General features: G+C 40.1%; 6 protein-coding genes across 7 annotated transcripts in view; 3 read left to right on the plus strand and 3 right to left on the minus strand.

Moving 5' to 3' along the window:
* Positions 1-1,551: 1,551 nt before the first annotated feature.
* LOC134536196 (uncharacterized) lies at positions 1,552-12,988 on the plus strand. Its single transcript, XM_063375846.1, has 6 exons — positions 1,552-1,708; positions 5,122-5,226; positions 6,990-7,128; positions 8,027-8,259; positions 9,282-9,568; positions 10,804-12,988. Exons 1-5 carry the CDS (start codon positions 1,652-1,654, stop codon positions 9,525-9,527), a joined length of 780 nt encoding a protein of 259 aa, XP_063231916.1. The 5' UTR covers positions 1,552-1,651; the 3' UTR covers positions 9,528-9,568; positions 10,804-12,988.
* A 5,108-nt stretch (positions 12,989-18,096) lies between these two features.
* Positions 18,097-31,603, minus strand: LOC134536195 (cleavage stimulation factor subunit 1). The gene is made up of 9 exons (XM_063375845.1): positions 31,421-31,603; positions 29,675-29,862; positions 28,173-28,327; positions 27,501-27,731; positions 26,623-26,783; positions 25,329-25,479; positions 24,199-24,292; positions 20,796-20,927; positions 18,097-20,178 (listed from the first exon to the last, which is right to left on the minus strand). Exons 1-9 carry the CDS (start codon positions 31,486-31,488, stop codon positions 20,066-20,068), a joined length of 1,293 nt encoding a protein of 430 aa, XP_063231915.1. The 5' UTR covers positions 31,489-31,603; the 3' UTR covers positions 18,097-20,065.
* Positions 31,604-34,495: 2,892 nt separating this feature from the next.
* Positions 34,496-45,200, plus strand: LOC134536198 (DEAD-box helicase Dbp80-like). Its single transcript, XM_063375847.1, has 10 exons — positions 34,496-34,743; positions 37,679-37,959; positions 38,220-38,312; positions 38,393-38,495; positions 38,575-38,689; positions 39,094-39,271; positions 39,711-39,948; positions 42,056-42,218; positions 43,210-43,401; positions 43,829-45,200. The coding sequence occupies exons 1-10, from the start codon at positions 34,681-34,683 to the stop codon at positions 43,891-43,893; spliced, it is 1,491 nt and encodes a 496-aa protein (XP_063231917.1). The 5' UTR covers positions 34,496-34,680; the 3' UTR covers positions 43,894-45,200.
* Positions 45,201-47,462: 2,262 nt separating this feature from the next.
* LOC134536199 (uncharacterized) lies at positions 47,463-52,821 on the plus strand. The gene is made up of 4 exons (XM_063375848.1): positions 47,463-47,811; positions 49,403-49,627; positions 51,743-51,946; positions 52,582-52,821. The coding sequence occupies exons 1-4, from the start codon at positions 47,557-47,559 to the stop codon at positions 52,741-52,743; spliced, it is 846 nt and encodes a 281-aa protein (XP_063231918.1). The 5' UTR covers positions 47,463-47,556; the 3' UTR covers positions 52,744-52,821.
* A 5,386-nt stretch (positions 52,822-58,207) lies between these two features.
* The window catches only part of LOC134536202 (uncharacterized), a 22,722-nt gene continuing 10,148 nt past the window's right edge, over positions 58,208-70,781 (minus strand). For both annotated transcript variants that reach the window (XM_063375854.1, XM_063375855.1), the window contains 6 exons: positions 70,241-70,357; positions 69,738-69,888; positions 61,464-61,622; positions 60,636-60,970; positions 60,070-60,306; positions 58,208-59,557 (listed from right to left, as the gene is read on the minus strand). In XM_063375854.1, the coding sequence (XP_063231924.1) occupies positions 59,360-59,557; positions 60,070-60,306; positions 60,636-60,970; positions 61,464-61,622; positions 69,738-69,888; positions 70,241-70,357 (1,197 nt within the window). In that variant the 3' untranslated portion in view covers positions 58,208-59,359. The remainder of the gene's footprint in view (positions 59,558-60,069; positions 60,307-60,635; positions 60,971-61,463; positions 61,623-69,737; positions 69,889-70,240; positions 70,358-70,781) is intronic.
* On the minus strand, positions 61,617-67,121 carry LOC134536201 (uncharacterized). Its single transcript, XM_063375853.1, has 2 exons — positions 66,362-67,121; positions 61,617-65,471 (listed from the first exon to the last, which is right to left on the minus strand). The coding sequence occupies exon 2, from the start codon at positions 65,442-65,444 to the stop codon at positions 63,111-63,113; it is 2,334 nt and encodes a 777-aa protein (XP_063231923.1). The 5' UTR covers positions 65,445-65,471; positions 66,362-67,121; the 3' UTR covers positions 61,617-63,110.

Raw genomic sequence — 70,781 nt, forward strand, 5'->3', positions numbered from 1 at the left:
CACACTGCAGTAGGCGATGGGCGTGAATGGAATTTAATCTCATCTTTATGTCAACGGATGCAGTGCAGTTCTTTCCTTTTGTTGTTCGTTGAGATAAGTTTGACTTCCAAAGTTGAGATGACATTTATACCTGTTCCGAAAAACAGACGTTACTGCATTTGGAAACGTTCTCTCAACAATCCTATTTGTTATAGGAACCTTTGAAAATATCTTCACCTAACAATCGCATTTCTCTCTATCTCCATCTAAAAATAACCATAATCTTCGCTATTCATTTCTTTATTAACAATTTTGAACTTTGCACAGTCGGAGCTTTCTGAAATACGCGTCCTGGGTTCGAACTCGAGTCCTCTAGAATTTAAGTCCCGCTTTTTTATTCCTGCGCCATCTCTCTCGGAACCCAGGTCATGCGAACTAGACTTCACTACAATGTTTTCTAACTTGCTTTGGACTTCAGCACACAGAGCACAGATGTTTGTCAAAAGGCGAGGACTCAACAACAACCTATCAACAATACTCCCTCACTGTAAATCACTCTCATTTTTATCAAGGAATAAAATCATTTGCAAAAAAATCATTCTTAAGCATACCACAAGATCCAAGAAAACCTCTCCACCTACTCCATTAGAAATTAAAATTGCTACAAAGTGTTAGTTTATATTTCCAGTACCTACACTTTACAATATTTTATGTAGAAATTTGCGAGAAATATATTTATCTTGTATTAAACATTTCAAGAAACAGTCAAAAGATTTAAAGATTCCTTATCCAATCAAGAACGTATGCCTAGTTTCATTTCGTGAGGAGATATAACCACTTTGCCCGTTATTTGTTTGGAATTCTTTCCATTTGTTGGTGGGAAATTGGGAAATATATATAATTTTAGGATTCCGGGAGCCCCCTTTTTTTTCAATATTTTATTTACTGCTGTTGAATACTCCTCTCTATCTTTTAAAACAAAATACAGGTGTGGATTTATGTATACTCAATAGTTTTATTTTTCATTCCTTTTTTTTTTTTCTAATGTTGGGCACTCATTAACATGGTACGCTAGAGATGTAGGCCTAGAGAGCAGAGTAAACATTTGTACTAAACGTTTATTGCGTATGATGTATACCTAATTATATTATATATTGTAGAAATTTAATAATGCATTAGATATTTATGTAATTTATATAAGTATATTCAAACGCATCAATAAACAAACAAATTATTTTTTTTGTACTATGAAATACACTATCAATGTTCTTATGTTTTCGTATGGAAACAAACATTAAAAATGATTTCGGTTGTGAAACAAACATAACATTTTCCATGCGTATAAATAATGCTCTAAAATATTATTTATACGCATATTTTCTCTAGGGGACATATTGCGTGTTTAAAAGTTAATTTAATGGACTTTTAAATATTTCCTGTTATTTGTATGATGTAGTTGTGGGATTGTACGTTTAAATTTTCCGCCTAAATATAAGTTTGAATGTGTTCCGTGTGGCTGTGCTGGTGTTTCTTATTTTTGAAGTTCAAGTGTGATCACGTGACCACGCTACCGCCATCTTTGTGAACTGTATAAACAGACTAGCCGGAGGTTTGTCTGTTAATATATATTTATTGTTTTAGTGTGTATGTGTTTGTAGTTTCGTCACAAAATATGTCTGGAGAGAAAGCTGATTTGAAGAAGGAAAACGCAGTTGATTCAGTTAATAAGGTAACGTGTTATTTGGTGCGCTATTTACTTCAGAATATGTTTTTCCATGCCTATCCAACGTGATGACTGAGAAATACGAGAAGCCGTGGAAACCGATAGAAAGTCGCATCTTGTGAGTGTTATGAGATTAAGAATAACCTATGATTATGTGAAATATGCAAGGCTTTGTGTATGTGACGGACTGTGTGTTGTTTCTTAATGGTAAGGGTAAGTACTTTATTTCGATTTTTAAGTTTCGACTTTCGTCCTTCAATGGCGGGTGAAGTAGAGAAGCGCAGCCATCAATAGCCACCTGGCGGCGCTTGCTGCCAACTTGAGAATTCGCGCCAATTTGGAAGTTTGTACTAATAAATAGTTTACCGTTATAACAAGTGGTAGGAAACTCAAATTTTAACAATGAAGGTGTGTATTTTACTTTTTTATGTAATTACTTATTAGTATAATGCTTAGCTGAGTGGCGAATATTTTGTGAATACCACATGTGATTGCACTAAAACATAAGTGTTAAGTACAATTTCAGTGCAGAATATTAATGAGTATCATAAAGAAAATGACCTAAAATATTTTTTATGTTGAAAATTTGAGTAAAATATTCAACATGTAGTGGCAGTTAATTTTCAATTTTCTTTTATTGGCCTGTATCTATAGACTTATTTTATGTAACTTATAAACTAATAAACGTTGCTTTTTGTTCTGAGGTTGGTCCGGTTTGTGCACTCTTTTTAAAGCTTAAACCAACTCAAATATCTATGCTGATGAAATTGTGAAATTTGTATTTTTTAAGCAAGTACTTTGAACACCAGTCATTTGTTTGTTGCTGTTACCCTTGAGCTGCAAATACTGTATTATTTCATATATCAGTTACAATAAGTTTTAGTATTAAACACATTAGTCCCCAAAATAAAATGTCACATTTGTGAGATTTTTGTTATCCAAATAAAGTTTTTGGCGTCTGAAAGTTGCTGCTCGTTTTTAACAGTTGCTTGATTATAGGTACTGCAAACAAAGTGATTCAAAAATATTTCCATCAGTATTCACTTGTTTTTAATTTTGTAACCACACAGGAGCAGTACTTATCTGTATTTGTAAGTGTAGATGTATGGTAAGGTGGGAAAGGAAGACGATAGAAAGGTTATGAATTTTAAGGGAAGAAATGCATCAGAGCCAAATGGAATAAGGATCAGCCACCTCAAGTGGTGGTGTGGGGGGGGGGGGGGGGAAGGAGATATGCAGATAAAGGTGATGTTCAGGCAATCCTTGAGAGAAGGAAAGTTGCCGAAGCAGTGGAAGGAAGCAGTAGTGGTACTTATTCCCAGGGGAGTTAAGATAAGGCAAGTATGGCAAACAACAGGCCAGTCAGCCTGCAGCAACGTGCAGTGTAGGGAAAGTAACGGAGAGGTTGGTGGGTGGGCGTGTGATGGGGAAAATGGATGACTTAATGGTTTCATGGCATGGTTTCAGAAGAGGGTTTTTGTGTGAAAAGTAGATGGTGAGGTTTTTGGAAGATCTGGTGAATGGGGGGGAAGCAGGTAGACACAATATTAATTGATTTTGAAAATATGTTTGATAAAGTGCTGCACAAGAGGCTAATATCTAAGATTATGATGTTAAATGATGACAGGATGGTTGCGTAGGTGACTTCCTTTGGTATAGAAGACAGAGGGTGAGGGTAAAAGAAGAAAGGTCTGAAGAAGTGGGAAGTGTCAAGTCAAGGGGCCCCTGTTTTTCATGATAATGATGAACAACAGAGGATATGGTGGTTAGATTCACAAGGAAGTTAACGAGGATGTTTATAGCTGGAAGGGCAAGAGATGCAGGAGGCAGAAGAGTATGAGTACTTGGGGTGTCCTTGCAAAATAACCTGGAATGGGCAGAACAGATTTAACGGGTAGGACCCTGCAAGGAGGAGATTAAGGGAAGAGGCATAATCCATGTTAGTCAGGCCAGTGATGGAGTATGCAGCTGTGATCTGGGATCCCTACCTAGTGACTGACGTAAACACTCAAATTTTTTTCTGGCTAGTTTCCCTATCATTCTCGAAGAGAGTGTTGTGATGTTTCAAGTAGTTTACTAGTATTATAAAGTTTTAGCAAGTAGGAGTTATATTAAGATTTTCTATTACTAATATTGGTTATATTGGGAATAGTTGGTTGGGTTAGGTTAGCTACATTTAAAATAAACTGGGTGGTTGGAATACTGTTAAATAATTTGAATGTGTGATAAAAATTACCATTTTAAAATGTAGCGAATTTAAACAAACCATTCATATCTTTTAAAAGTATTTTTTAATGTAGCCAGCCTAATCTAACCACTTGTTAAAATGATAAAACTATTTGGAAAACATGTAAATTTTTATTATTATCGTTAATGGAAAAGAGGCTTTCCTTCAGAATTACCGTAAATATTTTTAAAAATTTATACATTTCAACATTTTTCAGTGTGATAAATAATGCTGGCCTATCATAACCAATCCCTCAGTTTCATTAACAATCCCTCTGGCCTTTTAAAAAAATTGCAACCTAATGCAATGTAAAACATAGAAATTACACACCTGACTAGAAATACTTTATGTGGCTTGCTCACTCATTAGCATCATCTTGATAAAAATTATCAATATTTTGAATCATTGAAATATTACATATTCACAGGCAAAGAAAAGTATATACTTAAATCTTATTTGCATTCGAGTCCAAATGTCACCTTCAGAGTATTGACCTATTGCCATAAAACCAAAAATGTAAACGCTCGCAACCAAAAAATTGTAATACAGGCTAACTTAAGTTATAAAATTCTCTGCCAGAACACATTAATAAATATTATTTTATACATTCCGCTAGTATCATAATTACTATGGCTGTCAATAGGTCATGAGCTTCAGAAAAAAAGGAATGAAATATTTTTTGCTAATATCAATTGGTTTTCGGATACCTCACTTCTGTTCATTGTCACTGGAAGAATCTCCACTTAAATCATGTTGAAATTATCTGTGAAAATTGTTTTAGATTTATATCATATAAAAATCTTCAATTGCCTGCGAATAGTAAAAGTTTTGGCTAATATAATAATGTCCCTGTAGTACATCAAAGTTGAAAGACAATTTTATTTATTTAAAAGATCCTGTAATTGATCCATTAGGTACCGGTATATTTCCAGTAAGTACTGGAACACCTAAACTTTGATACTAAAATCATGAGTTATGTGAAGAGCTTGTTCGGTGTTGCATGTGTTGTGCATATTCTCTTCTGTAGTTGATATCCATAGACCTTCAGTTTCCAAGGTCGGAATTAATCTCCGGGCGTGCGCGTCTTGTAACCTCCCAGATAACAGAGAGAGGCCTGTTACCTAACGTGCCGGGCCGTGCCGTGGCGCAGACGGGAGCCGTGTGTGAGCGGCCGTGTCGTGCCTTGTTGCAGGAGGCGGAGGATGAGGGCGTGCAGGGCCGCGGCGGGCGGCGCAGCGGGGGCAAGCGCGTCTCCACCATCGCGCGCACCGCGCAGGAAGGGGAGGCTCTCTTGAAGGTGACGTGCTACATCCCAGCGTTTCAGTAACAAGTGTCACTGACGGGGTCGCATGTTTCGTGTGGAAGTATTTTATCGGTGAACACCATTTCACTTAACCAAACATCAGAGCAATTTATTTGAACATTTTAACATTTTTTTCCACTTACTAACCATGATTCAATACAGTCAAACCTCTATCTATCGAACTCGCATGTATCGATTGTCCGTGTTTATCGTATACTTTCTACGGTCCCGGCAAAATTGCCATACAACTAAGGTTAAAAAAGTCCGCTTGTACCGATGTTCGAATTATCGTTTTGTCCGCATTGATCGTACAAAATATGTGGTCCCGTCACTATAAATTATAATAGATGATCGTTTAACCATAAAGATTTTGCAGAAATAACCATTTATTAGAAAGAAACCGTCATAAAAACAGTAACGATAGTATACAGTAGTAAAAATCATCTTAAATCTGCAGCCAAGTAATGGAGCACGTAAATATGAAGAAAAGACAAATGAACAACAACTTACGAAGAAATATGGATGATGTACCATAACTACAGTACAAACCCAATTGTTATCCTAAGATAATTACCATAAAAAGAACTAAAGATTCTTTGTCGATACCATAATTACTACAGAAGCACGATAGCTACCACATTTGCACTACAGTTACTGTAACAACCGAGATGTATATTTACCGTGACGGTAATGTATTTATTTATGACATATTAAAATTAAAGAACATTATTGAAAAAAAGGATGTTAAATTTTTATATGTACGTTTGGCACATGTTGCGAAGAAATAATACGATCTGAAAGAATGCAGTACTACTACGAAAAGTGAAAAGGGTAATAGTGGATTTTTAGGTTATGGCAGTCTCTCTCGTTTTTCAGTAATATCGGCCGAAAATTAACAAGCGTATCGGAAGTCGGCAGAAATGTTGATTCAACTAAATATTGGCAAAATCGGCTTTTTCAGTACACCTCTACATTTGATGACATGAGTAAACATATTTCAGACTTCAGGATATTGAAAAAGACTTTAATTTCCATGTAGATTTATTGTGCATATTTTTTTTTTTTGCAAGTGTAAATTGAATTAAGTAAAATACTTCCATTTTTATTTATTTTTCAACTGATTAACTTTAATGACAAGTAACTGATATATTTCTGACACTAATTTTGAGGTTGAAATATTTTTTTAAATTTCTTAGAGTGAAGTCCACATCTATTGAATGTCCGCATCTACTGAATTTTTTTGTTGGTCCCCTGAAAAACTATAGATAGAGGTTTGACTGTATATATATATAGAGGAGGCATGGCAACATTGTATCTGGAACATTCTGGTGTCAGTAGTTGGCCGATTAAACATTAAGACTGCTTTTAGGTTATCCACGTCCAATTAAGTATGAAATGACATGCTGTTGGTAGAGAATGTTTGCCCTTGTGAAGTCTATGATTAGATTTTACTAATGATTAATTTAAAAGGGGGAGGGGTGGCAGCACCTGATACACACGGTCTTAGATAGAGATCAGCGTTCTGTCGTAGGTTAAGTTGAAACTGTATGTTAGCGGCTACACGTTCATTATTTTACAATAGAAACCAGTATGCTTGTATTAATGTAAACAGTATTGCAGGATTTGTAGTGGCCAGTGCTGGCAGCTGTGGTTAACAGTAGGGCAGACACTAAGTAACACTTGCTCCTTGTAGTGTGGTTAGGCCAGCGTTGCGTGTGGAGGCTGTGCAGGTGTCGGAATGAGTGCCGTGTGTGCAGGGGCTGGGCCACAAGGAGGAGGGCGGGGGAGCGGAGGTGGAGAACAGGCGTCGCACGCGCTCGTCCACACGGGGCGTCATGCCCACGCCCCCGCCACCCACCAAGCGCGAGAAGAGGACGCCCGCGAGTGGCACTAGAGGTACAGTGTTTAGCGTTTAGATGTTGGTGTTGAACAAAAATTGCAGTATTATTTGTTAGCTAATATTTACACTCTTAGTTAAATTACAACAATTTAGATGTTTTCCCACAAATTAATCACACTTTCATTAAGTCCATTATTTCCTCTCTCCCCTGGAGCTTGGCTAGACATTGGCTCTTTCCAACCACACACCTCCGTTTCATCACACTGTTTTACACTGCTTACTCATCCACTATGTCGGGACACCGTCCCAGATTCACCAATCCTTGCACACAAAGCAAATAGCTTGTCACCTTCTGTTGTTGGCCAAATGATTACACACACCCACTTCACTTCACCCTTGCATCTCAAGAGGATTTGCTGGTTTCGTCACCTGTCTCTCACTCTTGAAGCAGGTCATCCATATCTTATATCCTTGCTGGCATTATCTTTGGAGAGCCCTCAGACATGTCGTCTCATCAAAGTCCCCACAGCTTGACACTCTAAGCTGCGAGAAGAATGGCGTCCTAATTACAACTTCATTTCACTGTTTTTCGGACCCACGGAACCTTCGGGCAGGTCAGAGAGGCACCTGACAACTTACTTACATCATGTCTGAACATTAAATGCTAGGCCATACTGTCAAAATAACGTGAAAACATGAGCATTTGAAATTTCCAAACACCCATAGATGAATACTCAGATGTATAAATCACATTTGTTTGAAGTTGCACATAGAGCAAGGTGAAACGGAACATGGCATAAAATGTCCAGAAATGTCCTAAGTATGATAAAAAAAATTATCATGCAAAACTCTATGCCTGTAAGCATGCAACAGCTTTACATTCGCGTAAACATTTTAGTTTTCCCTTCTTTTAAATTCAGATGAGGTTAATAATGATCCCGGGCTGAGTCGCAGGGGGGTCGCGGCGCGGCCGGCCCCGGAAGGAGGAGGACGAGGAGGAGAAGAAGGAGGACAGCGAGGAGCCGGCGGAGGCGGAGACCAACGACAAGGGGGCGGCGGCCCCGGAGGAGCCCGCCCAGCCGGCAGGGGACAAGCCGCCCGCCCCGGAGCCCGCCCCCATGGAGGTGGAGCCCCAGCAGGACGGCGAGAAGGACGAGCCGGCCGAGAACGCAGTCGACGACAAGCAGGTTCGCATTGTTATTGGTCAGGTTCATGTTTATCAGCATTTATTAATGTTTGAAGCATTTCAAGATCCTTCACTTTTTTGATATGTTATTGAGGAATATGTGGTTGCTACAGGACTAGAAAACTGGTTAAAGTGGGGGAATTTTGGAATTTAAATCTTTTAGCAACCATGGTATAGTACTACAAAAAGTAAAATTGGTGTGTACTAGTAACTAGTACACAAAATGTACAGTTTTAATTACTTGACAAGTCTAATTTTAAAACTAGAAAGTTTTGAGTATTGCTGATTTTTTTAATATTTTTTAATATTACAGGCTACTATGGGTGTGGTAGCGATTGGCTTGATTAAACCATTCCTATTTGCAATAGTGTGTTGGCTGAGCCATACATCTCAGTGGCCAGCCCCGTGGCTCGCTAGGCCTCAGGAGCGGTCTTGTGGTTGCAGACATGTCTTTAGAAATATCTATAAATGGGCTCAAAAAATTTCCTGAAGTATTTCTTCATGCTCTGTAAATTTTCACCTTTTACCAGGTTTGATGCAGGAACTAAACATAATTTCGGTCATTGTGAAATACCTTGAGTACTTGGAGAACTTCCAGGAAAGTTTAGTGAAAACAAAATCCTTATTAACCTATTTGCATCTACAAGCGTACTACTACGCAGCTGTTTATCTGGCCGATAACACTGGTACGCATAATGGCTAATCTGCCCGAAAAACTTGAAAAAATCCCTTTAGAATGAAAATTAACCCCTCAGAGTAGCTAGTATTGTTATAACAAAGGTATATTATCGTGAAACTTAAACTATTTTTAAAATTTTATTTAAAGAATAAAAATATAATGAAAATAGAAAATAACTTAAATGATAGTAATATATAAAAAAGTTTATGGATTCCATGGTATGTCTAACATTAAAGTGAGTGGATGCAAATGGGTTAAGCATCATAATGGAAAACATTCCCGGGAATAAAATAGTGTTTAGTTCTGTTGGAGTATAAAATTGGAGGTGTGTGGGCCGTGTGCAGGATGCCCCGAGCTCGGACGGTGCGGAGAGCTCCAAGGCGCCCAGCGGGGACTCGCAGGAGACCCCGGCCCCGGCCCCTGCCGCGGCCCCGGAGGAGGCGGCCGCCCCCGAGGAGACCAGTGCTGCAGCAGCAGAGGCCCCCAAGGACAGTGACAAGAGCCAACCAGAGGCCACGCCCAATGACAGCACGCCGGCGACGGCCAGCGAGCAGCCCCCTCCGGCCCCCACAGGGACGCCAGCAGAGTAACGTCTGTAGCCGGGCCTCGCGTACCTGAATTTTTATAACATGTGCGTACTTTTCCTTTTATCAGGCGTTCGCTGTATCTAGAGTGCGAACTGTGTCCTCGTAGTTGCATTGAGTCTTAATTCCATTTCCCAATACCTGTCACCTTAGTTGACCTTATGTGATGCTTGAAATTTGCAGTGTTTTTTACAGATGTCTTTTCTTTTCCAATCTAGAACCACATCTTAATACTTTTATTTTTAATTGAACATGTAAAATCCTTCATCTTCATACTCTTAAACTCTTTCGAAAATACGCAACTTCTGCATTTTGTATGCTTTATTAACATCATGTAAAAAAATAAATAGAGAATGAACCTAGAATGCCAAAGAGAGAAACATTCACTCGCCGGAAATGTTAAAAAAAAATTAACGTCGAAAGATACGCACTTGTATAAATAGATTTGAGTTTTTCAATACCACTAATTTGATGTTTTATATTTCGTAATAACTACAAACGCCATTTACAATATGTCAACAAGTGGCTGAAGTGCTGGCATTTTCACAACTCTTTACTTGGTAGAAAAACAAAACAGACAAGATGGTATGACTTGAATCATCGCTTTGTATTGTGAACTGTTTTGTGCAAATAACGCGATTCCGTTTATTTCGGGAAAGAACTGATATTGTGTACCACCTCAATTTTGTAATGCAAAATGCAGTATTAATTTTTCATCACTACCAAGTAAGGTAATTTGAATTACACATGATATGCGAGTGATTTTTTCTTAATATCATGGTTTATGTCATGTTTAAGATTCTAGTTATCAAATACAAAATAACGTCTCCTTTTCAGATCTCTAGAAATTTGTAATTAGTTGTCACCTAACGAATCGACACCTAGTTGTGATAACAAGCAAATAGGGTAGCGGGGAGGGGTTGCACTGTCACAAGGGAAACGAGTATTCACAATTACATGAAAAGGGGTTGGAACAGAGTGGTAGGTGTAATAAACCGTGTTGAAACAACTAAGTGTAACTGTACTATTGAATATCTGAATATTTATTAATTTTGTTTTCTGTTTTCAAATACATGATGTACTGTAGGTTTTTCATCCTAAATTGATGTCTTATTTCTAGTGTTTTTAAAAGTAAATAGCAGTATATATTTTTCTGTGGGTGTAAAAATAAATTGAACTGCAGTAACAAGAGTAAACGTAAATCCAAGAGTTGCACTTTAATTTAAGTGTCTTTATTTTGTATGTTGAATAATGCAATTAATGCAGTTTTCTTTTGTTTCAGATTGGTTTGACGTTGACATCGTCATGTTTTAAATGCAAACTAGAACATCTTGTGTACAGAAAAAAAAATTAAAATAACAAAAAATATCAGCATAAAAAATTTATGAAACAGACACAGAAATTGAAATAGATCTAGCTGGCACCGGAGCGGGAATGACGTGTGTCTGGGACAGAGAGCGCCCGAGGACGGCCGTGTTTCCGAGACGTCGAGCAGTAGTTGTGCGCATGCCCTCTTGTGCCTGTTACGTTCCGTGTTGCACGCGTTCTCCCGTTGTTTCTTAAATTGTGGCTAGATTAGTTATCAGCTGGTGAAGAATTTTATTGCGTTTTCGTGGGCATTTTTCTGTCACCTAAATTACATTTCTGAGTTCCAGCTCTGGTGAGTTTTTTTCATAGTAGTTTTCCGGCTACTGAATCGCAACTCGTGCAGACGTCTGGTGACTCACGACGAGCGTGCGGGCAAGACCATCGCGTCAAATGTGCGTCGGTGCTAAATGGCAACACGTGTCGGACGCATGTCATCGCTTCCTGTGGCGGTGGTGTCTGACTGACCAGATCACACGGCAGTGCATGGTTGTGCCGTCTGATGCGCGACACTTTGGCGTGAGTGACGTGATTTCCGCAAGACAATCCATGCGAGTGTGTGGGGGGAAAGCGCAGACTTTTCAAAGGAAAAAATGAACCAAGTGCAGTAGTGTCCCGTGCTTCGAGGATGTCCGGGGGTTTTCCAAAGCTGTTTTATTTCACTTTTTCTGTGTGTTTACAAGAGTAATGTTAATGTGTTGATGTAATAACTATACAGTTTATACAGAAAAAGTGTCAAAATTTCTTGATAAAAAATGTGTGCTCTGAATGTTGCCTAATATTTAACAGTTAGTGTCCACTATTGGTTTGTTTTTAAAGCATGTTGGTCAAAATGCCTGTCACATGAATTGTAGAGATAGTGCAGATATAGAATGTTTTACTTTGCAATATATATTTTAACTATGTGTGTAACATTTTGTTTAATTTTGAAATGCATATATAGTAATATATAAGTAATGAAAGTTGCATAATCTATATCAATGAGGTTTATTGATTGGATGCATTTGTTTGCTAGGTTTTGACGAGAGAAAAAAAACTTTATCTTCAGTAAGTTTTCCAGTGAAAGTGATTATCAAACTGATTTCTGATTTGCCTATTTTGTACATAAAAATAATTAAGTTCACTTTTCACGAGACTTGGACCTGGAACAAGTATGCACACCATGGGAGTGCACAAAGTAAGTTGTGTGTGGGTTTTTTGAGACTTCGTTATAATTATTATTTTTTAGATTTTTCAATGCGACCGCGTGGGTGAATTCGATGAGTCGTTTGGTTTCCGTTGTCAATTCCCCGTTTGGCAGAGTGCGACTTGGAACGCTGCAGAGGCATGATGACAAGTGAATTGTTTTCAGTCGTGTCACTTCTGTCGTGGATGGCCAGTCTTACCGCCACTTTCCAGTCGAAACCTTTTGTCGGAGCTGAAAGTTCCTGTGATGTTAGCAAGAGTAGCTTTCTGTCTTCAGTGACATAATTAGAATTACTGCCTGGATAAAAATATATAAAACAATTACTGTTGCTCTTTGTCATGATGAAGTTTAAATCTTCTTACCAAAAATAATCTGCATACAACCATAAAAATTTTAAAATTGCATAGAATGTTGTGTGTTGTGAGAGTAACGCTTCGCCGTGGGTCAGTACGAGTAGCCGGATGTGGTGGTCCACGAGAGAACTCTGGCTAGGTCGTGTGCGCTCCGCAGCGTTTCGCGCCAGCTCACTCGTCCACACAGAAGTGCTGAGGAAATGCAACGAAACCAAAGCATGTTACTTTTTTTCCCCTATAAACTTACTTGATGTTTGTAATTGTTAGAGGAAGTAAGAAAGTACTGCAAGTTTTTTCTATAGTTAATGTCTGTGTCCCAAATATGACCACTAACCTAGAAGAGATGGATGTGTTTCATAAGTATATCAGTAGGTTCTCGTTAGTCAGGTAGATTCAGGAAGGCAAAAGAAATATTGGTATTTTAGAGTTAAGGAACAAAGTTTATGGAGAATATTTGTAAATGCAAATTGAGTTTTAAAATAGTTTGACTATGGTCTACTTTAAAAGCTATGGGTATGATTGTGACTGTTGGCGTCATAAAATAATAAAATTTTTGAAGAAAATTTGTGAATTTTTCTTTTGCTTGCATGTGGAGTGTTCAGGTCAAGATAAGGGGCCTCCCTAGTAGCATATATTTTTTGGAATATAATAGGACATTATTTATTGACACTATGAATGAAAATTTTTCTTCCACGAAAAGAAACTATAATTGTGCACATAGTTTATAATTAGGGATGGGACGTGTCGATTCTTCGGTGCTTCGATTCCACCGATTCTGCCAGGAATCTGAACCATCGATTCTTCCGCCAAGTTTCAAGGAATCGTATTGTATTTAGTATGGTACTAAGCACTCTTAATAATTTAGAAACCAGAGATTCCTGCTAAAATTACAGTTTTTTTTCCGGCCAGAATATTGTCACAATATTTACGTAACTCACCTTGCACTTTGATTTCAAAATTCGGTAAATTACATAATAGTCATCTTATATCACGTTTATATTGGTTGCAGTTTCAGCTTATACAATAACATTATAAAAGTCTTTAGGATCAAATGAAATATTTGTTTTCCAAACACTAGAATCATAACTGTGTTTTAACTTATTTCGTGTTGAATTACACAATACGTAAAGACAGGAAAAGAAACAAATTACGAATACATCATCGCCATACTTTAACGTTGTAAACAGCTAACAGAGCGTGCAACACAACGAAAGCAATACTACCTATCATAATTTCTTTTGTTTGAAGTTTTAAAATGGTTAAAATTGGGTTAAAACACGTAATATATCACTGTATTTTTATTTAATATAATAATATATTTAACTAGTATGTTTGATTAATTAACTTTTTTTTTCGTTTGCTTCGCACATAGATGGTACATTTTGATGCGGTTGAGCACTTGCTGCATGAGATGAAACACGAAAGCCTCCATATTATCGAATACTTTGTTATAACCTCACTTTTGTTTCTATTAACATGCGTGGTATTAATTACTATTTTTCAAGAGATCAGGTCAGTTTATTTCTACTATAGTATAATACATGTATTTCTGTGATAGTACAAGTACAGTACACGTATTTCTGTGATGTATATAACTTGTTTTTGCAGAAACACACGTGAAACTGTGTATTAGAAATAAAAAATCATGTCTAAAGTGTGGAAACATTTTACAATCTACCCGTTCAATGACAAATTTGCAATATGCAATTATTGTAACATCTCGTGGGCCTACAAAGAACACAACCAACCTATTAAAACATTGTCAAACTCAACATAAGTAGGACCTATTTTGCTTTGGGGGACTCCAGTGAAATTCATAATGAACCATAAGATTCTATTTTTGATTTATTACTGTTTTAACATTTCAGTTTGTTTTGTATATACACCTGAATTCTCATTTGTAGAAATTGATGAAATTATAACCTTGTATTGCTTATGAATTAATTAGCATAATACAAGCAGCTGAGTTCTCATTAGAATTGCATTAAAAACTTTTGTCTTGAAATAGAAGTTTGTTTGGAATCATTGTACAGTAAAACCTTTTTATTGCGACCACCTCTCTATTACAACCCGATTTCGAGGAACCGTGAAAAAATTGCAGAAAATCAGACAGAAAATATGTTTCTTGTGGTGAGTAGCGTGTTACTGCGTTTCTCTTGCCGAGTGCTGTACTGCCGTAGGCAGCGCATATCTAAAAATAGTTACCACTTCCTGTCGACCGCTGTCAGTGCTTGACAACCCCCATTCCACGTCCCTTTGCCGGCAGGATGCAGATAAAGGTTTTTGTGGCAACAAGTTTATATTTAGCTTTTTGCGGGTGTCTAGTGTGGTATGCAGTTAAAGCAAAGCTACCAGCTGGATTTCTCTTGATTTTGATTACTATCGGTTGACAATACACAACGACCGACTGGATGTATGCTCACCTCAACTTGTTTTAACTGCCGCAGCGATGTTTATTTTGACAGCTCAAGCAATTATCTTTTCCCGTGGGTTATAAAAAAAGGTCGCTTCACCCAGCATTAAAAAAAAGGCTACGCCACTTATTCCCCACACAGGAAACACACTGGCTGCCGTCTGTCTCCCTCGCATTTATCTTTCTTCTAACATTCCACATCTCACCTCTCGCGCGAGCAATAACGAAGCGACCACGCATTGGGCCGTTTTATGCTTTGTTTGGTGAAAGCAGCTTGATTTTATTCGGTATATTCCTTTTCATAGGACCCATGCTATTAAAATACATTTATATTTAATTTTGAAAGCATGTAAATTCCTTGCCAGAGATGACTGAACTCGAACTTGGGTGAAAAGTGACATATTTTGACCCCTCCCTCACCGCTTTAGTAACCATTCATAATAGCCCAATTTTACGGGAGAAGGGAGGGTGAAATGAGCATTTTCTCACTGAAGGTTTTTCAAAGGAGAGCGAGTTGGGGTGTTATAAACCATCGACTAGATGGTTTGTGTGTCTGGGAGGGATGAGCTAGCCTTGAAGAATGTTAACGAGGGGAGGGAGGGGTGAGCTGATGCATTTGAAGCCGCTGCCGCCAGCCAGCCGGGCGAACTTAGTGTGCACCCACTCACATTGCAGAACCTACCACTGCCATGTTATTAAAGGAACTGTCCCATTATTTTTTTGTTATTCTTACATGAACATTATTGGAAGTATTAAAGCCGACACAAAAATACGCTGTGTGTTAAATTTAACAGATTATAATGATCTTTCATTTTTTTTCTTCTGATATTCACATTTTGGTAAAAATGTCCAATTTTTTGACGGTTCCCGAGAATGTATTCATTAAATCAGTGCTTCATTAAATCCGGGCTTCGTGACATCGGGATTCTAGTGTATTTAACTACGGCAAGCAGAAAATGTACATGTAAACTAACCAGTAAAAATAAACTGTCTTTTGACATATTTTCTCTAGAGGTGGCCTGTAGGGCGACGGACTTGTCATGAAGGTTGAAGTGGGTTTAAAGCAAAGCCGTCTGGCATTGTGAGTGACAGCATCCTGCCATTGTACGGCTGGTTTCTTAGCGAGTAGCGGTTTGGGAGAGGGGGGGTGAGGTGTTGAAATGAACTGAAAATTTCGGAAAACATCTATTACGACTTCCCCCCCCATTTCGACCCTATTCCTGGGAACCGTGAGGGGTCGTTTCAGAGAGGTTTGACTGTATATTGTATTTTTCCTTTAAGTTCTTTAATGATTACGTACATGTCAATTTTTTTGGTGGAATCGGAACCAAACCTGGAATCGAAGCATTTTTGGAATCTGAATCGGGAAAATATGGAATCGACCAATCTCTATTTATAATTTTTATTTTATGTATCAAATTATAAAATATAAAGAAAACTTTAAATGTCCAAATTTGGGACAGTGAAAGAATGTTAAACTGAAGCAGAATTTTTTTTTTTTCCTGAAGAAATTGATTTATTGAAAACCTAGTCGTTGCTTTAAATTCCAAGAATTCTTTCCTGCTGTTTCTGAAAATGTTGGTAGTTTTCCACCCTTGTGCTACATCTCGGTGGAGCTGGCCCGGAGCCAACCGCTCGGGGAGCTAGGGGGTGAAACCCCTGGGTGGAGGGGAGGCGGGCAGAATGGGAAGAAAGATAATTACAATTAAATTTCTTGAAAATTATTTTATTAATTTGCTAGTACCTAGAGGTGATTTACCTTTCGTGTTCTACCAAGTGAACAAGTGAAGCAAAGTCTAAATTAATTGCTAAATGAGGTATTATATTTTAACACAAAACCCAAGAGTGAATTTAGTTACTTTTCTCATGCTAGGTTTTACAAAATTTTGCAAAAGTTAATTAAATTAAAATATTGTCTTTTTTGCTGTTTTCACATGCGAAAATTAACGTGAATTACTATAGCATTTTTATGCAATGTTTTGAAAATCATGTGAGTAGTTTTAAGTAACTTGTATTTTTTTTTATTGCATTCACTTAATGTAATTAAATTAATGATGAATGAAATGTTATGAATGCTGTTCGTTTGTTTCACCTTTCTGTGATCCAGAGGGTCTGTGGTTAAAACAAAAGACATGTGCCCATCATCTTTGCTAATTAATGTGGCTTAATTGAAAGAAAGCATAATTCACATTATTTGAACATACAAAATACATACTGAGTAATAATTAAAGATTTTATTTATTTAAATTTTTGTTTTGTCAGTGTTATACACACATTTAATATATTATGGAGCATTCCGTAGTTTTAGTCTATTGAAATTTGCTTGTGTGTATTGTAGTTATTAACAGCATAAAAAAAATCATGAATTGTACTGTATTATTTCCAGGAGATGTGTTGCTGTAGTTAATCACATTTTATGACAATGAAACACACATTTGAATTGGTGTTCAAATATTCCTGAAAGGGTATTGACTTTATAAAGTACTTTTTAACATTTTAGAAAATAGTTCCATTTTAGCAGGTTTTTAAAATAAATCTTAATTAAATGAATTCAAAAGTACAAAAATGTTTGACCGATGTATGACTAACGTTTTGTCATTGAGCTGAATGCCGTAAATGAATACCCAAAACATACAAGACCAGCTAGTGACAGTGACGGAACAAAAAATGTTTTTTAATTTGTATAGAAAATCCAGCAGTAGCAGTGGTATATTTAGGGGTGTTGCTGGATGGATGGATATATATTCATATATATATTCGGGTGGTATGGAATAACTTAGTGTAAGTACGTTATTTGGTGTGGTATGTATATATATACACATACATATATACACCACACCAAATAACGTACTTACACTAAGTTCTTCCATACCACCCGAATATATATATGAATATATATCCATCCATCCAGCAACACCCCTAAAAATACCACCGTATATATGTGTATATGTATATATACATACATGCATACCACACCACACAAAATAACATACTTACAGTAAGTTCTTCCATACCACCCAAACTCTTTGATCATATTTGAACTCAGGTGGACTTCAATGTGACTATAAGCATGATGTCTGAATCCACATGTAGTCCACTTTTGCAACATCTAAAAAAAATCAGTACCGCACATAAACTGTCTCGTTAAAAGCTTGGAACTTGATCGCTTTTCAAATATTATTGTTCAAGTCTTTTTAAAAAAATATACATTTTGGAAAATCAAATGGTAAACATGTAATAAGTGCCCGAAAATAGTAATATCCCGTGTTCGTAAAGTATATTGTGTGATCTGAGACCTAGAATACAAAGTTGACAATGTATCGTCAGTGCACACATGTTCTTGCTGACATTATTTTGTTCTTCACAGAATTGGGCAGTGCTTTTGGCTTGCACTTTTTCTTCAGGAAGTAGGTCAAAAAATTATTTGTAGTTTAGTTATTGCAATTTAAAATTATTATTTTTTATGTATAGTGAAACCTCTATTTAACAAATCTCAAGGGACCAAAATTTGTTGTGTTTGTTGTAAAGGGGTTTGTTAAATGGAGGTTTCGCACAATATATTTCTAGTCATCATAAAGCTTCACATAAATGGCTAGAACTGTCTTTCTGACTGTTTACTACGATATGAGGAATTAAACATGAAAAAGCACATTGAATACACTTGTTTAATGGCCAACCATTTGATGCTTGGAAATTATCAATTCCCATCCCCAGTGCTTCCTGGCGTGCCAGTTATTGTAAAATTGGCCTTAAGACGTTGATGTTAGATGCCCTAGCCTCCATTGGCCAGTCAAAAAGTATCTTGTCCAAATCATCATTTTTACATACTTTCACAAGTTTTCGAATTGTTCCTAGCGTTGTTTTCGATCTATTCCCTGTTGGATAATATGGTCGAAAGTGTAGACACCGGGATGTCGAAACGTTTAGCTATATCACTTTTTTTTCCACCTTCATCAACTGAATTTAAAATTTCTAATTTTATTTTAACGTCAATCTGTCGCCGCTTTTTAGGATTAGAATTCATTTTACAGTAGTACCGTGTTGATTTCCGTAACTACGTGTGGAAATAAATAAACAACAGTGAAAACAAAAAAAACGGAAATTGTACTCCCCCATAGATAAAAATATTTGCGTGTGCGCATCTTTAACCATAGAAACGTAAAATATACTAGTTCGTCTTGCCAGATCGATGGTACGAGAGGTTTCCGCCACTAACGCTAAATGTACCCGCCATTTTGAACAAAGTGTGGTATGTATACACGACGTGTTATCCATGATGCTTTGTTTATTTATTGTCTTCCGCGATGGTGCATATTATTTTACGGTTATACACACGTATTTTTAAAGCAGTGAATGCAAAAAAATTAGTGGATGGCTTGTAGGAGATGTTTATTTTTGTGTGTTTTTCAAAAGCGGCAGTTCGTTGTAAAGGGAATTTCACTATTTCGGAACAAATAAAATTCGGTATTTAGAGGTTAAAACAGCATTGATCTTCTGGCAGTTCGGCGGGACCAAAATTTTATTTCGTTGCATGGTTTTTTTCGTTAAATAGAATATTCGTTAATGGACGTTTTACTTTACAAGTAAAAATATTTAATTTTTTTTATCTTATTCCCAGTTTTAGAAAACAATCAATTCTTCGTTGCGGTCCGTAAGATTTTTATAAATATGTGACGACGTGAAAAACCATATTTTGAATGTCATAATGTTAGAGAATTTTTGTGAATTAATAGACTCAATTAAGTAGCCTTCAAAGTTTTGAAACCACGAACTATTAGTTGATATTTGGTGAAAAAAATGTTCGTAATGAATGCAAATATCTTAAATTATGCAGTACGTGAATTTAAAAAAAAACTCTTAAAAACAAATTACAGTTGTTTGCAATTCATGGATATAGTCTGGAACGCAATACAAATAATAATGGAATTTAGTAAGTATCTTCTGACATTCATGGGTTTGTGTGCAACGGGCCGTACAATGACAAGTTCTCCATGAATCAATCTTAAATCAGACAATTTATAAATTGGTGAACATAAGTATATATTGCATTCCACCAGTTTGAATGGCTTGTTGCATCAGCTGTCACAGCCACGCAAGGTGAGGACACATGCATCCACAGCAATGGACATAGCTGACAGCTGTCAGATATTACTACACATGGCCATGTACATCTTGTATAAAAGAGGACAGGGTGAGTGGTACAAAACAAGCCGGTGTCCCCTGGCATCTAGTGCAGCGGCATGCGGCGGAACCAGAAGCGGGCGCGGAAGTCGTCCGAGCACGTGAGGAACGCCGGGGCGTTGGGCGAGTGGGCGATCAGCCGCACCGGTCCGTTGTGCCCTGCAGAAACAACACATTCGACCACGTGCGAGCTACTGTGACTGCCAGTGCAATAGGAGCTTATTTTTACCACTCGTTTCCATACTGAAGCTCATGTGGTATATATCTTTCTTAACCTTTGCCTCCTTCATGGAACTACATGTTGACCGTTCCTGTTGTTGCACTCGGCAAGACGGCGGCCGTCGACATGAGGTGTGACAACTGCAAGCCCTATATCCTTTGAGAGAGCCAACCGAGAGCAGTCATGCCAACATTCGGGCAGTACGTTGAACACACCAACATGATCCTGCACAGTTTGTTAGTTCATGTGTTCCTGCACCTCAATATCACTATGAAATTATCACAAATGAAACCAGTTTACATTGAGATAAGATGTTTGTTTCTCCCAAGAAAAAAGAGAAATGCCAACACAAGCAACTCGTACCACCAAATCAAAATGTGGATGCAGAATCACGGTCCAGAGGGCCTGGGATGACTCCAGGCAAATGCTGGTACGTGCCTCACTCGACTGTAGTATGGTCTGTTTTATCAAGAAGTGCTGGTAGACTCGGCATTCAGAGACTATGCCGCGAGGTTGTTAACCGGCGCCGTGCCAACGCGGGGGCCGGGCGACTCACCCAGGGACAACAGCTGCTTGCGCGACGCGTTGCGCGAGTTCCAGGCGCACAGCGACGTGGTCGCCTCATCCGGGAACAGCACGTAGTCCTCGGTGTGGTTGAACACTGCCTGTGCCTTGTGATCCTGCTTGCCTGCCACACACAACATTGCCCGACTCACAGCAAGGCCACGCTCCGAGTCTCCGTGGCCGGCGGGGCATACGTGTTGTAACATTTCAAACACATGTCTCAGTAAATAATCTTAAGTAGGAAACAACTACACTGCATTGCATATTAACTTATACAGCTATTGGATCTAAAGAAGAAAACAAATGTGAGCTGAAGAAACAAGGCATTCCTGACGCTCAGAGTCGGGTCGAACCAGGGCCTTGTGGGTTCATTCCGCGGTCGTGCAAGCAAGTTACAGAGAGAAAAACTGGAAGACGTCAGAGCTGCCAATGAAGGCAAGCATTCCCTTTCATTCAATACACCAAGTGAAGTCCAACTGAATCCATGCCGGATCATGAAAGACTCCACTCATCAGAACTCTGAATGACTGTTAAATGAGCATTTGCATAAACCGACTTGATTATAAAGAAACCACTCTATGTACGTATGTACACAGCAGAGAACTGATTAATAAAAGTTTTAGTGTTACTGATCATAGTCTTAATGGTAAGAGTGTAGTCACACGAAAGATAAAATAATTTTTCTGTTTACATATATGTACTATCATATCTAGTCTAAAGAGAGAAGAGTAAGATGTGATTTATAATAACTAGGTATGTAGGATGTGTGGATGCAACCATTTTAACTAAGTGCGTTGATCCATACATGTCTTTGTCTTTCAAACGTACACATCCCCACAAACGTCACTAGACATTCTGGATACAGCCACTCAGCCTTGGGTTCTTGCCAGTAGAGTAATTTACAAGTTCTTCATTTGTAAATGAACTCACTGTTTGCACCTAATGACATCAGATTACACCTATAATTTAATAAACTGGCTAGAAAATAGAATACACAGAAAATAGGGACCATTTTTTAAACACTGGAAATAGTGAGAGGTGTTCAATTGATCAGTCCATGGTTAGGCACGTTCTGCAATTGAACGGCTTGCGTTCAGATTTTTTCAAGACAGATTTTGATTGTTGACCTAAGCCCTCAAGTTGTAGTACTGCGCTGTTGGTGTTTCTAGCTTGCTCAAAGTTTATCGTTACTGTTGGTTTTCATTTCAGTACAGTGTTTTACAGCTACTTACATTCACAAATAATTTTTTGAAGGAGAGCTCTGAGTCACGGACGCACGTGATATCACAAGTTTTTTTTTTTAAACAGTAATGCTCAACAATTTTTTTATATCTACAGTAAAATCTTTTTGTTGCAACCCCATTTATTGCGACCACCTCTCTATTACAACTCAATTTCGAGGAACCGTGAAAAAATTGCCGAAAATCCGAAGAAAATCGGACAGAAAATAAGTTTCTCTAAAAATAGATACCACTTCCTGTCGACCGCTGTCAGCACTTGACAACCCACATTCCACATCCCTTTGCCGGCAGGGTGCAGATAAAGGTTTTCGTGGCAAACTGTTTACGTTTAGCTTTTTGCGCCCTTGCTCACCCTCTCCCCATACCGTGCGCTGCGGCCGATCTCGGATGCTGTTTGTACTTGTTAACAAAAACGTTATCTGCTATATTTTAACAAGAGTAAAAATATATTAAAACTGTCAGACAATAGATAAAAGCTTTATGTGTCCGCAAAACAGGGCACAACACTGGCCCGCCAGTTGTTTTAATTCAAAACGTGGCTAAAGAACTTGCATGGATCAAGCTGAAAACATCCGGCAATACGTGTAGGTTATAACAAGGAATCTTGTTATGAATTGAGATGTTATGTTTTTCGAGTAGATATACACAGCGACCAACTGGATGCACGCCCGCCTCGACTTGTTTTAACTGCCGCAGCGATGTTTATTTTGACAGCTCAAGCAATTATCTTTTCCCGTGGGTTGACAGAAAAAGGTCGCTTAACCCAGCATAAAAAAAAAAAACTACGCCACTTATTCCCCACGCAGGAAACACACTGGCTGCCGTCTGTCTCCCCCTTCCGTTCTTCTAACACTTCACGTCTCGTCTCTCGCGCGAGCAATAACGAAACAACCACGCATGGGCCGTTTAAAGCTTTGTTTGGTGACAGCAGCTTGGTTTTATTCGGTATATTCCTTTTCATAGGACCCTTGCTATTAAAATACACTTATATTTAAGTTTGAAAGCTTGTAAATTCCTTGCCAGAGATGACTGAACTCGAACTTGGTGTGAAAAGTGACATATTTTGACATACTTTTTTTTGGGTGTTTTTGGGGGGAGAAAGGGGTCCGAAAATATTTACAATGTACTTACCCCTCCCTCACCGGTTTAGTACCTCTTTCATAATAGCCCAATTTTACGGGAGAAGGGAGGGTGAAATGAGCATTTTCTCACTGAAGGTTTTTTAAAGGAGAGCGAGTTGGGGTGTTATAAACCATCGACTAGATGGTTTGTGTGTCTGGGAGGGATGAGCTAGCCTTGAAGAATGTTAACGAGGGGAGGGAGGGGTGAGCTGATGCATTTGAAGCCGCTGCCGCCAGCCAGCCGGGCGAGCTTAGTGTGCACCCGATCGCGTTGCAGAACCTACCGCTGCCATATTTTTAAAGGAAACGTCCCATTATTTTTTTGTTATTCTTACATGAACATTATTGGAAGTATTACAGCCGACACAAAAATACGCTGTGTGTTAAAATGAACATATTTTAATGATCTTTCGTTTCTTTTTTTTTTTTAATTTTTTTTTCTGATTTTCACATTTTGGCCAATTTTTTGACGGTTCCCGAGAATGTAGTCGTAAAATCACTGTTACGTTAAATCCAGGGTTCGTGACATCGGGGTTCTAGTGTATTTAACTACGGCAAGGAGAAAACGTACATGTAAACTAACCAGTAAAAATAAACTGTCTTTTGACATATTTTCTTCAGAGGTGGCCTGTAGGGCGAGGGACTTGTCATGAAGGTCGAAGTGGGTTTAAAGCAAGCCGTCTAGCATTGTGAGTGACAGCATCCTGCCATTGTACGGCTGGTTTCTTAGCGAGTAGCGGTTTGTAAGGTGGTGGGAAGGGGGAGGGGGGGGCGAAATAAACTGAAAATTTCGGAATACATATATTACGACCCCCCCTCTATTACAACCCTATTCCTGGGAACAGTGAGGGGTTGTTTCAGAGAGGTTTGACTGTATAGTGCAGCTTATTACAACAATTTTAAATACCATTCTACTAAATGTTGATTTGGTGTTCTCATTAAAACTATTGATGTTCTATAACCTGGAAAAGTTCCTAATCCAGCTCTAAGGTCCTTCACCTAGACAGGAACGTCGCTACAGAGGCGGACTCACCAGTGGTGCCGGCGCCGGTGTACGCGATCAGACAGCGGCTTGTCGACAGCTCCCACAGCTTCACCAGCGAGTCCTTGCCGGACGACAGCAGGTACTGCAACACCACATCTCGTACCGAGCGTACTCACATTCAGGACGTGAGCAGCACTAGACCGCTCCACCGCTCTCTGCCAACCACTGGCTTCATCTCCAACAGGCCTACAGCACACGACTGAGTGAGGTGTGTGACGATGATGTTACGTCTACATAACTTGTTAAACATTAGACGCGTTTCAGAGGACATGGCTTTCAATCCTGGTTGGATCATTTACATTTACATTAAACAAAAAGCACTCTTAAGCTAAGCCAAGCAGATAATACCTGCCCTTGTGTCGTGCATCAGTCTAACCACCTCCTTCGTTTTGCAATGGTACAAAGTTTGTAAGCTTTTTGTTCAAACTGTGGTGTTCTAAAGAAATACGGCCTTAAGCTATGTCTGCTGCCTGTTGAGGGGCTAAACGCAATAAAGGAGGGAAAGGGGGTGTGTTTGAGTGTGTCGCTTTGCAGCAGTGATTATGATTCTCTCCCCCTCTCTTATCAGTTTTAAATGTCCATGAACTGGCATCACACACAATCATCACATATCTATCTCAACAGGTTTTGATTTTTGTGACGCAACTGAATTCAAACATTGTTTTTGCATGTGATTTCCTACGCTTTCTACTGCAATTATTTCATTCATGACAAAACAACTGTACGAGCATGCTGGTTTTTATTGCAGGAAACTGACAAAAAAATTGAAAAGGAAACGTGCAGGGGAGGGTAAAAAAAAAATTTTTACAATAAATGGTAAGGAAAACGTGGGCATAAAAAATGTCTGTACTAATTTGGTTAGGAGAGAGTTGGGGCAGGGGAAGGGGCTATAAAGAATGAGGGGGGAGAGGAGAAGTACCGAGGGTGTTTCTTAGGAGGCAATAAACTGACACCTGGTACATTAAGACTTCACTTGTGTTCTACTAGAGCCAGATATATGGTGCGAACCATATTCAAGTGCAACCCTTACTGTGAAAATGTTAAGATTTTTATGCCCAAAATTATAGATTGAACCCACGTGCAGAGGCGACTCTTCTGCGGGCTAGCACGGTGCGCACCTTGCCATTCCTGGTGAAGCAGACGGAGCACACCTCCGCCCCATCGTGTGCCTTCAGGAAGGTGTTGACGCAGCGGTTCGACACTCCGTCCCACACCTTGATGCTGCCGTCCACGCTGCTGGAGGCGCACAGCTTCCCGTCCACGCTATACCTGCACACACACACACACACGTGCACGCCACCGCACGGACCTGAACGAGCCCTGGGGCAGCCCGCACCGGCTTCCCCCGGCCTCACAGCGGCTCCACTCTCACAACCAGGGCGGCTCAGAGAAACTACAGGGTCCCTCCACATTACACAGTACAGTTTTTCAAATCCCAACTTTCTAAACATATTTAAAGTTCTAACGTTATCATGGCCATAAATGCAAATGTGAACTGCATGTATTGCATAATTTGTCCATTAGCAATAAATGTACAATTTCGCACTACTAACAGGGTAAACTCGAGCATTAACAAGTCTTGACACTCATCCAGACCCTCCAGGTGCCCGGGCTACGATGATTCTCCACCCCCCTCCCCCCGCCACAGGGACAGACCATCTCAAAGTCTCTGCTATCAATGTTCCAACCATTCCAGCCCTCCGTCTCATCCAACACTGCACTCTGTTTCTGCTCTGCTCCACTATCCGCTTAGTAAAGTTCCAGCAATTGTCTGTAACATCACAAGTTTCAAACACTACAATCATTTCTCGTTTGGGATACCCACAATCAATCTTTCACTTAATAACACTTCGAAACTGCCTAAAAATTTCTAGTGCAAGTTAGATGTCAAACTATTTTTTTTTTTCCTTCAGGGAATGCTCTTCAAGTGAATGTTAGTTTAAATGTTTTGTCGACACCTGATTGACGGGTAAACTAATTTTTTGCCCCCTCTGCCCACCAAAAGCTGAATTCTTATAAAAGTTGCTTCCGAGTGAAAGCCTTAGTCTCCAGGCATTCTGGGCTTGCCACTCTGCTGGGTTTTATGCAAGTTTTAGGAAAGTCTTACTGCGCAGAACTAATAATGTAATAATATTCAGTCCATCGAAAAAAAAAAAAAACTCATAAATTATATTGCTATACAATGAAATAATTGTGTATCATTAAAATAGTTCCTCAAAAATTTAAAATATTACACGAAAATTTCTAACAGAAAACAAATAGAGTTATAGGTTTACTTAACACATAGTGAAATTTTCTGAAAACAAATGTAACTTCTTTTCACACCTGTGCAGATGGAATTTTTTAAAAAAAATCCACAACTCAGTTTGAGAGCCGACCGCAAGACGAGCTGCAGGGTGAGGAGCGACTCACTTGAGCGAGGTAACGCCGCCCGTGTGCTGGTGACTCGGCACGCTGCACACGTAGCACTGCGCCGTGTTCACGTCGTACAGCCGCACCACCGGGTGGTTCGTGCCCACCACCAGGTAGTCCCCCGTCGGGTGGAAGGACATGCAGCGGATCTGGTCGGCGTCCTGTGGCACGTCGCAGCACGTCACGTCACGGGGCGGCCCGCGGGACTAGGGACTACTTTCGCTCCGCAGCAAACAAACAACTTCCGCAAAAACAACATTACGTCACAGATTATTCACTACAGTGCCGGAGAGAATTATGAAGAGTTAGAAAGAAAGAATCGGCAAAGGAAAGATGCAATCTGAGGATTTTAGGAGAAAATAAGGTGGGTGCAACAGCAACAAACGGCATGGAGTGAGCAGGTGAGAAAACTTTAAAAAAAAGTAAAGTTATGATCATGACAAGAAACAAAACTGGAGAAAGGCGTGCATTCAATTAGATGGTGTTGAGTTGAAAAAGGTGGAAAAACAAGCAGGGAAATTAAGGAGATGCATTCTGCAGGTGTGTATTGTCACCTCGTCACAGCACTGGCGACCCTAGACTTTGCAGAACCTTGATATTTTGTAGAAGGGCCCTACTGAATGGAATAGTCCCCGGACAAAAAAAATTTACACAATATTTGAAACCATGTTTTAAAGCCAATCTGGAACTTAAATTTTACTTTTATGGTTATTAATTTTCTTTTATTATGCAACTTATTTAGTTTATACATTTTTTTACTGGGTCAGAAATTTCCCGTGGTGCGTTTATGCGAAAGTTGGTACAAACTGTGAGGCTCGACCGAGAATGGACTAGGAGCTTTGAGGCTGTGATGTTACATTCGGAAAGCAGACACGCACCGTGATGGTGCGGAAGGCCTTCTTCACAGAGGTCTTGCTGTAGTCGAACAGCTTGATGGAGAAGTCGCGGCTGCCGGACACCAGGATGGGCTCGCGGGGGTGGAACTCCAGGCACGTCACCTCCTCCAGGTGGTCGTACAGCGTGCGTATCACCGGGTGTCCCTGGGTGTCTCCGACGGGCTCGCCCCCGTCCGGAGCCGACTTGGCCAGCATGCGGTCCACGTCCAGGATCTGCGCACCCGCACGACCACGGCACATTGCACCCGACCACAGACATTCAACATGACGGCGATCTTGATTACCAGCCGCTCACCAGAACTTTCAAACTGTACAACACAGGTTGTACAAAAAAGGTTGCCGAGGATAATCGTGTACATTAACCAAAAAAAACCTGTCTAGATGTCATTTTAAATAATTATTTATTAAATTATACGGTGAAAACATTAAATTACCATAAAAAATAAAATTTCTTCCAATCTTCGATTGTCTGAAACCACCACTGGCTCTGTGGTGAGAGAAGCAGATCAACATTCTCCAAATGTCAAAAGCAAAAGAGAGAAAACTGCTCCAAGCACAATCAACACTTCCACTATCTGGTGGATGCACTCTCTGAACTCACACGCCGCTTGCCTGAACGAGACCGCAGGAGCAAAGGGCAACCGGCCACCTTACCTTGATGGAGGCGTCCACGCTACCCGTCGCGATGAGCTGGCCGTCACAGCTGAAGGCGCCCGCACGGCAGTTGCCCTTGTGGGACGTGACGTACGCAGTTTCGTACAGCGCCGGCTCGGGGGCCATGGTGTCCACGTCCGTCTCGTACTCCAGGTCTGCCACAACACCCCCCAGGCGTCACTACTGCACAACTCGAGACAAAGGTTTTGCCAAAGGTGAAGGAGCTCAAGAGAGGTGGGAGAAGCAACAAGCTTCCAGAATACAAGCCTGTGATCACGGTCAGGCATCCTGAATATGAGACTAGCAATCGCTGTCATCTATCCTGAAAACAAGATCTGTAACCACTCTTAGGCATCCCGACTACATGACCTGTGATCACCGTCAGTCATTCTGACTACGAGATCTGTGATCATTGTCAGGAGTCCTGACTGTGATCACTGAGGTATCCTGACTACAAGAACTTAGGGCACTGCATTTTTCTTACATATTTTGTAATTAAAAATATTTTTTTTTTATTGATTGTAATAGTTTATACCTACAAAAATTCTATTTGTACTTTTTTCCAATCACTGTTACAATTTGTGCTTAGCTTATGTCATTCTGGTTTTCAATTGCTTTAATTTGGAAGCATAAGACACTTTGTCCACTTTTGGACAAAATTCACTTTTAACCATAAACTTGACCACAGTTTAAAGTTCTTTGTATTGTTATACAACATGAAGATCTACTATATGTCAAAAATTCACATATCTTGGGGAGAAAATAGTTGAATATATGAGTGAGGCACTATTTAAAATTCTTTAAACTTTTCTCTTAAAAAATACAGTTTTCGTGTCATACTGCCTCAGAGGTGCAGATTGATAATCTTTGTTTAGAATAGATGACTGCTACTCTGCTGATAATTTTGACTTTAAGGTGATCCCACAAAGAGTTACACGACAACACTGCAGACACATTACCTATACGACACAAACATACAGTCTATCCCGCTAGTTTACACAGCTACACAATACTTCCCTCTTTAGATTCAGTCCAGTTGTGTTTACTTTGAGAAGGAATTAACGGCATATTTACATTTTCTTTAAATCTTGGAGCTCCACTAATAAGTGGATAATCAAAGGGGCAAGTGGATGAAGGTGTTACGTTACAAAACTATTGTTTTGAGAAAAAAGGCTCCGAAAGTGATTTGTTTGCTACTTGCTTGTGTGTACATAGCACCTTTATCAACTCGTAACTGTGTTATTTATGAAGTTAGAGGGAAGGTGTCTTTACCATTACATAGAATGCATCATAACACCTTCATCCCTTGACTTTGTGCAATTTTTCAAATAAATGTGACATAACACCTTCATCCACTTACAATTATTGTCCTCATGATTGTTACTCGAAAATGCAATAAAACAAAGACACAGGACTACGGCTATACCATAGGACTAGTTTTCATGTTGAAGATAAGAGAGAGGAAGAGTGTGTGTGTGTGTGTGTGTGTGTGTGGGGCGCACCGAGGCCGGGCCCCAGCAGGCTGTCGAGGGCGGGCGGCGCGCTGGCCTTGCTCTGCCGGTCGGGCTCGTGCTGCAGTCCCACCAGCACCAGGTGCAGCAGGCGGTCCGAGGGGGGGCAGGGCGGGTCCGCCTGCACCACCGCCGCCAGCCCCACCGCCAGGCTCTGGTGCCCGTCGTAGAACAGTTGGCTGCAACACCCGCACCTCGCCAGCTACACCGTCTTGTCCGCGTCGCGAGATACTGACAACTGCATGCAACGTAATTCACAGACTGAGAATCAAGTTGGTGTTTGTAGTATTTAGCAGTTTGACTAAAAAAAAAAAAAATAAAAAAAAATAAAAAAAAAAAAATTATTCTGAAATTAAGTAATGTATTTTGTAGCTGCCGAAATTAGTAATCACCCAGCCACCCGGCCAAATTATTTTTTTGACTAGCAGAAGCAGGAGATTGGTTATAAATGAGGGGTGGTGTCTCCAGAGAAAGATATGGGGTAGGAGGAGCGAGTGCAGCAGATAGTGGTGAGAAAGGAGTAAAATAAGCCCTGACGCTACACTCGCAACGATCCGGGCATAATGGTAAAGGCATCTTGTTCATCAGGCTGGTGTTGTGGTGTGGGACCACACGTGATGACGGAGGTATGTGAGTTGGATGAGTGCGTAAGAGGGTAGGAAGATTTGAGACAGGGAAGTGGGGATGGAGACACTGACAGTTACAGATGTAAGGTAAGCGCTCTGCAAGGTAACAAGGCAGATTGGCTGGCAGTGCCGTTCAGGGTGTTCAGAACGATGGGGCTGAGCGGATAAAAAATGTCTAGGCTGCAGAGTGAGGTTTATCAGGGATGAGGAGGCCATGCGTAGAAACATCAAAGGGTTTGGACAGAAAGAAGCAGACATTCTTTCTAGGTGCCGTCAGTCTAAGAGAGAGAATGGAATGGGTTTAAAGGTAAGGTATGGGTAGAAGAGAAGAATGAGGTGGAGGAGATAAAGCTGATCTGAAATTGGCACTACTGACCAAGAGAGTATTCACATATACAGAAAAAACCTGTTAAAAATTAATAATTTTTTGTCTTTTTTTTAAGAACTGAGCATTGCAAATTAGAATAATGCTTTAATTTGTGAAAACAGTTGATTAAGTAAGGTTAGCTACTTTAAAAATAGGTACAGTAAAATAATTTTTAATGTTGCTTAATTGCTTACTGTAAGATACTGCAAAATAGTGTAAATGTTTGGATAGGTTAGATTACCAAAATTCTGGCCAATCACGTGACATCATTATCCAATAAAAAAACAGATACTCGTACGTAAACAAGAAACAATGGTGCACGCACGCCACAGGAATGCGCTGGTTTTGTGCTGAAATTTAAAAATTCGATACCTCCTAAAGTATTTGGAATTTTTAATCTCCGCCGATTTTAATGAAAAGAGGAAGTTGAAGAGCATAAAATAAAGGTATTTTCGGATTTTTAACATTTTTTTTCGGAAATACCGCCCAAGTAAATATTTACCGATCTTAACCTAGCTAACCGTTAAAAAAGAAAACAGGTAAACCTAGTTAAAATATTGTAGTTTCCGTTTACAAAGTAGTTAGAAATAATTAAAACTAAAAAAAAAAAATACTTTTTTCGCTAACTTTTCTTACAAAAAAGCCCCTTCCGTTTAAATATACCTTATACTTACCGTCTGCGTGCATGTTTTTATTTCCGGTGTTCTCAATTATTACAAACAACTTGAGTAATAAAATACTAACCTTATCATTAAGCGGTATAAGAAGTCGCGGCCTTTAATAATGTTTTTTGCATCAGGATTTTCAGTCATATTTATAAACAATAAATGCAAACTTTTAAAATGAACTAATATTAAAGATCAACGAGTCGTTATTTTAAAAGCCCCACGAAACTTTGTTTATTGTTTACAAAGCGAAAGGAACAATGGACAAACATTTCAGGCCTTCGGTAGTTAACGATTAACAAAATAATTCTCTACAATAATATAGAAAACAGTTCAACTAAATCCCCTAAAAGTTTTTCTTTTTTAATTTTTATATTTTAAAAAGTAACAAAGTGAAAATGGAGATTTTTACATTTATTAAATAAAAAAACAATCAAATGAATATAATTACACAGGCACGCTCGCGCGCACACGCATGCACGCGAGCACACACAGCCCCACACACACGCACGCACACACAGCCACATTCATAAACATATATATAAAACTTTCACTAAAGTTAGATTGACTCGAATGAATTGATATGTTACATTCGCGATTGGGCTTTCACTTGGGGATAATAATTCCACCCCATTAATATATATATATATATATATATATATATATATATATATATATATATATATAATCCAATGCCGGAAACTCCACTAAAGGAAATGCTAAGAGGCCACTAGATTTTTAGTGATGCCTTAAGTGATACGGGACACAAGATGAAATTCTAGTGCAAGTAAAGAAAAAGTAAATTAAACATGTTTACAAAATGGAATGGAAACTTCTTCTTGCAGGTATGTGTTCAGAAAATATAAAAAGCTAAAAATTGTAATAATGTTTTGCAGGAGGAATAGTTCGATAAAATCTAATGGAAGTATTTCAACCAATTAATTAAAATTTAAAACAATCGTATTCAAATGTACAAAACTGTAATTAGTATTATTATAAAATTCGTGTTTACTACTTCAGTAATAATATTTGAATAGTTACTGGTAGTAATTTGTTTCTTTGGTTATTATTTATTAATATTTTATAAAAATTTAGCATCAGTTTTTTGTATAAGATAACATTTTAAAATTTATAGTGTACAAACTAAGTTATGGTAATATAAAGTTGCAGTTATATATAGAATTATTTTACTCGTTGTCTCTTTTTTTAGGATTTGTTAGAGATATTGTCGTCGTTCCGCACGCCCTCCCTCGTTGTTCGACGCCTGGTTGCTCAGTTGTACTAAGTAGAGTGGGGTTCGGCCAGTGTGGCCAAGGAGGGACAAGCTAAGACGTATAATTATATTCACCACCAGTCTGTGACAAACACCCGATTTATTAATACAGGAGCCTGTGCAGCCCCGCCTGCGACAGTCTAGTTTCGCGCGCGGCGACACGAGGGTTCTTCTCCTAACCAGATGCTCGGCGTTACGTTCAGGCTAAGCTGCACCGTATTATGTCCGGTAGTTCGGAGACACCCGGAAATATGGCGCGACACTGACACACTATGCTACAAGCTATTGGAATCATACCTAAATGCCCCGCAAGATATTATGTACAATGTAAATACTACTAATCCTCGCCGCATAATTATGAACAAGTTGAAAATCGGATACTGACCCTAAGCTGCCGCTATGCCTACGTCGTGACGCCGACGTCCACTTACTGCTGGTTGGCTCAAGGCTCAGCGACCGTCTCGAGGCACGACTCCTCTCGTGACGCGACCACTCCTCGTGCCTGCCTGGCCACGACTAACTCCCCTCCGCGCTGCGGCGCGGCACGCGGCGGCTAATCCCTTCCCCCTCCCAGCGTCCTGCGCCGACCCTGACGTGTCGCAGACGGGTGTCACGTAGTCGCCCAGTGAACAATGATAAAAACAAAACATAAACACTTCAAACGATAAAATTAAATAATTGCAATAAAATAATGTTAACAAAATATTAACAAGATTTGTCCTGCTGTAAATACAACGTCCATTCTTTCAAGGAAGTTCGTCTTTTACCATTGATCTCCTGGCACGCGAATCTCTCTCACCACCCCCCCCCCCCCCGCCAAAAAAAAACCTATCCTAGCCGCACTGCAATATTCGGCGCACACACGACACAGGGCAGGAGAAGGCATTGGCGTGGCATAACGGACTGTGAGAGCTGGGTCGACACACTTGGGTCGACGTCAATATGAGCAGTGAATATAATATACCTAGGTAAAGAGAACGATATGAGTTTATTTTTACTTGGTTCTAAAGCAGACCAAAAATTAGGATGAAGCATAAGGTCCGATTCTTGTAGAATTTGGAGAAGCCATTAAGGGGATTTTGGGGTATTTCAGAGTACTACATGTACCAATATGGTGAACGTTTGTTTTAAAATGTTTTATTTGTATTTGTTTTGGAGGATAAATTGGAGACAATTTTCTATTCACTTCATTACATTTGTATTATAAATATTAGTTTTGGACTTTTAATACACACACACAAATCAACCAGTAATATTTGGGTCTAATTTTCTTCCAAATATCTTAACTACATTCGTTAATAAAAGGCAGTCTAGAACAGCTGATACAATTAAAAACAATCGTTCACTATACTTGTATGTAAAAATCAGAAAGAAAAAAAATGGGGAGAAAACCAAGTTTGACAGTTAATGCTCTATCTTCTCTCTATCAGTATTTTTCCCTAATTTTTGAAACAAACGTCTTGGAAAATACATTTGCGAATTATGATTTGTCTGAAGTTGAAACTTCTTAAGCAAAACCTTGTATTGTGCCACAAATGAGAGCTTAATCAAATTAAGTTGTATGTATTTTACCGTAAGTTCATCAATAATAAAATACTCCATATAACCTGTTGTAATTAAATAAATTCAAGTTAACTAAAATTATTTATCAAAAGAAGCATGATATATAAATAAACGATCTTTATATTTTGTAAAATGATACATACGTAATTTATTGTCGTAAAATGATAATACACTGAACATTACAAACAGCACAGAATGAAATGATAGCGCCGAAACAACCATTAGTTGACTTGACCTAGCAACCTTTTCTCAAAAGTTTTATCTAGAGCATGACCTAAGTGACCTGATTGTATCTTGCCTCTTCGAGTAAAACGGCCATTTGTCAAACTGTTTCAGGCAAGTAAAACGCGTAATGGCGTTCCGCGAATTAAAAGGTCAAAAAGAGACATCGTATCAAACAAACCTCATGGCATGAATTTGTGTGTAATGTTTATGTTGTCCCGAATTTGTCAAACGTGTTTATGATAATATTATTTAAGAGCCTATTTTTATTGTGAAAAACAATGTCAGCAAACAAAGTAAACTGGGGCCTAGCTGCTGAAGAACAAGAAAAATCATTGCTGCAGGTGAAATAATTATAACCTATACGTTCTAGTAATGTTAATAGCCTGTAGAGGTGCGTAAGGTTAGGTCAGTAATATTATTAATTCGTTTTATGTTCTAGTTCTAGTTACATGTTTAATATGCCTATTATTATTTTATCCAACATAACTTCAGCAATCTTTGAATTTGTTATTTCTGAATTTCTTAGAAGTCATTTGTGTATAGTGCCTTAATATACCGCTTAAATAATGTCGGCTTGTAGTAATACAAAATTGGAGTTTATTTGGTAAATCTGTATTGTACGGATTAGCGCCAAAAAAAATCGTACAAATATGAAATAACTTTCATTATATGCTCTTTTACGTCCTCTTTTCAAAACCGCCTGCGGAGATAAAAAATTCCAATTACTTTTGGAGATATCGCCGTTCTTATTTTGCAATACAAGCCCTATGTAATCATTCAACAGACGCCATTTTATATTTTGCCGTGTGTGCGTGAATGCCTAAATAACAGAAATTTTCCATTAGGTAAGGTTAGTTACATGATAAATACTTCAAAATAAACGGAAATTAAAAATAATATTAATTAATTTTACTTGTATAGTTTTAAGTATTTATAATGTAACTGACCTGATCTAACAAAACGGGACAAAGGTAGATTAGGTCAGGTCAGCTACAGTATAAATACTTTGAAACTGAACGGACATTAAAAATAATAAAATTAATTTTAATGGTTGTTTACTTTTAAAGTATTTATAATGTAGCTGACCTGACCTAACAAACCGGGAAAAAGGATGAACAGTAGGAACTCACGTAATTTTCTTTTTACGTGATGTAGTCGTTCAACTACGTCGCGAAAAAAAAAAAAAAAAAAATCATACTTGTAAACAAGCAACAATGGTGGAAACGCGGGAAGCCTACGATTCACTCATCCTTCTGGACATACCCGAATACTCACGTTGGCAAGCCTTCTTTCAACAGACGAGAGGCCAACGCCCGATCGTGCATCTTCGGGTTTTTTTTTTGTTTATTGTAAATAAATATGCAACTCATGAAAACTAATGGTCAATTAGGTTATGTTAGCTACATTATAAATACTTCAAAACATTGTGGATGGTTGATTTGGTTAGGATAGCTACATTAAAAATACTGTGAAATCATGTAAACGGTTTCCTAGCGCTGGATAGCTACATATTAAAAAGTTATTTGCTAAGCAACCATAAAATGATTTTACAGTTTTTTTAATGTAGCTATACTTACCTAATATAACCAACCATCCACAGTGTTTTAAAGTATTTTTAATTACTTCTTGCTAATTTTAAGAAAAGAAGGCTAGCCAACGTGAGTATTCGGGTATGTCCAGAAGGATGTGTGAATCGTAGGCTTCCCGCTCAAACGACGCATCAGTGCACATCACGAAAATTAAAAAATTCCATATCTCCTAAAGTATTTGGAATTTCTGATCTCCGCCGGGTTTAATGAAAAGAGGAAGTAAAAGAGCACAGAATAAAGGTATTTTCGGATTTTTAATTTTTTTTTTTAAAAAATCGCCGAAAAATGAATATTAAAAAATTCGATATCTCCAAAAGTAATTGGAATTTTTAATCTCCGCAGGCGGTTCTGAAAAGAGGACGTAAGATAGCATATAATGAAAGTTATTTCATATTTGTACGATTTTTTTTGGCGCTAATCCGTACAATACAGATTTACCGTTTATTTTTTTTTCACTTCCAATAAGCCACGACTTTCAAGACTTAGAGTTACAAATTTAAAACATTAATTTTAGGCAGAAGACTTAAAAATAAATAGTGGCTTTTCCGTTAATAAAATAAAATTCAGAATTTTTTTGAAACGTTGTGGACGTTCCTCTTGGTAACCCTAATGCAGCATTTTAAAATTCCGTCTGGATACTTTGAAACTTGTACATTGGCGAGTGATGCAAATGCCTCTAAGTTGTGCATTAATAGCATAGCCAAGACTGTTTACGATGAGAGATTGGTTGATTGTTGTTGCTGCCTTCCTGTTTTCAAAAAGACTGACATATATTCATGCATCCCAATTCCTAAATCTGTGGCCCCACACAGAGAGCTATGAAAATGATAATCATCTGAATCATCACTCGAATCTCGCTGCATGTGGTTCTCCGATATGACGAACTAGACTGATCTGTCTGGGGCCACCTGGCGCAGAGAACATAGCTTACGTAGCGAACTTAGACTAGCTCTCTTTGTGGCCTCACCTTAAGAAAACAAAAGAAAAGATTTTAAAAGCAAACAGTAGGTAAATAAGTTCTACCCTCTCCCCTGAAATTTGGCATATGCTCACCTGTTTAATAAACTTAGCCTTGCATGAGTACTCATCCATAAAGGTATTCAGGACAGATATAGTTACATAATTATTCAAGTGTACATCATGAAATGAATTGTTATTCTGTACAAGAGTTGGCTTTTCTGTAAAAATAAAATAAAATATTGTAATTTTATTTTCTAGTTTCTGACATTTTTTTTTCTCTATAAATTCCCTAAAATGGTATTGCGTAACATTAAATAAATACTTTTGCGGGATAATCAAGTAAGGTTAGTAGTACAAAAAAACTAGATTGTTTTAAACTCAAATTAACAGTTATTTTCATCTTTTACCCTCTTAGCACATAACACATTTTTTCTTTTATCATAGTACCAAACACTTCTCTTCAAACAAACTTTTCACAATTTTTTTATCTAAAAAATTCTCTAGTCTCTAAGTTGGTATTGTAAAATCTCGCAACAAATGATAATTCTAATGTAGTATTAATTTTTTAGCCCAGAGTATTTAATTTTTTTCAATACTAAAATAATAACTGGAATATAGTTATTCCCGTTCCTCTTTTTCTGCAGTTTTGAAATGCCAGTCAGGTTCCGGAGCAGGAAGTGTGAAGTGGGAAGTGGGAAGTGGTGCGGTGCGAGCGTGCGTGTTCCAGCAACTGGCGAGCGTGGAGCTGCAGCCCAGGGACCTGCCCTCGCCCTCGCGCCCGCGGCCTGCGACCCCACCGTCCCGGGAGGAAGAGGCCCAGGAGAACGGCGGCGGGGGGGATGCAGGGGCCAAGGACGACGAGGAGGAGACGTGCGGACCTGCAGAGGTGTCCCTGCTGCGCAAGATAGTGCGCAAGGGGCTGGTGGAGAGCATCCACGACATCGAGGTGCAGCGCCAGAACCCGAGCTCCCCGCTCTACTCCATCAAGTCCTTCGACGAGCTGCACCTGTGAGTCACGTTCCTCAGGGGGGGGTCTGCCGTTGGATGCACAACCTTCACTGTGACTTCTTTTCTTAGTTCAAAAAAATGTTTTCACTGAAATTAAAGCTGAAGTATGGTTCACAAGTTACAAAATGTGATTTTTGTGTACTTTTTCGTTAACGGTTTCTTAAAACCTGTCCATACACAGTGGCCAGATATATTGTGAACTGTGGTGCTAGCGACCCGGGGTGTGCGAGCGACTGACAGAGGCAGGCGTCGTGTTGCAGGAAGCCCGAGCTGCTGAAGGGAGTGTACAACATGGGCTTCAACGCTCCCTCCAAGATCCAGGAGACGGCAGTGCCCACCTTGCTGGCTGACCCGTGAGTGCTCGTCGGTGAAGGGCAGGGCGGGAGGAGTCGGGGCAGAGACCCCGAAGTGATGCGAGCGCCCCTTGTTGCAGGCCCCAGAACATGATCGCACAGTCGCAGTCGGGCACGGGCAAGACGGCCGCCTTCGTGCTCGCCATGCTGAGCCGTGTCGACACCTCCAAGCCGTACCCGCAGGCGAGTGTCTGGTCGTGTCTAGCTTCCCGCTCGCCCGGCGCTGCCGCCCGCGAGGCCGTGACGGGACGCTGTGTTGCAGGCGCTGTGCCTGTCCCCCACGTACGAGCTGGCCATCCAGACGGGCGAGGTCGCGGCCAAGATGTCCCAGTTCTGCAAGGACATCAAGATCAGATACGCGGTGCGCGGGGAAGAGCGTGAGTCGTGTCCTCTCCCCCTGCTTCTCCCGGTCTCATCAGTCGTCAACATTTTATAGTTTCATTTTTGAATAATGGAAAATTATGGTGGCATTCAAGTGTTTTGTATAAAATTAATTGATAAAAAACATAACGAAGAATTTAATAGATATACTAGACGTGTGAATGTAAATCATATTTATGAAGGGTAAAAAATTTATACTTGATTGACAATTTGGCTTTAATTATTTTCAGGCAGTAATACATTTTATTTATGTTGAATGAGATCAAAATAATTAGTGTGTTATGCCTAGAGTCTAATTTGTATATTGGATTATTACATTTTAATAAACCAGTTTGTTCAGTCTTGTTGCGTGCGGTGTGTTGGCATCACCAGTGCGGCACGTGGGGGTGTGTGTCGGCAGTGGCGCGCGGCTCCCGCATCAAGGAGCACATCATCATCGGCACGCCCGGCAAGGTGCTCGACTGGGGAGTCAAGTTCAAGTTCTTTGACCTGAGCAAGATCTCGGTGTTCGTGCTGGACGAGGCGGACGTGATGATTGCAACCCAGGGCCACCAGGACCAGAGCTTCCGGATACACAAGTGAGTTGTGTGGGCCTCACAGCTGCTTCACTGCTGCCGACTCGTTTGAAACATGTGCTGTTCAACTTGGTAAAGGGATGGCACCTAAAACTTTATATTTTTACATAATATTTTCAATTTAAATATTATTTATGACTTCAATATCCAATGAAATATAGTCTGGCAAAGTTAAAAAGTATTGAAAGTCAACAATCTTGCAGCGACTAACTTCCGTCCCCATCCCTGGGTTGGGACTGTGTCCGTCAGCGGCTTCACATAACATTCAACATTTAAATTATTTGAGTGATAGTAGTAAACATTCACTAAAAAGGTTGCTAAACATTTAATAGAAATTATGAGATATAAGCAAATGAGGCATAAAACCATCCAATGGCAATAAGTTAAAATTACTTTTACAATGGATTTATCAAAAAAATTACCAACTAACATTTAATCGCAGGATGCTGCCGCGCAACTGCCAGATGATGTTCTTCTCGGCCACGTACGAGAACGACGTGATGGAGTTTGCGGAGGCGATAGTCTCGTCGCCGGTGATCATCCGGCTGAAGCGGGAGGAGGAGAGCCTGGACAACATCAAGCAGTTCTACGTGACGTGTCGCAGCGAGGAGGACAAGTTCCGCGCCATCTCCAACATCTACAGCGTCATCACCATCGGCCAGGCCATCATCTTCTGCCACGTGAGCGACCCGCGTATCACCGAGCCAATCATTTTATAGTTAATGTACACCTTTTGACGTGATAACGTCTTATAAATCGATGAACGCCGGCTGCACGTACGAAAAAGCATGACTCATTGTCACGTTCCGCCTGAGCCGTGCATGCAAGAACCGGCCAACAACGTGCGAGAAAATCTTCTATAATACCAAACAGGTTAAGACGGGCTTTTTGAAAGTAGCAATTTAAAAAATTTGATATGATGCTATAACGTAAAATTATCGTCCGTAAACCGACTTTACAGACAACCTCCCCCCCCCCCCCCCCTTTTTTTTACACACCTATTGAATGGCATTTAAAAAATTAATTAAATTATTGAAAACAACACAAACAGTAAAATGTTATATGATCTTTAAAAAACATTTATTCAATTTAATGATTGATGAAATTAATTTTGTTAATATGTTCCACTTTTTCCCAGTCTTTATCTTTCAACCTTTACAAAAATATGTTCTCTATTACAGTAGAACCCGTTTATAGTGAACCCGCCTATAATGAATTCCCGTTTATTGTGAATTTCCGTCTCGGTCCCGGCAAAATGATGTGAGGTTATGTATTAATTTATTGGATATAGCGCACAACTTTTGTCAATGTTGATACGTTTTCCCGTGTACCACGAACAAATTTTGCCGACATAATGTACATTTATCTCAAATATTTTCATTTAATTACAAGTTTTTTCACAAAACGTCTATTCTGGATCACATTGAAGTTTTTCTCCGCAATACGCTACTCGATTGTCCACTGTTCATATTATAAACAAGTCGTATTCGAGTGGCCTCGGTAGGCTACGTGTAGCCAAAGATGGTGATCAGTTTGGTGAAAATAAAAAATAGTTTTCCCTTCATAGTTAAAGAATGGGCGAATGCGTGTACATTTAATATGTTATCAAAATTAAACATAAAATACCGCCACACAAATACGTATGTACATTATAGCAGCAAATTCAATATTTTTACGTCTCATTTTTATCGTTCACGTTTCAGACATTTTGATCGAGTAAGGTTTGTAAGACTACCACTAGATAGAACTCTGTGGACTAAATTTTTCCATAGAAAGTGAGAAAATTTTGTTCCAGCTTTAGCGACTGCAATACTAAATGATACGTAGTGATCTTTGATGCGCCAAACTCGTTACTTTTCGTTTATTTACTTTTGACGGTAAAAAGAATTTCGTGTTATTAAGCTGCAAATGTGCTTCAATAAGAAATATGTACATAAAAATGGGTGAAAAATGCGGTAAAAAACATAAGGCATTATCTGTGCGAGATAAACTGGACATTATTGAAAAGATAGACTCCAACCCCACTGTCCCGCACGTGTTAATAGCAAAGGAACTGGGAATTGCAACATCCACATTAAGTACAATATTAAACAAGCTGAACAATCTTCTTTCTCAAGCTGTGAATACGTCACAGAGTATTAAACGCCTGAAAAATGGAAAATACGCCGATGTCGAAGAACCATTAATAGAAAGTTTGTACATGTGTAGTGCATTAAAAATATCTGCATTTGCTCATAAAACTATTGCTTTGAGTATTTCCATTCGTTCTTTTCTTGGCTTAGGCCAATGTGTAGTTAAGATTTTGCTTTTGAGTAGATATTGTCAATATAAAAGTTTTCCCAGCTATAAAGTTTCCCCTCTATAGTGAACATATAAACTACTCCCTTCAGATTCGTTATAACAGGGTTCTACTGTATTTAGTAAGTTTTTGCATGCATTATTTATTTTATCCCCTGGTAGTGTAGCATAATACACTCTAGTATTCTTTATTTTACTACACCTAAAAAAAATTTTACTACCTTTTGTGATTGACTTGATTTTAAAGGACTTGACTAAACAAAAATAAAAAAAGGTGGGAATCGACTCGACAAAGGTATAATTGCTAATATGGACTCGGCTTAGCTCGACAATTCACAGACTACTCCATCTCTGCCAATAAACAAAAGTTCATGCCTGCCACATTGAAGTTTTAAAGTTAAAATTTTTATTATATTTGCAAATTGAAAAGCGACGAGAAGGTTGCTGGCAGCGAGGGCTCCAACCGGAACGGGGTGGTGTGGGTGGCAGACTCGCAAGACGGCGGCCTGGCTGTCGGAGAAGATGTCGCAGGAGGGCCATGCGGTCGCGCTGCTGACGGGCGACCTCACCGTGGACCAGCGGATAGCCGTGCTGGACCGCTTCCGGGACGCCAAGGAGCGCGTGCTCATCACCACCAACGTGCTGTCCCGGGGTGAGTGGCGCGTGCCAAGCTTGTTACTTCAGAGTCTAACGTAGCAAGTGACTTCAGTCGGACATGCCAGTGGCAGCTCAGAAGTGGGCACGGAAGGCAGGCAGTCACATGTAGCAGATGCCTCGTCTTTCCTACGTAACGTGGCGGGGTTGACCGTTCCTGTCGTGTCGCATGCACACTCGATCTGGTGACAACATTAACCACTGCCTAAAAAGTACTAAATATATTGCAATTTAAAATGTTGGTGAAATTTTTTTATTAATTAAAAAGGTTCATCTCCTTTTGCACTAGTTTTAATTTTAATTGTAAGAGTGCTGTGTTTACCTGCCGAGGGGCCCCTCCCGCGTATGGGTCGTAACTATAATTTTTGGCATACAAACATAACATTTTCATGGTAAGGGTCTCCCTCAAATATGGATCATGCCATATTCTTGACATCAGTAAGGAAAGTTTGTTTGTTCATTTGTCCTTTTTTCTCGCAGCATTGGAGCAACGGATCGACATGATTTTGTGCATATAGAGATAGTTTTTGGGTCGGAGAGTGACATAGACTACACATAACTATAAAATTCCATCCCTAAAGAAGTGAAAAAGTGTTATATAGGAGGTAGGTCATTGATGTATAAACAGTGAGTTTCTGTCATTTCTCTATGTCCGCCACACGGTCACAGTGAGGTCTGGCAACTACAAGCACAAATTAAAAATACTATTTTCGACTAATTTTTTTAATAGAAAATATAAAATAGGCTGTATTCATTGCAGATAACACCTGTCACATCTTGAAAAAAAATATGTGTAATTTTTGCAGTGAAAAATTCTATCAGGAAGTTTAGGTACTTTGTGATGGAATTAATTTTGACAAGACTGGATTGGAAATAAATGTTTCAAACGCGAGGCATGTAGTAACTTACAAACACGATGATGTGTTTGTAACGAGGAGTGGCGGTGAGCGGTGTCAGCGCGGCGTGAGGCCAGTGGGGCGGCTGTGCAGGGATCGACGTGGAGCTGGTGACCATGGTGGTGAACTACGACCTGCCCATGGACCTGCACCACCGCGCCGACTGCGAGACCTACCTGCACCGCATCGGGCGCACGGGCCGCTTCGGCAAGTCCGGCCTCGCCATCAACCTCATCGACGGCCCGCAGTCCATGGCGCAGCTGCGAGACATCGAGAAGCACTTCGGTGAGCGCGCGTGATTCGACGTGTTGCCTCGTTCGCTATGATGACGAGTTGGGTTTCTCTGTTCACGGACAAACGTTCTCGCCGATTCAGTAGCCAATAAAGCCATTTCTAGTTGGTAGTTTCCCTCGAACGTCCAAACAGGCCGGCTGAAGAGGGTTTGAACACACCGTGTGCAAGGCCACACTAGTTGTGAGCTGTTGAGAGTCTCGTCAAGTTTGTTCTCCGTGTGTTTTCTAACATTCAAGCATACATATCTTGTACTGACGGTCATCTTACTGTTGAGATACTGCTGGAATGTTTTGCCATCCTACGCAGCTCGTTTCAGGGCGATCTTTAGGCTGATTGTGGCGATGCGAATCATGGAAGAGATTCAGCGGTGTGTTTTACGCACGGTGGCAAGTGTGTGCATGTGTGTGCGTGCTTGCAGGCAAGAAGATCTTCGAGCTGGACGCGCAGGACGCGGACGAGATCGGCAAGCTGGGGCGCGACTGAGGACCCTCGTCGGTTGGCAGCACTGCGCACCCCTGGCTCGTGCTTCGCACCTTTCAGAAGACATGCGTGTTTTTTTTTTATCTTTTCGTTACGTGCGTGTGGTTTTTAAACCTTGCTTTCGGCTCGGGCGTTGGAACGTACGGTCAGTTGCGTGCCTGGCAAGCAATAGTTGGTGCTGTGTGGGAGGGGTTGCAGCGTGCTGATGAACTTGAAGATGTGTGGGTGTGTTGCCGTAGTGCACAGACACAGACGAGCAGTCTGCTTACATAAAATTACGTGAAAGAACAGCACTGTGTCACAAACATTAAAGTGTCACGTAATGTTTTCATGATCTACATAAACAATAGAGTGCATTACAGTATATAACATTTATATTATGTAATTTTTTTTTCAATACTGAAATTTCACTCTAACTATAACTAATGATATATGTGTTAAATAATTTTCTAAAGTGACAATAACGAAGGACAGACGTTTACTTGCAGGGATTTAAAGTGGAGCTGTTTTCCTTGTACTGACGTAAACCTTGGTTTGTGGTTTTTCCATCCGTAGGTAAAGTTTTGTCTGCTGCCTGTGAATGCTGAACAGATACTAAATATTTAGTATGCTATAATATGCCAAATTTGGACACTAAAATAGACACAATTTTGTTTAAAAATGCCATTATATAGAGGGAATTGACATTCAAGGCAAGTTAAATATTTCAGGTAGTTTTGGCTCGCAAATCCCTCACAGATTTATTTGTAGATGATTCTGCTCACATATTTTTATATCCATTCACAAATATCTGCAAGTTATTAGTTATTTGAATCTGTAATGTTTTTAATGAGACTGTAATGAGCAAATGCAGTGGAATGATCGCAGGCATAGCACGTCAGTCTGATTCTAGAGGTTTGAAGGTTATCGAAACGAATGCGCACATCTACAACATTGCTGTTCCATGGCAGAGTCTGCCAGGCTGGTAGGAAAAGTAATTAAATATCTTGGTGGCCCTGTGCTGATTCAGCAGTTTTGAAAATTTACCAAACCAAAAAATGTACAACAGAGACCAATGTGACAGATATGATTTAAGTGTATTTTATTGGATCATGTTGGTTCCAGTTGTAAGCACAATGACTTTATTGGGTTTCAGTGATTTCTGTTGGGAGAAATTGACCGAATCACTCAAAAGTAACAGAGTGTGATGTAAAACACTAGTAAACAAATACCTTCCTGATACAATGGACATATAAGAAACACTCAGACTCGAATACGGATGATTATAACAGAAACAGACATAAATCAATAAAAAAAAACATAATAAAAAACAGAGTGCTTAATGTTAAGCACAAATGTTTCACTTTATTGTGTACAGAGCGTATCTTCTTTTACCCTACGCTTAAATTAAAATAATAATTTACAACCAATAAATGTTGGATAATTCAGTGCATGATATGCCTACTCTCTTTGGTCTTATATTTCTGCAACCAGACAAAAAAAATTTTCCCCCAAATCTCTCTGAGCCAGAAACCTATTTCACCGAAAGGGAAATTCTAGCAGAGTCAAAATTTTGGACATCTTACTAAGGCTGTGTTAAAGTGAAGGGGCAGTTGCATGATACATGCTCAGAAGAGTAAACTTCTACCAAGTGCAAGTAAGAGTGACTTAAAATTTTTTGATTAATTTACCTAAGTTCTTCATAGGCATGTAAAGCAGGAAAGTGTAATCTAGATATTCCGTACCAAATTTTAAGACTTTTATGTTTATTGGGTGTTGCGTATGTACCTATAGGGATGTGCGAATATTATTCTTTCAATTTGAATCGAAGTCGAGAAGATCCGAGTATGTTTTTAAATATCTTAAAAACAGGCAGTTGTGCAAATTCTGTAAAACTATGTTATAAATTTTTTTTCCTGGTACATGTAATTGTTAAGTTTACAATGCCCAATAAGGCAATAAACAGTAAAAGTTGAAAAACTTGGTATGAAGAGTTTTGCTGTCTCTTTCACACTTTCTGAATGCACAGTGTAAGACTAGATTTTCTTTTATTGGTTCAGCTCCACAAATGGGTGTCATAAAACTTTCTATAAGAAAAATTTTGAAATCTGTTAACATTAATTAAGATGTCCCATTACGCTCATTGTACACTTGAGCCGCATCTATCTCTCTTCCACTTGATTGGAACAACCATCGATTTGACTTTTTCGAGGCACATTAAACTTGAAACACTCCCATTCGTTTCCTACTTTTCTTATCATCGTCCTATCCTTAACAGAATAACACAGATTGCAAGAAGTTAAATAGCAAACATGTATAAAAGTTATAGTTAAAATAATCTCTTCGTTAAAGTAATAAACATATTTGAATTAATGAGTGCAAATAAAAGTAAATTTATCAATTAAATTGTAGATTTCATTTCACTCCTTTGTTTCCATACAAAATAGTGATAATTCAATAAAAGTTATTCAATTTTATTCATAAAAGTATGCAATCATTTCATCAATGTTTTGTTATACCGTTGTCACGTTAAACTATCGTCTGTAAACCGATTTTACAGACAACCAATTTTTTTTCCAACTTTTCTAGATTAAAACCAAAAAATTAATTAAAATCTTATTTGACTTATACAATTGGCAGTGCAACATGCTAGCAAACATTAACTAGCAGGTTTAATTGGAGGGTATAAAAAGCACCTGTAGTTCTGCTGATGAAACAAAATGCAAGGGTGCACAGCCTATTTTGTTTATATCTTATTGGTCAACCATACTCCATTTGTCTGCGGGATGAGAAAATCTGCAGCAAATATGGCAGTATTTGTGTACTAACTGAAGTGCTGATAAGTCTTATGTGACAGGCGAATTAAATACTTAAATCAAACAACAAACTGCAAAGTAAAAATACAAGATGAGTCAGGTCATTGAACTACGGGACATTTGTTTCTTTTCAAGTGTAAAATTATACATTTTCTTCAACAATATTGAAAACTGTTGAAATAATGTAGCAGTCATTTGTTATTTTATATATGTATTTTTTTTAAAAATGAATTACATTTTTAACTACTAGTTACCTGAAGAAAAAAAGGCATCTATAGTGTAAATTAACAAAAAAATAAAACAGCATCTTTAGTTAGATGGTAATTTTTCCAGCCCCTAATTATAACAATAAATTATTCACAAGAGTGTGTCAGCAACTCAGAAAAAATTATCTTCTTCAAACAGTCAGCACACTAAAATTGTATATAATAGATCTGGCTTGATTGTGTGGGTTAATCAAAATTACATCTCTAAAATATGCTAGAAGTGATATGCTTGAATGTGGTATTATTTTGGTGGTCACACTAAACCGCTCTGTGAAGACAAGACACTGTAATAAAAGCGGAGGGGAATGCACCAGAAACCCCGCAGAAATAAATTTTACTGTAATCTGACGGATGTTTCCAGCAACAATGCTCTATAAACGCTCAAAAAACACTTTTTTTTTTCCTTTGGCCGGTCATGCAACAATGGATTCATTTATGTCTTCGAACAATGAACGTGATAGGTTGCCGCCTCAACTCACATCGCAACCACGGGGACGGAGGAAGCAACAATGGGTTTTCGTATCCGTGCGGTGGCCTAGCGACAGCATCGGCCCTCTTTCGACCCACGCCACTTGTAAATCCCAGTGGAAGTTCCCCCTGAGGCCATGGCCCTGAACGAGCAGTGCCAGCAGCTGGAGGCGGAGTACCGCCGCGGCCTGGAGACCCTGCGCTGCGTGGAGGACGAGATCCGCGTGCTGCACTGCCAAATCATGAAGCAGTCCGAGTTCAGCTACCGCATGGCGAGCGTGCTGGGCAGCTACGTGAGCAAGGCCTCGGAGGACCCGGCCACGCTGGCGGCCATGATCGCCGACCCCGCCTTCGAGGGCCTCATGAAGCTGGCCATGGAGACCATCGTGCAGGTGCTGCCGGGGGGGGGGGGGGGTTTAGGGGTTCAAACCTCCCCCTTAGCACCAAATATTTAATTAATTTCTTATTCATCACTCAAACAAATTTCATATTAAAATTAATAAAATTTTTACCATTACAATATTTAAATTTAAGTACCGAAAACTGCTAAAATAGCACTATTTTACACCTTAAAATCCAAATTTTCCCGGGGGAGGACCCCTGGACCCCCCGCTTTAATAGGAGGGGGGGGACCATGCCTCTTAACACCCCCCATACACAAGGTTACGCCAATGGCTGCAGTGCACTGGGAATAACACTTCTCTCTGGCATGTTGGTAGTTGTGTGAGTGCTCAGCAGAACTGAATCTCAATTGTTTGAACGCCGAGAGTCCCGGACACCGGATCGCGAGTGCGTGCGGTCCTCCAGAAAAGTCACTGTATCTGATCCTAGGAAATGGCAGGTGTACCTACATCTGAACTATTTCTCCCTTTAACATCTCTATTAACTTTAAAATTAAATATCCAGGATAGCTGTTTTTTTTGGAGGAAATGTTGATCTAGCTAGGTCCCAAGTGTAGGAAATATAACATAAGAGAGAACTAAGAAAGGAATTTTTGAAAATTCATCCTCTAAAGGCCGGTCCACAACGCAACGTTTTGTACACAGTTTTAACTGCGCAGGCAAAACTATGCAAACAGAAGGTTGCAGTTTAGCCGTGTCCACATAACACAGTTTGCAGCCAAGTTTTATCCTATCAGCTATCAGTTGTGAGAATTCCTTACTTTGGCCAATTCTTTCTGGTATACCAACCTCAAAGAATTAATGTTTTTTTTTTTTTGTAATTTTATCTCTGTTAGCCGCGATGCCAACCTCTTTGTATTTTTGCACAAGTGCTTCATACGCTTGACTTTTTTTGTCCCTATCGCTATATTCTTTTGATTTGACCCGCCACAAACATAGAAAGGACTTGTACAGACCAATGAACTCTGTTAGAAATTCACGTGAACACTGTCGCGAATCGGTCATCGTTAAACAGATTACACTGTTCCGGCACAAATACCGAGGGAGAACTGAGCCCGTGTACGGAGAAGACGGAGGAAGTGTCCACACGCTACGACAAGTCTGTGCAGGTCGACTAAACTGCGCGGACATAAATGCTCTTGGCCACAGTTTTCCTTCGTGTTCCGTCTCCGCGGAGTTCACAAAACTGCGCAGTTTTCCTGTCTACACGCTACGTCTTGTATACAACGATGTGACCTGCGCAGGTAAATCGTTGCTGAAAACGGTGCGTGTGGACCGACTTTAAGGGGGTTAAATAAGGGATGAAAGTTTGTATGGAAGTTTGTCATTTTTGAAGTTAGAAAAATGTAAATTGGTGTCTCCATTTTTGAAGTTAGAAAAATGGAAATTGGTGTCTCTAAGCGTTTGTTTATAAATAAAGGCCGTCGAGGGTTTTCTGGTAATTCATCATAAATGAAGATCAAATACTTTTGAATTGTGCACACTGCTAAGGATACTTTAATAGTCAGTTAAAAATGGCATCTGTAGCGAGATGCTAATCTCACCGGCCCCATGCGACTACTTCCTCGTGGTGGTGCTGAAGGTGGGCAAGCGAGGCCTGACCAAGAAATCGGAAGAGGACGGCCGGTTCATCATGTCGCTGCTGGGCGTGCTGTCCAACGTGGCCAGGGACGAAGGGGGCAGGCGGTACCTCCTGCAGCCCCGGTGCCAGGACATGGTGGACCGCCTCGTGCAACTGCTGCTGTCCCCGTCCAGGCAGTTCCGAGACGACGAGTTCGAGGCCTGCTCCTTCAAGGACTACTTGAAGGTACCCCAGGGAGAAGTAGCGTCCACAAGAGATTGGAATCTGCAGGTTTTCAACCAGTGTTCAGGCTTTGCGACTCGCACCCTTGTGTGGTTCAGTGTGACGTGTGCTCTTTTTGCGTTTTGAGTCGGCAGCGTTCAAGATGGCGCCGGCCTGTGTATAATGTTCGTTTGTGTCGGTCATTTCTATCATTTCGTCATTGTAGTTTTATTCACCCGGTCAAATTCTAGCTACCGAAATGGTGTTCTGGAAGATCGTCGAAACGAATAACAAAGAACAGGTTGTCAAACATTCTTAAAAATCAGGGGAAAATCAACGCAGTTGAAATTGGTCATGAAAAGTCAGGCAATTCACTTGAAATCCTGGAAAAATCATGTAAATTCTCCAGTGATAGTTATTTGAAGGGAAAATGCTATGCTCTTGTTTGCCATCACTCATATTGTAAAAGTATTTTTTTTAACAGACTTTTAGTGCATAATCATACACTACGGTGACGCATGCAAGCATGCAAGCTTGAACTAGACCAGTTATGGAGATGGTGGGGACTAGATTTTCCTTTTGTTAGATAGAGTGGGGGTAGAGAGGAAAAAGACCAAGAACCAGAGGACAACATCAGTGCTGTGTTTCTTACTTGGCAATAGCTGACACTTGAACCAAACTTTACTTGTATTCTACTGAAGACAGATATAGGCCTATGGTGCGACCTATATTCCAGGGCGACTCTTATGGTTAAATGTTAAATTTTTATGCCCACATTAAAGGTGTGACCCATATGTAGAGGAAACTCTTCAGCAGGTAAATAAGTTAATCATGAATATGCGATGACATAGTCTTTAAGTTCTTTAAATGATTCATGTACATAATGAGAAATTTTGATTAAATACAATTTTATTGGATATACGCCAATGCAGTTTTGCACTGTATGTCATTGAAAACCTTAAAGAATGCAAAAATAAAAAATAGGTCGCAAAGGCAGACCTGGTTTGTGGATTTTTAGGACGCCATAAAAGTGAGGTGGCTTACTGCTGGTTTGTGTAAGGGTGCTCCTGGTTTTGTCTGGTTGTGGCTCTGATGATGTTTCAACACTTTGCACTCAATGCTGGGAGTTGGCTCTTTGCTCAAATGCATGATATTGGTGAATTCTTCGACATGGTCTGTTCCTTCTAGTGTGACTGTAGCACGACCCTTGTCAGCAGGAAGGACGATGATGTTGGAATCAATGTTCAGTGTTTTTATGGCTCTTAGCTCATCAGGAGATATGATACCTGGCTGATGAAATGGCGGTCCGTAGAGTCCACCGAAACTTCTCCTTTTGGACTGCTGGCTGTTTGAATATTGGACTATTTGAATCAACATTACCCAGTCAGGTCACTAAAGCCATATATTTCCTCTGACGAGTTCTAAGCCATCAATACACAGAAAGTTGATTCTGACATTGTCATCCTTCCCGCTGACAAGAGCCGGGCCACAGTAATACCAGACAGAACAGTCTATGATGACAGAATCACCAACCTGATTACCTCAGACAAATATGTACACTTGGACAAACACACAACTTCTAGCATTGAACGTAAAGTGTATCAGACCGTGAAAATCTCCAGAGCTACATACGACACGAAACTTGTGTTTCACTCGCTGAGAGGTTAGGTGTGCCATCTTCAACTCTTAAACACAATAATTGTGAAAAATCGTGAGATCATTGAAGGAAATGCAGCCCAGTGTGTTGATAAAGTACTGTATTTTATTAATATTCTTAACCTGTAAATGCCTGTTGTTGCAATGAATTGGTAGTTAAAAAAAAAATACGAAAGTACATACTATACATTTACTGTATGTAGGCCCTATGCTTACCTATACTCTATACAGAATGTAAATGTAGGACTTTAATGTTAATTATTCTATTTAGATATGCTCCAGACACACTTAATAATTATGTGTATATCAGAGTATGGTAGGCCTAAGTTAAAGTCGTATATCATTGTTCTCTGAGCAAAAATTTTTTTTCCATATATTTCCTTTAATTTACACTATCCCGCATTTTACAACACTTTTAGACACCCCCTTGAATAGTGCAGATAAAAGGGGTTCTACCGTATGTTGCCGTGGACTGTGGCGCAGCTGAGCGCAATGCAGATCCTGAGCTCCCTGGGCGAGGACGCGCAAGGCGCGGCCCAGCTCAGCACGGCGGAGGACGTGTTCGCTGCCATCAGGGGCGCCGTGCGCACGGACACCTGGAACCCCATCAGGAAGCCAGCCCTGCGACTGCTGCAGAGGCTGCTGGACTGCCTGACGGAGCAGCGGGCGTTCGCGCGGGCCACCCAGGTACGCTCACGCCCGGGGCGCTGCCTCGCCCGTCACTCACCCGCAGGCCTGTGCCGACATTTAAACTTTCAAATATCAACATGAATAACATAGTATTTGAATTCAAATACATACGTACACTTTTAAATAGCAAAAAAAAATTTGACTTTATGATATTAATACTTTTGGAATTTTTTTCTGACCTGATAACGTCTCATAAATCGATGAACGCCGGCTGCACGCACGAAAAATCGTCACGTTCCGCATGAGCCTAGCGTTGCAAGTACCGGCTGACCACCGCGCGAGGAAAATCTTCTATAATATCAAACAGGTTAAGGGGGGGCTTTTTAACCAATTGTTCGTCGTTATATTTAAACAAATTATTTAAATTAAATTTGCAAAAACTGTAAATAATATTTGAAAATTAAAAAGTATGAAATTTTTCATCAATGTTTTCTTATGACGTCATCACGTAGAATTATCGTCCGTAAACCGACTTTACAGACAACCCCCCTTTTTGTTTGTTGATATTTGTGTTCCAATCTGATTGGAAGTACGAATCAGATAATTGGCACAGGCCTGCTCACCAGGGCGTTGTTCCAAACGAGCGTGGTCGCCCGAGTGCACACGCCACGTGCCGTGTGCCGTGTGCGCAGGCGCTGGGCCCGCTGGACTACTACCGGAACCTGCAGATGTGCGCGGACGAGGAGCTCAAGGCCGCGGCCGAGGGGGTCGTCAAGAGCCTGGACGAGGCGCAGGCCCGCTTCACGAGCCCCCAGCAGGGGGACACCGGGGCCGACCTCCCCGCCACCCTCTGAGGTCGCCTCCAGTCGGCATCCGGCCACTCGCTCCGTGCGCGGAGTAGCGCAATAAACCCACCTCTCTAGGCCACACAATCCTGCTTTCATTTATAGCATTATAGCCCTTTAAAATTGGCGATATCCAGGGCCTGCGCGTCTACACAGGCGAACTAGGCAACCGCCCAGGGCGCCAAGTAGCTGGGGGCGGCGCAGCACGACACATAGCAGCTGATACAATATGTTTAACGATTATTGAAACTAGATGAAAATGGATTTTTGTAACAGTTTGGAATTTTTATATTGATATAAGTAATTATTTAAAGTCCACGGTGACCTGTTTATTATTTGTAATAAGTAAAAATGTCAAAAAAAAAAAAAAAAAAAACACAAGCCTGCTTACATTTGATTGTTGAAAAAATCTTAGGCTTACGTGATGTATTTTGAGGCAAGGAAAATTTATTTTTTGGGGTGTCCGGCAGGGGGGGGGGGGGAAATGGGGGGGGGGAGCATTAAGGTTTTTCGCCTAGGGCACCAATTTACCTTGCACCGGCCCTGGCTATCAGACGAATTATGATTAAAAATGCCATGAATACCAACCTGTGTAAGCCCTAATCTGATATGCTGAATTGTACACAACAGAGCGAACTTTAAGGTGAGATATACTTTCTCTCTTTCAGAGCACAAAATCATTGTAGGTGGATATAAGGGAAATAGGCTGTTTTTACTGTTTTAATTTAAGTTGGTACAATAATCTGGGATCCGAAGGTAACTTGTTCTCACTCAGTGTAATTGAGCTTTGTCTTAACTCAATTCTGAAACAGTTTTATTTTATCATTGCTAGTAGTTTCTGTCATCATTCCGAGGGTATGTTCTAAAGAAAAACAAAATCCTGAATTTGGCCAAAGGTGAATACCTATTCGTGCTTGTTCGGTTGCGGTACGATGGATGTGCACATCGTAGGCATCCCCTGGACCACAGAGTCACATACCTATCTGTGTACGGATATGCCTATCTGGATAAGGAGCCACGTCCGAACATTTCCGAAGGTATTATGAAAAAACACAGTATTGCAAGGATTTATATATTTTATGATTATAGAGTCTTTTAAATGATGCTAATCAAACCTAATTAAACTTTCATTTTAGTTACGATAACCTACCCTAGCTCCCCCAAAAAATAAAGAACTTTTATTGATTACACTGAATAAACCTAACCCAACTTTTTTTTTTACTATGGGTAACTTAGGAACTGTTTGGTTGTGGCTGTTAACTGTAGGTTATCCTTTCGATACAGCTCAACATTTTCAAGAAGACAAAATCATCACCACCACTCCACTAGTTAAAAATCTTATTAAGCGTGATAAAATTAATTGGAATCGTAGTATCAATAATAAGGTTAAGAATAACCCTAAAAAATTCTGGAGATATGTCAATGTTATGAAAAATGGTTATAGTGAATCCCATTCTCTTAATGTCAATGGTGATATCTGTAATGATCCTGGTATTCTTTCTAATGTCTTTGCTAAGTACTTTGCTAGTGTATATGTACCATCCACCAACCACCCTCGTATCATTGATCCCGATATTATTCACGATTCAATTCCTGTATCATTCTTATCAGAAAGCCAGGTCTTATGGGGAATTAAATCATTAAAACCAACTATGTCTACTGGTCCTGACGGTATACCAAATTTCATTATTAAAGGCTGCTCTTTTATTCTAATGCCTCTATTGTTGCATCTATTTAATACAAGTCTAAAATCACAAGTATTTCCCACTAAATGGAAAATAGCTAAGGTTATTCCCATACATAAAAAGGGTAGTAAACTCAGTGTATTTAATTATAGGCCTATATCATTATTAAATGGCTTTACTAAAATCTTTGAAAAAATAATATTTAAACATATTAACTTTCCAATAAACAACAGATTAGCTCCTAATCAGCATGGCTTTAGAAATAGTATGACAACTTCTACTAATCTTCTCTCATTTATTAATCCTATATACAATAAAGTTACAACAAGGGGGCAGGTTGATGCATGTTATTTTGATCTGGCTAAAGCCTTTGATACTGTCAATCACTCCATTTTACTAGCTAAACTTTCTAACTTCGGTCTCTGTAATAATTATATAACCTGGTTTACTAGTTACCTTAAAGATAGATGTTTCTTTGTTTCACTTAATAAAAAAACTTCTACTTTATATCATGCTACTTCTGGTGTGCCTCAAGGGGGTACTTTATCTCCCTTATTATTCAATATTTATATCAATGATATTTTTAAAGTTCTTCATCATACTACTGGTTTTCTGTTTGCTGATGATCTTAAAATATCCAGAGAAATTTCCTCCTTAAATGACTGTCTGCTTCTTCAATCTGATATTACTGAAATTGATAATTGGTGCAAAATGAATTTAGTTTCACTTAACAAAGATAAAACAAAAATTATTTCTTTCACAAGGAAAATTCATCCAGTTAAATATGATTATTTTCTTGACAACTCAAAAATTTCCAAATCTCTTAGTTTAAAAGATCTTGGTGTTATTCTTGATTCCAAACTATTCTTTCATCAACATGTTAATTCTTTAGTATCCTTTTCCCGTAGAACCTTATATTTAATAAATTATATAACTTACTATGCATCTAATATTGAATCCATTCTTACTCTTTATTTGTCCTTAGTTAGAAGTAAACTCGAATATTGCTCAGTTATCTGGAACAGTATTAACACCACCGGCAGTGACAAAATTGAATCCATACAAAATAAATTTTTCAAAATAATTAGTTCTAGACACCATCAATTACCCAAATTAGAATCTCTTTCAAATCGTCGCATCCATCTGGATGCCCTGTTTGTGTTTAAGTGCTATAGTTCAAAAATTAATTGCTTATACTTACTTGATAACTCTGGTATTCGAGTCCCGCAGTTCAAAAGCCGCCTTCGATCCCTATTATGTTCCTTACACAATAATAATGATTTAATTTACAGACTTATCTCAAATTTCAATAAATATGAAAATTTTATTAAAAACTTCAAATTTTAATTTTTATGATTACCCTAATATTCTGAGTAATTTTATAATCCTGTTTATTCTTCCAATTTTAGATCAATTAGTTAAAATTATCTCAGTTGCTGTTTTGTTTTGTTTTGTTTGTTATTGTGTCGTCCTTTATTTTCCTGTGTAGGTTGTATTTATTCGCTTGTTTGTGTCGTCTTTTATTATCCTGTTTATGTTGTATTTATTCGTTTGTATGTGTCGTGTTTGTATTACTTGTTCTGTGCACACCTCTAAAGCTTCGGCTGTTGGTGTGCATGTCACAAATTTTAATAAATAATAAATAAATAAATAAATAATATAGCACCATTGCAAGGATATTGAGTGTTTACAATTAACGTAACACATTCTTTACCTTTATAATTTGGAGCCGGATTCTTAACCAGGCATCAAGAAGGTACAGCTTCGAAAATCACTGACGGCCCAAAAGCTTGCAGCGGGACGAAAAGCTTCGCCACCACTGGTAGTCCTGAACACGAGCGTACGCTGAATATCATTTTGCGATTTTGGGGCGAAAATAGAAAAAAAAAAGGGGGGGGGGGGGACAAAACCACAAATTTTCCCACTGTTTGCTTTCAAATTTTTTTTCTATTTGTTGGTGAGAATAATTTATATTTAGGATTGGGGGGGAGGGGAGATATATCCCTCTCACCCCTCCCCCATCACCCCCCTACACACACCCCATGTCCTGGCCACTGCAACCACTCGCTGCCACGACCTTTTGCGTGGTCAGTGTTGTAACCACACATTTAATTGGCCCCCCGACTGATAACGTAGGAGACAATTCCCGGTCTCATCGCAAGTTGTCGAGCTGAATACATTTTTTAGTATTGTCAAACAGGTATTTTTGAATACAAAAAAATGAAAGTACAGATATGCCATAGTTCTGGAAAAAAAAAAGTACTCTGTACAAGAAAAATATGGCAAAATATTCGCAGCACCGATTATGACGGGATTGAATTTCTGATTCCATTCTGTTGAATATATTGCCAAATAAACAGATGGTCTGTTGTAGTTTTTCAATGGAGATGATAGTGGTATCATGACAGACTACCTAGTTTAAGAACAGCAACTGCCAGCCTGCAATAATTCTGCACTCTGCTGAATTTCTCGTGGACCATGGAACTTAATAGTTCTAGTTACTCTATGTTATATACTCTATTCAAAGGTTTTATGACTTAAGACAGGTTTTACGACTTTTGTTCAAACCTAAGGCGAAAATTTAACTGCAGGATAGCTTTAATTTTTGTTTTACGACACCCAGTTAAAGTCAGACTCTGAGATATACCTTCCGTTAAAGTTTACTGTCGAATAACTGGTGGCTAGCTGAAGTACGTATATTTTAGTGGGCCTAAAGAATACAATACTGTAGGTAATATATCTATAGTATCATGTCCTATATCTATAATATATCAATAATAGGTAGGTCTATAGTATAAAATACAATACCCAATAATTTTTTCAGCTACTTTATATTTACCATGCAGTTATCTGAGCTTAGCAAAAAATTAATAAATTGGGAAAGTTTCACTTGAGTTTCTACGAGGGAAAAAAAAAATTGGATTCTAAACACCATCCCATACTGCACAAATTTATGGCAGACAATACACGTTCAATAATGTAAGTGTGACAGTTATTTAAGGATTTTTGTCATTTCTCACTGTGTTAACAGTGATAAGATGGATTGCATATTATTCTCAAAGCAAGATGATACAAGTAGACATTCTCTCTGTTGTGCTAACAATGTGATAAACCATAGTTTAGTGTTTTTTGCCAGATTTTTTTTTCTCTCGTTAATATGTCAAAACCAGGCAAATTTCGCAGGAACATCAGATTTCATAGTTTTTCCATGTTTTCTGTAATTTTTTGGCGATAGGAAAAAGTGCATAACCCTAGCTGTAGGCCAGTCTGTGCCCACTGTATAGAGTAAACATACTTTCCTGAGCAGGTTGCTTCTAGTAGAAACTGACTGCAGTGATCTCAACCTTCCTGCTGTCGAATCGCGTAAGGCAAGCAGCTGCCTAAACAGGAACACAGAGTCGCCTGCCATGACGGATGACCAGATGTCACCACTGCCGGACCGCTCGGAACTGTCGCCAACGAGCGAGTTAGTCTGGTTTTAAACACTATTCAGGTTCCTGGCATTCCAAGCCTTTATTAAATTACGTCTTCATTCCATTCTCCATGGTATCCCCCACGTAGCGCGACAGTGACACAAGTACGACCCGCCACGTGGCACTACCAAGTTCTTCACACGCGCAGACACTTGCCGCATCAGACACCCCAAACATGGTACAGTAGCTAGTGTGCATGCATATTTAGAACAGGATCTAGGGCCAGTTGGTCATGTGCCCTGGACGCAATAGTTTTGGCACCGGCCCGGTGCGTTTTTGTAACCTAAACCAACCTTTGAGCAAAAATATAAATCATTTTGGGAGCACACCACCATTTAATGCAACACTATATATTTAAACAACCCAACATTACAATGAATGTCATACAATATAATTGATACATAAATAACACCATCGCTACATTTGCAGCATAAATCTAACAAGTACAGTCGACACAGCCATTGTTACAACGAACACGTTGGTTCCTGGTACTCTAAAACACAGGGCAACATTCAGTGGAATTCAGTGCCATTTGAATGCATCCTATGCTAACAAGCTATTCTACAGTTTGGTAAATCCATTATTAAAATACACATTTATATATAAAATGGAACAACATATGGTATCATCACAAGTAGAAAAATTTAATTTCTTTTGCTTTTCTTTTGGTTACTTGCTTTTAGTAATTCTTTCCTTATGTGATTTGGTAACACAAAAGAGGCCCTATTGAAACCTAAACATTTACTTAACAAGAGAAACTACAGAGTACACATGTTTGTAGAAGTAGATGCGACATCAAGATTGTACGTGCGGAAGGTCCTCGTGTTGGAGTCAACGACAGGAGGACAAGAAGGGGGAAGGGGGAACCCCGTGAGATTCCACGGTGAAGATTGAGTGAGTTTCCTTCTCGTGTTGGGCTGAACTGTCTCTCAAAGAGCTGACACGTGTGAACACTGGGACACAACCTGTAGAGTGCGCTACGTTGCCTCTGGCGGTAGCAGCCGGTTGCCGTATTCACCCGCATATGAATTGCACATCTTATGTCAATTTTTGGGTGTAAAAAAAATTTAGTCCGACCCATATGAGAGTTTTATGATTGGCTACGCTGGGCTGTAAAACTGTTCCTCTTGGTCTAACGAGCATCTGGGAAGTCCGTCTCGAGGATATTGCAGGTGTTTAAATCAGTCTGACAAGCACTTGTAGCTGACTATTGTGTGGTTGCTTCTCTCTCTCTCTCTGATAGCTGGGCTAGTAGTCACCCTCCCGGCGTGGTGACCTCGTCAAACTACCTCACGCCCGTGCCTGTATACAACTACGCTAGCCAGAACTGTTCTTGTTTCTCCAGAGCAACACTCCAACAGGTTCAACAAAGACTGGAAACACAGTTTCACTGGTCTCGTCCGTGCCACTGCAGTCGCCGGCGGTTGAAGCGCGACACCAAGAGAGCGTGTCGGGACAAGCGCGCACTTAGATATAGAGGGACTCGCGGTGCTTGAGCCGCAGCGAGTAGGCGTACTGCTGCGCGCGGCGCCCGTGCACCGGCTGCTTGGTGATGTTGGCCATGGCGCAGCCCATGGCGAACTCCAGCGCGCGGCACAGCGTCTGGAACAGGAACCACGGCCAGGGCCGCGGCCGCTCCTCAGGCAGCAGCTCGCTGTCCGCGCCCTGCAACAGTAGCCCCAGCTCGCACCCGCCTCGGCCTCGCCTGGCACCGACATGACCTCGTCAACTAACATTCACAACCTGCTCCTCTTTGACCAGTTTCACCTCACCTCATTAATCAGTTCACACCTCGAATTTCAAAATAATTTTCTACAAATGTTTTATCAGCCTTTTTTTCTTTCTAAATTAAATACCCTCACTAATCGGTTATCACCTTTTAAGTTTTTGTGTAACAGCTGTGCTACATCTGTTCTCTTAGTAATGAGATCCTGCAGCCCTGGTTCCCGTCCATCTCCTGTGTTTCACATCCATCAAGTATTAATTAAAATCTTTTCAAACTGGCAAGAAAGTATGGATGCAATTGTTTATAATTACTTAAAAAGCAATACTTCGTTTTCCAATTTTAGGTCATATTGAAATAAAAGGGAAGAGCAAAACTAATTCCTCTGGCAGACAGAAACTCACTGCAAGACAACCGAACGTGACGGCAGACTAAAGCGAGTGGCGGCACGTACCGAGTGGCCGGCGCTGGCGTCGACGGAGCGCGCCAGCATGCCGTACGGGCCGTACAGCCGCGCGCCGTTGGCCACACACAGCAGCAGGCCCATGGCCGCCGTGGTGTAGGTGACGTTCAGCACGGCGCGCACCTGGCTCTTGGCGTCCGGGTCGCCCCCCTCCCCGCCCGAGTCGATGGCCGCCTTGTTCACGTACGCGATGTGGTTCAGGATCGAGTGCAGGGTGAGGTCGCTGGACTGGAACAGCAGTAGCGTTCCCCAGCCTCGACACGTGAGCAGACCACTGCGTGAAGTGTACAGTAGTGCCCTGGATGATATCCATATCATGTGAAAGTATCTTGCGAGACCAGGCTCTAACACTAATTACAAAGTTAAAAATGGATGAAGTAATGTCCAGGATTTATTGCGTTCTCACACACATCAGCAATATGAGATTTTTATAATGAATTCTAAAGTGGGTCTTCAGTCCACAAGCCACGCACTTGAGTCACGAGAAGTAGGGCTACCGGGTTAACTACGTCACCTCGCGAGGGTGCTAGTCGGGCTCTAGAGCTCGCGTGACGCACCTTGCCGTCGGCGTGGGGCGCGGCCCGGGGCAGCAGCCGCGCCTCGGCGCCCTCCTCGTCGGGCTCGCCGGCGCCGGGCGGCGGGGGGCGGCGCGCGCGCTTGGCGGCCAGGCCGGAGGCGGTGGGTGACACCAGCGAGATGCCCGCCTCGTCCTCCGCGATGTCCGCCAGGGCGGCCGTGTCGCTGTCGCGGCGGCTGGGGCGGCGGCCCCCCGGGGACAGCGAGGGGGGCGCGGCGGCGAGCCGGGGGGGCCGGCGGCGGGGGTCGGGGCTGCCCTGCCTGCGGGGCCCGCCCGGACTGCTGCAGCCCGCGCCGTCCGCCAGCGCGCTCCACTCTGCGACACACGCATCCCTGCACTCCGGCGTGGCAGTACGCGAGACACGTCATCAGAGAACTGCTTTCAGATGCTCTGGGGGGAAAAAAAAATTGATTTACATTATTATTTAATTCCCTTCATCCTGATGTTCTCACCATCTCTCTGGTATGTGTAAATAATATTTATTCCTTCTTTTGATTCTAGGTGCCATTATGGAATTCTATGTCATTAAACAATTAAAAACAAAATATGCAGGTTAACTAGGCCACATAGGGTACAGGTAGGTACCTTAATAGCTGAAGTGCAGGCAAATCTCAGATAAATCATTAGTGTTATATAATTACATTTGTATCAAATACACTCTTCTGCATATTTACATCTAACATGTTGACTATGATCTTTACTTGTTGTTCACATGAACATCATACACAAAAAAAATGCATGGTACTTGATTCCAGTCAAAAACTTAATAAATGCTATTGTTCATGGAAGAGAGCTGGTCTGCGCGGACCTTGGGGCGGGGGGCTGGTACGCTCGCTGCGGAAGCTGAAGGAGCGGTCGCCCGCGCCCGCGCCGCGCGCCTGGGCCGTGAGCATGGTGGGCATGAACGCGGCCGCCACGGAGCCCGCCAGGTTCTTGTACGGCGCGAGCATGGCCAGTTGCATGATGCCTGCGCACACACGCGCACCCATCGCATTACCTACTGTGACTCCACGGTTCATGCCACAAACCTTAAGAGATTAAATGTAGGTAGGTTTCTCGCATAATCAACAGGAAGTACAGCAGCCCTCATATATTTGCAGATTTTTTACTGACGTGTCAGAGACAGACATGTTTAGTTCAAAATTTAACATTCAGCTATAAAAGTCACAGTGCACTATCATATTTCGGAGAATAAACAACTGAATTTAGTACTAAAAAAAAAAAAACTTGAAACATGCGCAAGTAATGATAGCAACCCCCAACTCACCAGTTCAAACATCTCTCAGAAATATTTTATGACATTCACTTCAGTAAAGTCGCGCCCGCGATGAGACGGAAATGTAAAATGTATTTCTAATTGGGGTTAGAAGTCAGTCGAGTTCGCCGTTTATTTCATGCCGACTTCATGGATGTGTCGAATGTTATTGGTTAGACAAATATTTGCATCTATTGCATTGCGCCATTATGGTAGAGTGTATAGGCTGTAACGGTTCGTTACTTACAAAAATAAAAAGATTTAAAACGTTGATTGTAGTTTTTGTTTTATTCTTTCCAATTAGGATGCACCGAAAAATCCAGAACACTTTCAATGTTTCATTCACTCGTTTCACACATATATCTGCCCGTCGAAAACTGCCCTCAGTTCGCTTGATGAGATTTAATAATAAAATAACGTCGATTAAGTCCTTCAGTAATGTTTTACTGCAAGTACACGAAGATGGTGCGACCTCTAACAGGGCCGCACCCAGCGAAAACGAATCTCGCCCCGAGCCAAAACGCCTATGAAGGTGGCCGTAATTTCTAATTATACCTGAAAACAAAATATATAAAAAATTAGGTTGATTTAATAATAGGCCTGGCTCCGACCACCAACAGGGTGTCTACCAAACTGAGCTAGCAAAATTCCTGTACAATTTCTGTACATTCCTGTACACTTCTGAGAAAATTCCTGTACAAAAGTTTTGCACTTTACTAACATAACAGAAACTAAATTATAGTAATTTCTAAGTTTCAAAAATTTAATTTGCAAAGATATTCAGAAGATTTACAAAAATAAAGATGATTAAACAAAATTTACAAACATATGCAAGCATACATACACATGCCTGAACACTTGGTCTTAAAAGGTTTATTTGAAAACCTGTCCGTGGTAACAACCCTTTTAGTAACGTATCCTGATAAAGTTCAGCTGTATACCTTATAACACTTCTGCCTCAACACTGTGACATTTATACAAACAATATAAACACACTACACGACACTATTTTCAAAACAAATTATGATAAAAACATAAGTGACCTTGTAATATTTTATACATTACACCATTGATAACACAAAAATACAATTTTTATGAAAAGTTAAATTCTAGCCTTCAATTTTTTGTAAATGACTAAATTATTTCACAGGTCCACAATAGTCCGAAAACTCGATTTCAATTCTAAGTAAGTTATGGTACTTATTTCTGCAGCTCCTTAACACGTTCGTTGATGATGGACACTTCTCGTTCAGCATCCTCAATCAACTTCCTTTTCTTCTCCTTAAGCTCTCGAAGCTCAGCAGCAGCACGTTTATTTGCCTCCGAAAGTTTCATAGCATCTGCGTTCGCTTGTCGTTGTTCATTGAGTGCTTCTGTATACCTGCAATGCGCATTTCTTACTGAAAGAATCATGGGTTTTGTAATGTCAAGTTTCATCAATCCACCCTCATAGGTTACATGGTCATAAATACGACGCTGTGCAATGACAGACGTTTCTTTCATATTTTCTACTAAAATCTCTTTATTTACAGAAAATCCACGCTCTAAGGGTGCATTCCCATGTGATACGGTTAGGAGAAGTTTAACTACTGGAACGAGGTTTTCATACTCCTTTTTACCATCTATCAACTTCATCCAGAACGCGTCCAGTCGAGTCTCGGATCGTGAATATGTCTTCAGATCTTCCATTACAAGTGGTTGTGAACACAGAACCTTGTACTCACGGTCAGCCCTTTCTATTGTGGTAGCAGAAAAAAGATTTGCTTTAAGAACAATTTCAAGAGCAGATGTAAGTTGTTTGCAAGCATCAGCATTTGTAGACATGTGGCACGGGTTCAGACAATTTAATGCTTTGGTCAAAGGATATTTCAGAGGAGACTTTTGCATTAGTTTTACTACAAAATGCTGTAGAGCAGTGCGACAATCTTTACGAAAGAGTAAAATATCTTTTTCGGAGACGTTCTTGCACTTTCCCAAAGCTAACCTTGTCCCATAACCAAGGTCAACATTTTTAATGTCTTTAAGACAGATAAATGAATTGCTCTCATTTTGCTTCAAAACGTCTATTTTTTGAAGAGAAGTACTCTCAAGAACATTCTTCTTGACAATTTTCGTCATAGCATGCTTCACTAAAACTGTTAAAGCATCATAGAGGAATGGTGCCATTGGAGCATCACATTGGAATTCCTTTAAGAATTCCTCCACATTTTCAGCCAGTCCCTCAAAAAAAGCTATTTTAGCTGTAAGAAGATTATCTTTAATTGCCTTTGAAACTGTTGAAAAACTACGGCATGTTGGTTCCTTGGCTGTGCCTTTAACTGAACTTATGTATTTGTCAACATGTGGCAACATTTCCCTAGCTCTTTTTGCTACTCTTCCATTCTCAACCCAGCGGATTGAGCATACCTTCAGAGGAAACACATTAGATCCAGAGGCCTGTGTATAGTCGCCTCGTCGACCCGGAGCCTCTTTGAACAAATAGTATAAAGCTCTGAAGAACTCCATTATGTCCCAACAAGTCTTCTTGATACCAGTCTTAAATGCATTATGAACAGTGTGCAGTCCACAAGATCCAATGTCAAGAAATTGTGGAGCATCTGGAAAAGATCGGGTATCTTCAGCCAAAAGTTTCAATAATTTGAAATTTACATTAGGACCATCCATCGACAATTGAATGATCTTCAAAAAATCCAAATCTTCTAGGCCTGCTTTTATAGCTTTAAGAAGATCTTCAGCAGTGGTGTGATGCAGGAACACTGATGTTACATAACGAGAACATACTCTGTTTTGTGAAATGTCCCAGAATCTTGCAGACAAATCCATTTGTTGCTTTTGTGCTACTTTATTCATGCTTTCGTCAAAACCCAAGCTAAAAAAGTCACAACTGTTAATGCGAGTTTTAAGTTCACTATGGAAGTAAGGAGATAGACCATATACTATAACATAGGAAATCTTATCTTTTTGAAGTTGCATGCTGTTAGCAATATAATCGTCCGGAAACATTCTTTTGAAGAGGCTAACACTACTAGCAGCTCCTCTGAGGGAATCGTGGTTCATGACTGTTTGGAGGCACCACAATGTTTCAGCACGTGTGACTTCATCTCTTTTAAGATAACTACTTAAACCACGGTTGGTTGATACAGTATGCTGTTTTACTTGGTGCCCTACCTGTGAAACTTCACAACTGCTAGCAACAGTAGAGCCCAAACCTAATGAAGGGAGCTTCGATAGTGAAGACACAGAGGAAGCTTCAGCTACAGCATTTGCTACTGCAGTTGCCACATGAACTGAACCGGCTTTTGTAGTCCACGTGTCAAGAGAGGTGGACTTCTCAGAGCTACTTAATCTAAGTTTGTGTTTGTTACCACTTGAGTGACTGACAACAGCTGTTCTTCCCATGGACTCAACCGAGAAAATAGTTCTACAGACTGAACACCTGGCAGAATGATTGCTTCCATCGACTTCTTGCAGCCATGGAAATTCTTCCTTCCATTGTGGTTGAAATGAATTTCTTCCTCGAATACGCCTAGCCATTGAGGCAAGTATAAAGGAATCACGTATCTACAAAAACATAAAAATGAAAAAAGGGTAAATTTTGAAGACAGTTAACATTAGGAGTATTTATAAATGCAAGTAAAATAGGATATAAGAATTTATACAGGCCATATAATACTTTGTAAGACACTAATATTTAAAGTAGCTACACCCGCCCCTATAGTAATTTCATAATTGGTTAGTGAAAAACAGAGCGCTAGTCAAATATATTTTTTTTCCATAAGTGTGTTAGTCAATGAAAATAATTTGTTTTCCAATCATGCTTGCCTAACACCATTTTAATCAAGATACTATCGCGTATGTTATAATGGAGGAAATACATTTAACCTCCAGTATGCTTTAACAAAGCATAAACTAAACACTTTATATTATTATTTAGATTATTTAATCAGTTAACGTAATTCCCGACTGTTGTTTACTAGAACAATTTGTTTGTAACTAGCCACTAGAGAATCCTAATGACTGAAGTTAAACTAGCCCTGGAAGATTCTGGCTTTGCTCACCAGAGCAGCTGCTGACATGCCAAATGTAATACAAACAGTGGCTGAAAACTCGGTCATCGGAGATATTTCTACATAATGCAAACTATAGAAATATATCTGAAATATGCTTAAGACCATAAACTCTGAAAGACGCGAAAAGTTATTAAGGAAAGCAAAATAGCGTTTGTTTTTCATCACACTATTAATTCGTTGCATTGAATTAATCTTACGCGAATAACATTGCCATTAAACGGATACAATAAAATTTCACATAAATGAAAGAAGACAAAAGGGCGCTACTTCAAATTATGCTGTAAATAACAGACGTCGTTACTTAAAAACAGCAGAAATTGAACAACGTTACTCAAGGAGCGGGTGTAAACGAGATCAATAAATAATAATGATGGTACTCACGTTTCAAATCCGCTTCAAAAAACACGCAATATAAAACTAAGGCATCCTCAAAGAATAAAAAACGTACAATATTACGCAGTAAGCACTGATTAGGTAAACAACACACGCAACATAAAACTAAGGCATCCTTAAAGAGAAAAAAACGTAAATTATTACGTAGTAAGCACTGATTAGGTAAACACACGCAACATAAAACTAAGGCATCCTTAAAGAGAAAAAAAAGTAAATTATTACGCAGTAAGCCCTGATTAGGTAGGTAAACAACAAAGTGAATTACTAGAGACGTTGAAACTACTGACGAAATGAAAAACAGAGCGAGAGAAAATACAGTGTCGCCAGCAAATTCTTCTTAATATTCCCCTCACATCTCTGGACCGAAGTACGGATTGACGTGCATTAGAAGCTAAAGCAATTACGAGTCTCTAGTATGTTTTAGCTAAAATTATCAGTCCGTTCTTGGACTTCTGATCAAGCAACTGACATAAATCTTATTGGTCTGTGCGAAGGCTTCTGTATTGAGATATATTTAAAAGTGAAAACACTTTGAAAATTGCACGAGCAAAGAAAAAAAATTCCCGTACACTAAGCAAAAATCATGTACAATTCCCGTTTTTTTCCCGGGTTGTGAAACTCATGTACAATTCCCGAATTTCCCGAATTTCCCGGTCAGTAGACACCCTGACCAACGTGAAATTATCTCTTCGTAAATTACATAATAATTTAGTGAGAAGCCATCGAACGCGACCTACTCGTCCAGCGTTCGACAGACGACTGGTGATCTCATGAACTCGTCTCCTCCACGCAGGGAGTAGACGTCACATGACCTCACCGACCAATCACACGCACGCTTCATTCACTCTTACAGATACAAGCCAATCACAGAACAAGTTACAATACATGAATAAATATAGTTTAAAAAACTAAAGAAACATGCTTTTAAAGATTATCAAACTAAAAAGTAAAAAATAATTTTAAAATTAAATTTATGACAATAGTATATAAGCAATACTAGTATAAATGAGAAAAAAGCTTGAGGCGCTTTGTGCCATATTTTTTGTATATTAAGCGCCCCATGCTTTTTTCTCATTTATACTAGTATTGGTTATATACTATTGTCATAAATTTAATTTTAAAATTATTTTTTACTTTTTAGTTTGATAATCTTTAAAAGCATGTTTCTTTAGTTTTTTAAACTATATTTATTTTTAACTTTTTAGTTTGATATTCTTTAAAAGCATGTTTTTTAGTTTTTTAAACTATATTTATTTTTAACTTTTTAGTTTGATATTCTTTAAAAGCATGTTTTTTTAGTTTTTTAAACTATATTTATGTATAATTATCATAGGGAAATGAGTTACCGACACTACCTATTACCATCTGAGATAACTATTTGGAGTTGCAACGTCACAAAGAAATGGTAAAGTCTCTACGAATCATTTGCAGTTAGATGTATGGATATAATATTAGAATTTACCGGGGGAAAAAAAACATTTTTTTTTTCGGCGTGGCCGGGAGTAGAACCCACGATCGCTGAATCCGAAAGCTGACGTCACAGAAGTCGCGCGCCTTAGACCGCTCGGCTAACGAACGTAATGAAATGGGTGGGACATTTTACAGTGATGAGTCACTCACTCTTAGTCGAAAGAGTTACAGACGGACAGACAGAGTTACAGACGGACAGACAAACATACAGGTGAAGTTAATATAAAGCATGTAAAAAACCTTTTACACACAGAACTCTGGGCTTCCCCTGATCAGTCTCTTTTCAATTTCACCTCGAAATCGGGGACTCCCATTCTCGTTCTCTCTCCCACACCGTGAGACAGCAGTTATCACTCGGTTCCCACGCAGGGGGGAAATTACCGTCTTTATCTCGGTTGGCGGGGAAGCACTGTTCCTTTCTCACTCCCACTTACAGGCCTCTCATGCCTCTCTTTCTAACCATCACACAAGCCCAGACACAGTCCCGTGATTTATAATTATATTACAGCACGTTAATAAAATTTAAGAACAATAATTATAATACGTATTACTTTACCAAATTAAACTTATTGAGAAAAAACCTGAAAAAGTAGGCCTAAACAGGTAAAAATCTAGTACGACGGCTCATTTGTGAATAATTACATAAAAAATAGTACTGATTGAAAATGTCTAGTAAAATAATAAATACCTTCTTAAAAACATAGCAAGTGAAAATAACATATATTAGTATCCCTAACATCTGATTATACTGTTTCATAACTTATACATCACTCAAAAAACATTGACTTATTTATATTTACCTATACATAAAAGCAGTTTAAAAGAAAAATCATTTAATTGGGATGGCAGGGTTCTGCAACATTACAAGGCTTCGGCCTGAGACACACTTACGTCCTCCCCTAACATGATCCTCCCCCTACACACTTAGATTAACTTAGGCTAGGAAAAAAATTGTGAATTCTGCATGATGCATCGCTCGGTCCTCCGAGACCACACGGGGCACGCACGGAAACAGACTCTGAGCCCGTAAACTGAGTCGTGAAGGTCGGGAGGAACAGCAGGACACCGTACAAGAGGCTGGCAGAGCTCGCTGCCTCAGGCTGGAAACTGGTCCCTGTTTGTAATGGACAGCAAGGGCGGGGCTGGGTGGACCACCTGGGTTCAGGGCCCAGCCCCGTTTATTTCTATCTCATATACACACTCGCTGTGGTTATCTTAAAGTAAAATAATTTTATAAATATAGCTTATTTTTGGACTTATAAATATAGTAACTATTATTATATACCTGTATTTTCAGGTTAAAAAACAATCTAAAAAGAGTTTAGGTAAGAAATAACCATGCAATTATATTGTAGCACGTGACACAAAAATTGGGAAGGGGGGAGGCGGGCCGTCTCCGATCCTGGGTTCAGGGCCCGTGATCGTACGCGGGGGCCACGCACACAGCTGTCGGCCGGGGCTCGGAACAGCAGCCCGTGTGCTACCGGACCCTCAGTAACTGACGAGCTGCCAGGTTCACGACCTCAGGATTCGACATCATGCGAAATGGCCGCGACCCACGAGTCATCCCAGAGGCGTGCTGCGAGCTGCACTTTACGGAAAATTTGTAATCGGACACAATTTCCCCCCACCAAACAGTATTTCCTCACCAGTATCGTATCCAAATGAGGGATTTGTGAGTATTCACATTTGATAATGAGCAGTGGTGCAGCTAAGAGATGACTGGCGGCCCCTGGCCAGACTTGAAAATGGCGACCCCTCTTGGATTAAAAGAGAGGGGGAGAGGGTTCAGTAAACCCCCCCTCCCCCACCCACTTTACCGTTGCCCCCTGCCACCCGCTAGCTGCGCCCCTGGCGACGAGGTGTCCGAACAAGCACGTCACTGTGACAGCACCTTTGTGCTGTGCCTCGGCGGGCTGGCGCTGCAGCAGACTGCCCGGCATGCTGCGCAGCAGGGCCATGACGCGGTAGCCGCCGTACAGGAACAGACAGCACAGCAGCGCGCCCCACGCCAGGAACACCGTCTCCACCAGGTGCTTCACCACCTGCCACACCGCCACGCCGCCACTCGCTCGCGCATACCGCATCTTCACCCACGTCAAGAGCACAAGTTCAGATCTCGTTTGAAAATAAACTAGTCCGTGTCTACCATCCAAGGACTTGAGCTGTAGGTATGCATGTAACAAAATTTTAAATAAATTATTTTCAATTGTTGAAAACAGATAGTAAATTTTTGTTAAAATTTGGACATCCGTTAGAATAATAACACCGCACTGAAAGCAGTTGCCAGAGTGGTGGTATTCTCACCATGAGCCTCGTTACTGGATGGAGCTGGGCCCTGATTCCCTGCAAGCGTCTTCCCCCCCCTCCCCGGGCACAAGAGATGCGGCCACCTACCAGCAACTGCTCGTGGAAGGCGACCACGATGTCCGTGCCGATGACGAAGCTGAAGTGAGCGGTGATGATGAGCGACAGGCACGACTTCTTGCGCAGTTTCTCCGGCCCCAGTTTCAGCTGCAACAGCACGCACGCACCCAGTCCGTGAGCCCCGCAAGCCGCCGGCCTCTCTGCGCCACAACTACCGAACTACCACACCCGAGTTACTGGCAGGCTCGTCCGAGTGAAACACTTTGTTGCGACCTCCAGGGCAAGGGTGGCCTCTGAACCAACTCACAAGGGACGGTATTCTGACAGGCTAAGTCTTGGTGCAGGTGGGGCACTTGCCTCATGACACCTTGTCTTCGCACTGCACTGCTAGCAACAAAGACTCGTGAGCCCAGAAGACAGCACCAGCTTGGTTTTGTTACATGTTTCAACGATGCGAGCATCCAAAATAAACATTATTCCATTAGCTCACACCAGGAACAACTACGGTTACCAGAACAATGATGAGGTGGCCGACTGAATGAACCTCTACTCTACGAAGAGCGGAGCTTCC

The sequence above is a fragment of the Bacillus rossius genome, chromosome 10, assembly GCF_032445375.1.
Source record: "Bacillus rossius redtenbacheri isolate Brsri chromosome 10, Brsri_v3, whole genome shotgun sequence".
Lineage (NCBI taxonomy): Eukaryota > Metazoa > Arthropoda > Insecta > Phasmatodea > Bacillidae > Bacillus > Bacillus rossius.

What these genes read in the sequence shown, in the direction of transcription:
- LOC134536196 (XM_063375846.1), top strand. Translation starts at nt 1,652, where the DNA reads ATGTCTGGAGAGAAAGCTGATTTGAAGAAGGAAAACGCAGTTGATTCA. An exon ending in CAGTTGATTCAGTTAATAAG is followed by an intron (nt 1,709 to 5,121) that starts GTAACGTGTTAT and finishes GCCTTGTTGCAG; the next exon opens with GAGGCGGAGGATGAGGGCGT. An exon ending in GCCCGCGAGTGGCACTAGAG is followed by an intron (nt 7,129 to 8,026) that starts GTACAGTGTTTA and finishes GCTGAGTCGCAG; the next exon opens with GGGGGTCGCGGCGCGGCCGG.
- LOC134536195 (XM_063375845.1), bottom strand. Translation starts at nt 31,488, where the DNA reads ATGACTGAAAATCCTGATGCAAAAAACATTATTAAAGGCCGCGACTTC. An exon ending in GCGTGGACGCCTCCATCAAG is followed by an intron (nt 27,732 to 28,172) that starts GTAAGGTGGCCG and finishes GCGGGTGCGCAG; the next exon opens with ATCCTGGACGTGGACCGCAT. An exon ending in CAAGCAGCTGTTGTCCCTGG is followed by an intron (nt 20,179 to 20,795) that starts GTGAGTCGCCCG and finishes TTGTTTCTGCAG; the next exon opens with GGCACAACGGACCGGTGCGG.
- LOC134536198 (XM_063375847.1), top strand. Translation starts at nt 34,681, where the DNA reads ATGTCAGCAAACAAAGTAAACTGGGGCCTAGCTGCTGAAGAACAAGAA. An exon ending in AAGAAAAATCATTGCTGCAG is followed by an intron (nt 34,744 to 37,678) that starts GTGAAATAATTA and finishes TGCGTGTTCCAG; the next exon opens with CAACTGGCGAGCGTGGAGCT. An exon ending in CCTCCAAGCCGTACCCGCAG is followed by an intron (nt 38,496 to 38,574) that starts GCGAGTGTCTGG and finishes GCTGTGTTGCAG; the next exon opens with GCGCTGTGCCTGTCCCCCAC.
- LOC134536199 (XM_063375848.1), top strand. Translation starts at nt 47,557, where the DNA reads ATGGCCCTGAACGAGCAGTGCCAGCAGCTGGAGGCGGAGTACCGCCGC. An exon ending in CCATGGAGACCATCGTGCAG is followed by an intron (nt 47,812 to 49,402) that starts GTGCTGCCGGGG and finishes GTGGTGCTGAAG; the next exon opens with GTGGGCAAGCGAGGCCTGAC. An exon ending in CCTTCAAGGACTACTTGAAG is followed by an intron (nt 49,628 to 51,742) that starts GTACCCCAGGGA and finishes ACTGTGGCGCAG; the next exon opens with CTGAGCGCAATGCAGATCCT.
- LOC134536201 (XM_063375853.1), bottom strand. Translation starts at nt 65,444, where the DNA reads ATGGCTAGGCGTATTCGAGGAAGAAATTCATTTCAACCACAATGGAAG.